Consider the following 72,089-nt stretch of genomic DNA (forward strand, 5'->3'; position numbering starts at 1 on the left):
CTGGGCAATAAAAGCGTATTCAGCGCGCAGTTCCCGCCATGTGGGTGGTCGGTCGGTCCGTCTGTCGGTCTCTCGGTCGGCGTTATGCTGAGCATACAACGGCAAAAATGCCTCAGCCCTGGCCTGATTTATGCTCACAGATCAAGCGAAAAGTATTGGGACTGACTTAGGACTGGACTACCTTTAACAAAAAATGCAACAAACAAAGGTATCTCATGAAAGACTTTTGAAGGAAATTGGTAAAATTATTGTTTAGCTTATGACGTAATGACAGAAGAAAAAAAATATGTAAAAAAGAAATAAAGTTAACAGATTAAGCATTATAGAGATCTCTATATATTTTTCTATATATTTGTAACTACTGACGTTCATAAAAACCGTCTGTCTGGCGACATTACTTAATAGTCTTATTAATTAAAAGCTTTCAAAAATAACATTAAATTTAACTAGCCAAAATATTTGTTTAATTAATTAAATTTTAATTGCAACTTATTCACTGAAATGACAAATCAGCCTCGGAATATACATTTTCACAGCTCTGGGGTCTTCCTGGTTTCATTAAACCTTGTTCCAAGGAATACAATTGTCTAGCGTGCTGCTTGAATATTTATTCTGCGTTTCAGCAGGGATTTAGAAACAACTCCTTCTTTTCGTTTACATGTTTTGAACTAAGATTTCGAACATTGTCACCCTAGGCAAGCAGAATCCAAGAAAGGCTTACATTCACCGAGCCCATGTATATTTTTAGCCCCTGAAAAGTCTGTTATTGATTGAATTTAAATAAATAAAATATTTGTATTGAATTTTTGTTTTCTTTCAACTTTATCAGGAAAAATTTTTATGTTACTAACTGCCAGAATTTTAAATGGAATTCCAATTCATATTTTGCAAACCCTAAAGCTTCATCGAAACCATATATATTTTTAAGATAGCCCCTGAAAAGTCTGTGATAAGTCTAAATTATTGATCGAATTTATACAAATAAAATATTTGTATTGAAGTTTTGTTTTCTTTGGACTTTATGAGGAAAAAGTTTTATGTTACTAACTGCCAGAATTTCAGCTTCATCGAACCCATATGTATTTTCAAGATAGCCCCCGAAAAGTCTGTGAAAATACTAAATTGTTAATCAAATTTAAGCAAACAAAATATTTGTATTGAATTATTGTTTTCTTTCATTTATGGAATTGCTATTCATATTTCGCAAACCTTGAAGCTTAAGATATAAGCTTGACTACAATTTGAGATAATTTATCAGATTATAAGAATTAAGAATCAGGGAAATTCAGTTATGATTGCTGATATATTACTTATTGGCTTACCATTACTTATGAGGAATATTGCGATTGGAAAACTTGACGCTAGTTAATATACTTTCAATTCTTTGCAGGCGATAGCCATTATCCCATGTCTTACGTCTTGGGACTAATGTAATTATGTTCTCCTAGTTGCTTATCAAAATAATCCTAAACAGGCAAAGAAAAAAATTCCATAGTACTTATTATGTTTAGGAAACTCTGAAGTTTGTGTTTGAACAGGGAATCATTTCACAGATTAAGAGTCAAGTATTAGGGGAATTTATGCTTTGGAATTACTTGAAATCATTTGACGAGCTCAGCACTAGTCCCATTACTTATGAGACATATTGTGACTGTAGATGGTGATGCGCTTTGAAAAGTTTAGCGCTAATCACCTTCAACTCTTCGCAGGCGCTCGTGTGGAATTAATCGCGGCATTGTGCAGAGTTCATCGTCGTCGTAATCGGAATAAAAGTTGTAATAATTGAATTGATTTCTGCTGAGAGTCGAGTGTTGTGTCGGAGGGGAGAGAAGAGGGTGTTGTCTGATAAGACAGCCACTCCGGCAGTCGCATAATTTGACTTAATTGTGTCATTATGTGGCCGACAATCTGCAATTGAAGTGTCTAAAGCCGCTGTTTCAGTGGCTTATACGAATATATGTATATGCATGCATATATAAGTAGTATGGATGTGTCTGGATATGCTGGGAAAGTGCAGCCACTCAAGTCAAGTGAGTGAAGTCTGTGGCTCCTCCATTAACACCCCAAATGTCAATTAGTTGGAATTGTTTCTACTATCTGTTTCGGTTGCTCAAGTTTGTTGACCTTTGTTCGGCATGAGCACGAATAATAAATAAATGTTCATATCTTGCTGATATATTTATTATTTTGTCAAGTCAATTATTTACACTTGTCACTGAAAATCGACAAAATTTATGTTTTGATCTCTGCAACAACAAACAAATCGCACATTCGTTTGCAAATCATTTTCAAATTCAGCCAATTCGATAATTTACACTCAATGCTGCTGCTCATAATATTTGTCATGATTGATTTCTATTTTTGTCCTTTTCCATTTCAAATTCTTAAGAATAGACCATATTCAGAGCAACTGAAGCATTGGGGGCTAATTATTTTTATGGCTAAGAGTTTTTGTTGGGATAACCAGCAGCACCGATCGATGCTGATCATCGACTGTTTGGGAGTTTTGGAAGGTTATACAAATATAAAAAATACTAGCGTTCTGCCACTGCTTCGCACGGGTATTTTACACAAATTTTAAAAATTATACATTTTAAATTATAAACATAATATTGTTTGAATGATTCATGTTCTTTTTTATATTTTTTTTTGTTATTTTTTATTGAGTCAGAGCTCTATCTCTGTAAACGATATTTGTTGTTGTAATAAATTGATTTTCAGGAGTATTGCCTTAATATTTAAAGTGACAATGTTTCGAGTATGGTTCTGAACAGCATCCTCTTCAGCAGTTTTTTAGGTAATTTTTTTACACCCTCGGCGTTTTAGTAAGCATCCCTATATTTTTTGCAAATACTTGTATAATATAGCCCTTGTTAACCGGAGATGGTGTTGCTTCCCAACTGTGAAAAATGCTTTGAATCGGTAGCCTTTTCAATTCAAGTACACAAACAAACAATCAAATCATTCAACTTTATAATATTAGTATTGGCATGCCTACTATATTATAGATTTATTTAATATAATTCATAATATTTGACTCAATTGATGTTTTCCTTCGTCTTAGAGTTTCAGAGCAACTGAAATGCTGAGTGTTTCTGTTAACCTATTTAGAGTGGTTTTTTGGAGTCATAAATTGAGTTACATACACATTTATTTATTTGTATGATATTGTTTTATTTTACCAAGGAAATAGTTCATAGTTACTTGAGCTTCTCGGAAGCCCAAAAGCAGATTATGCAAAGACTTGGGATCGTCCACGTCCTTATAGCAGAGTCTCAAAAATTCGGATAAGAACAGTCAGCAAATAGCATTACTGTTTACGAACTATAGTTCATGACAATCGTTGCAGGCTGTTTTGAAAAGAAAAATACTATCGTTCCTTAGTTCTTTTCTTATAAAAGCTTCTTTCTAGTTCCTTAAACTTTGGTAGTTTATTGTTTTCAATACATCATTAATAATGCATAATGTGACAACAAAATATATTGCATTCTGATGGATAGAAATAACTTCTTCGGAGTTTGTTATTTCTATTTTTACATTTGATTTACAAGCTTTTATGAAATGTTTGCGTTAATCTCTAAAAAACTCTAAGAACATCAGTAAAGTATGAAAGATTCGAACTTTTCTTTAATTTCTTTAGATTTCAAAGGACATTTGTATATATTATTATTAGTATTCGTAAACCGTTGTTATCTATAAAAGTTTCTGTGTAAATGTTCGGTTTAAAGCTTTTATTTTTATTAATAGACCTAATAGTTCCGTTGATTAAATGAGTTCTAATAAAAACTAGTTATGTAATAAAAACAATTTTGTGTGGGGCTGTTGAAGAGAAAAAATTAAAAAGGTCGACACAAACCACCCTAATACATAAGGTACAAAAACAAATTAAAGTCGAATAAAAAAACTAGTTTGAATTAGAAATATTTTTCAACCTTGGCAGAAGAGAATTCCAATTTGAACGGCTAATTCGTTTCAAATGTTACAAATCGCCACCTATAGTTCAATTTATATGTTCCTGGCAAGCAGTACCACTCGATTGCATGGTATTGGCAGCACTGTTGCTGTTTTAACACTGCTTTACTAGGCAGCACCAACGGAAAGGTACACGAATGGTAGCACTGTTGGCGGGTATAATTCAAATGGCAGCACTGTCTGGCAGTGCAGGAAATAACCGTCACATAAAAAAAATAAACCAGTAAATTGTTTTCACAGTTTTGCCGCATTTCCATATAATTTATTTAATTTAGCTAAGCATTAATTAGATATGAGGGTTACACAGCATATTTATAATGTACAGTAAATACAATAGTGTAGAACTCATTTCTAGTAGCATTTTTGAACGTCGAAATTTTTTGTAGAAGTTCTATAAACAGAAAATAGTTTTTCTAAGAATTCTAAATTTTCGGTTGAGGCTCTACAACATATTTTCAAGCTGCGTTTCAAAGTAAAGCTGCTGAATGTGTTGAAAAACTTTGTTATATTTTTTCCAATATTGAAACTTGTTTAAAGGTTCGTTTCGTAAAAATGAAAATTCATAATGTTTTCAGAGAAAAAAATCAATAGCGTGGTCGCAGGACATACAAAATACTAGCCAACTCATCTATTTGAAAATAAAATAAAAAAAAGGTTTTATTACAACTGGTTCGACCTTAAATGCGTTGCTAAGCCAAAACCACTAAACTTATTAAAGATTGACTATAATATCAAAAGATTTTGATAATCATAATAAAAGCGTTTGAAACTCCCAAAAAATATTCAGAATATTGCCAATGGATAATTTATGTTCGTACTATTATTGAGCTTATTTTAATTTTTTTTTTATGGAGAACAAATAAACAATATATTTTCTTCGTAGCGACTTTTAATCAATTTAAAGTCTTCAAATAAACATATTTAAACAGAATTTAAATGTTTTTCAAATGAAGTCTTTGAAATAATCAAGTGTGTTTAATAAAATGGAGGATTGCTTGAGTGGAATTCCAATTCTAATTTTTCAACATGTCGGTCTTAGTTGAAAATACTAAAGACAAAGAAAATTTAAAGATGGAATGGGCTTGGCATAATATTGTATCTAAGTACTTATTATTTTTCCTTCTTAATAGAATTCGTCGAAAACTTATCGCATAACTCGTTTAGAAATAACATCTTTCCTTTCAGTGAAGTGCAGTGGACTGTGAAAGCAATTTAATGATCAAGAGAGAATGCCTTGATACGACCTGATAATTTGTTTGTGTGACCATATTATTTAAGCCCTTCAAAATTATTTGTCACACTGCTCATATAATTGTTACAAAGGGTATGGAAAAAAAAAGATTTGCACAAGACCAAACCATTTGAAGTCATTTCTATTTGTATATATTAATGACTCAGAGAAGGGGGAAAAACCCGGAAGCTTCTCTTTTCTATAATCCGACCAAACAATTCTATTGTTGCTCATAAAATCATATATTAACATCTGTAGTTGTCTTATCTTTAGTATTAGAAAAAAAAAGATTGCAACTATCATTACAGGCATCGGCAATATTTTCAAGTCAATTTATAATTTGTAATCTTAAATTGATCTTAAATTCATTCAAAATTCATTTCAAAAACATGTCGCCGACTTTAAAACGCAGCTTGTAATCTGAGAATGAAGAGAAGATGGTTGCGGGAATAATTCCAACGTCTATATTTACAATAAAATGTTGTTAGAGCGAGAATAAAATGTTTACATGTGTGGTTGTTGTTGTTTCTAGGCAATTAAAATATACAAATACGTACACATATAGAGAAGCTTACATACATATATGAAACCTAATACTACTAAAGACCTATTAGGAAATTGATGGTGTGGGGAAAAACTTTTGCGCTTTTCCCATTTTGGCAAATTTGTTGTTGAGTATAATGAACAATTCACAAATAAAGCCAATCACTATGAGGTCGTAACTAGGTCGCAGGACGTGCTCCTGCTCCCGCTCCTGTTGCTGTTCTTTTAGGGGCTAGTGTTGTTGGTGGTGGTGGTGGGGGCTGGGGATATAGCAGCTTGCCATCCGAATAACGCATCAGAGTCATCAGCTTCAGCATGCGCAGCTCCTCCTTATCCGCGCTGTTGGAGCTGCTGCTGTTGTTGTTGTTGCTGTTGCTGTGGTTGTGGTGGTTGCTGTGGAGGCTGTAACGACTGCTCAGCGGCAACCGGCGGCTGTCTGCTGACTGGTCGGGTCTTTAAAATACTCAAGTCATTAACATTCTCTAAAAAGCTTTTGTTCGCTGACAATTGTTTCACGCTTGCCACATCCTTTTTCAGCTCCTCCATGTCCCGCTTCAGCTTGGCCCGTCGATTTTGAAACCAGGTGATAACCTACATATAGTTGACGATATATAATATATGTTTGGGCATTTTATGGGATGCATACTCACCTGCGCATTTGAGAGACCCAGGCCGGCGGCAATTTCGTCTCGATCGGCGGGCGATAAATATTTTTGGTATAGGAAGCGCTTTTCCAACTCAAATATCTGTTGATTAGTGAAGGCGGTGCGCGATTTGCGCTTCTTCTTCGGATTGGGCCGTGTGGCGAAAATGTTGAGTGTGGCGGGATCTGTAAAACATCGGCAATAAAAATTCGAAATCAAAATCAAAAAGTTCAAAAGCGCTGCCAGCGTAATTAATTCAAGTCGGCTAGGGCGCCATAAATTTTCAGCCGCTAAAGTGTTATATATCTGACGGGAACCGTATGATATATGCCTTTAAAGCGTGTGTCCATAAAATATTCGATTTTATGGCCACAACTTCGTACCATCAAACCAACGCACAGTGGCTTAACAGTCGAAGCTGGTGGGAAAAAGTTCATTTTTTAGCCAACAATATTTTAAAAATAAAATAAAATAATTAAATATGAATAATTGGTAGAAATTGGGAAGGTTAAAGGATTCTTTCAATATTTCTTTTGCAGTTAAAAAATATTTAATTTTAAATTTATATTTGCAAGACATCCGCTAATTATCGATTATATATATATAGATGTTTAATCTACATTTTTTGCTGGAAATTTGGCCTAATTGTGAGAAAAAGTGTGCTTTGGGAAGCTTGATTTCTGTTCCCCTTTTTTGCAATAAAAAAGTATTTAAATTGAAATTTCTATTTATTTTTAATCACATTTTTAATTTTTTAAAATCATAATTTCAAGTTTTTACTAATATTTTTTTAAAAAACTGTGCTTTGGGAAGCTTGACTTCTATTCTCCTTTTTTGCAATAAAAAAGTATTTAAATTGAAATTTCTATTTATTTTTAATCATGTTTTTAATTTTTTAAAATCATAATTTCAAGTTTTTAGCAATGTTTTTTTTTTAAACTTTGCTTTGGGAAACTTAACTTCTGTGCTTCCTTTTTCCAATGAAGGAGTATTGAAATTGAAATTTATATTTATTTGTAAGTTTTTAAAATCATAATTTCAAGTTTTTACCAATGTTTTTTTTTTTAAGTTCTTTCTGAAGCTTTACTTTTATTACTTTTATTATCTTTTTTGTATTTAAATTGAAATTTTTAATTATATTTTAAATTTTTAAAATCATAATTTCACGTTTTTATCAATGTTTTTAAATTTTAAAACCTTAACTAAATCATTAAATATATTAGAAACAGATAACATCGATAATATTTATCGATTTAATTGCTGAAAAGTTGTTTAAATAAGCGTCATTCTTTCCTTTTTAAAGTTTTATGACGCGTGAGACATGTTCTAAGTAACTATTTTATCTTTTGGTTTAATTTTCCTAGTTATATATAAAATAGTTTATCCTTCTCCTCTCTGAGTGAAGTGTTGTTTACAAATAGAAATGCCAGTTTTGATCGATAAAATATGTATCGAAGCCACTGTGCAACGTGCATCTATCAGTGTCTATTATGTGGCAAAATTTTCATTAAAAATTTACCATCGGAGCATCCGACTATTCGACCCCCTATTAGCTTTATGGCGCTAACCATTGTTAACAGTTTGGTTAACGTTTGAAAGTCGGTCGTTCGGTTGGCTGTTTGGTTGGCTTTAATGCCCAATTTTATGAGGCTGCTCACGCATGCGCACGCGGAATTCAATCAGAAATAGTTGAAACAATTTGAACAACAACAGCAACACAATTCAATGGAATTCATAATAAACAATAACACGAAGGCAACAACAAATTGTTGGCCATAAAGCGATGCAACAATCCATAACTCTGCATAGTGAAATGTCTTATGTGTACGACTTTAATGGCTTGATATCTCACCTCTGGCTCTGGCCCCCCTTCCCAGTTCCCAGTTGGGCCACTTTTGTCGATTTTTATTAGCCTCGGCATGTTGAATGATTTCTTTTATGTTTTTTGTTTTCCTAAGCGTGTTGCGATTGGATTTGATTTGATGGCCGGTATTTGTTTTTAGCATGTTTAGAGGTAATACGCCCGCTGATTGATGTTTTTGGAAAGCGTTTGGCAACGGAAATAGCCGCCAATATCAATGCCCTTACAATATATACATACTTAGTTTGTTTATTTTGATATGCGGCCTTTTTCTTCCTGCTTCTAGTTGTTGAATTTTTTATTCGAATGCAAAATATTTATACAGCCACTCAGTGGCCAGAAGAAGTGTGAGCGGAAATGTGTTTCTGTGTTCTTTTATGGTTGCAACAGGAGTGGCTGAAACAGGAAGTGCGCGCCACTATGGCAGCTGCTCGTATCCCAACCCCTGATTCTACAACAACAACAACAAAAAAACTTGAACAATTAACAATAAGGACGCCCAAAATGCTGGCCAAGTCGAGGGGTTGCTCTTATGGCCTGCTGACTGCTGTCTGCCTGCAATTGCGGTTTTGACCCAAAGCCATTTTGTCACTCCAGTGATGTGTTTATTGTCCTTAATTTATTTAAACACACGCACACGCCCCCTACCTGCCTTCTTTTTTAGACAAGGCTCGGCCTTAATGCTCTTTTTTGCTGGCAAGCAATAAATTTGTGATCTGAAGCTGGCGCAAGTTTTTTTAAATTTATTTATTTATCCACAAATGAGGCTGTCGATGTCACAATAAACAATACAGGGACAACTTATAAAGTAAAAAAGATCCACAATTTCATGAGGAAGCCGCTTCGAAGAAGTTTTATTTGTTTATATAATCTTAAATAAATAACAAATTTAATTAAAAGAAAAAAAAAACTCTTGATAATTGATTTAAACAAACTATTTTTAGTGATTCTCCACCTTTAGTTTTTAATTATATTTTATCTTTTATTATTTAATAATTTCAATTTTAATTTAATCATACTTCTTCTTTATTTTTTATTGCTATTTTTTCATCTCTTTTACTTTTTGTTTGGTTTAATAACGTTTCTGACTACTCTCTGCTGTGAATCGGGGCATACAACAATTCCCCCATATTTTTGTTATTTTTATAGGCTTTGCTTTTATTTTGTTTAAAGGCTCTGAGTTGTTTTCCTTTTTTTCACACATGAGCTTTGTCAATAAAATAAATAAATAAATAAATTTGCGACATTCTCTGACTAGATGAGGGGGAAAGCTTAAAAGCCAATCTGGCTAGTTAGTTAGAAAGGAACCCTTTCGAAGATAGCTAGGAGATGCTTTTACTGAGAAGCGGGATAGTTCAATTGATAGTAAGAAGTTCGTTATAGCCTGAGCATAAAACCCGGAAATTATTGTTCGTGGCGTAGTCAGTTGTGCAGCTATTGAGTAGAAGTGAAAAAAAGAGCTTTGTTGGTCTGAGAGGTACCCAAAAATTAATTCCACCTAAAACTTGAGAGGAACAGCAACATCTTCGGCAATGAATTTGTGGAAGATAACAACAATGAGAAGTCTGCTAAAGCAGGTTGATAAATGAAGATTGAAGAATAATGCCAGTTTAGACCACGCAACCTCGGATCCAATTGCATCCTGGTACGGGAGAAGTATTCCAGCACAGGACGTATTAGAGAGAACTGTACATAATTGGCATTGGCATAGGGGCTATCGAATCTAACAAATTTTTCTCTGAAGTACCAACAAAATCAGTCTTAGGAAATTGATTTAAAAATTGACAAAAACGTTTTTTTCAAAATCAATAAAGTTTACTTTCCGATAAAAGGTAAAACTTTAATTATCTTCAAAGATAATTTGCAATATTTGTGAAGTTAATGCTTGAGAAAGTCTTTTAAATATATCAGAACCATCAGCTTAATTTTAAGTTTCACGCTCGTTTTTAATAAGCCATTTTTTCAGGATTTATTTTGTAAAAATATACATCTATTGATAAATTTGCTCATGCACTCAATCGCATTTGTTCACTTCAATATACTCGTACACTTATGTGGGCAGAGGTTGGACCAACTTGTCCAATTCAAATTGGTCAAAACGCCACATGAACCTGCCCCTCCTCTGTCGGCGGCACGAATGGCTTCGCATGCCCGCACGTTTGGCGAGTTACGGAATCGAGGCACGCCTCTAATTAAAAGCTGGCATGTGCCTTGTCTTTGCCCGTCTTGGCCGAAACCTGGTTGTGGGTGTGTTGGGTTTGGCCATTTGTTGCGCTTAATTAATTACGAAAGCTGCCAGGGGCTGACCGGGTCATGCTAATAGCCTCTGCCTCAATCTTGGCTCTCTGCATTCAAAGTGCAGTGTCTGAGTGACAAGCATATTTGCCAAAAGAATTACGACTGCACCCACAACCAGACGCAGTCGGTGGGCACAACAAATAATGTCATCAGCATAACTAATCATTATGACAGGCCCAGAGCCTGTGACACTCGCAGAACTCTGCGGCAAGCGGCAGCAAACCAGCAACTGAGCTACAAATAACAAAAGAGTCCCTACCACTGAGATTACACTGCCCTAAAAATAGGACTAACTTAGTCCTAAAACTGGAAAAACCAAAAAAAGAAGGACATTTCAAGCATATACTTGTATAAAAGGTATGAAGCATGTTGCAAGTTAAAGCTTTGAGGGCTGAGCAGACGAAGGTAATAGATTGTTTATTGGCTGTTTAATCTTTAAGCAAATTAATTATAGAAATATTACCAAAATATTTCTACCACTGAGACCTGCCCTAAAAATAAGACAAATGTAGTACTAAAGCTGGAAAAACCAAAAAAAGAAGGATATTTCAATTTTATATAGACGAAGGTAATACTAGATTGATAATAGGCCGTTTAATCTTTAAACAAATTAATTATAGAAATATTACCAAAATATTTCTACCACAGAGACTACACTGCCCTAAAAATAAGACAAATGTACTACATCTGGAAAAAAAAGAAGAAATTTCTAGCATGTATAAAAGGTCGAAGCATTGAGGGCTGACGAATTATTAATTGGCTGTTTAATCTTTAAGCAAATTAAATATAGAAACATTACCAATATATTTTTAAACAATTTTTCATTGACTTTACTGAGAATGTTTTATGTTGTCTATGATATTAGCCATCACTTCATCAATTTAGACAGATTGTTTTAGTATCGCAATACATTCCTTCTAAGTAGTTTTTAATTTAATAATTGTTCTCCTTAGAACAGATTTTAAATAAGGAATAAATATAAAAAATTTTTTTTTTAAATTAAAAAAAAAATACTGTTCCTTGCAGATACTATATAAACACAATAGCTACCTTCTGTTTAAATTTGACCCAAACTGGCTAAAAAAGAAACAATATTTTTATATATCCCAAGATAAATCTTTCTTATTGCCTAAAAATTTGGCTCCCTTTGAGCTAATCAGAAATATATCACAGGAAAACAAATCTGGCAAGCTTTATTTTTTTTTTTCAACAAATTCTCGTTGCACTTCATAAGTGAATATACCATGTCCTTGTTCCATATTATTGCCCGACTAGGGTCTGAGCAGATCCCTCCATAAGAGCAGAAGACTTGCACTCGAACCATTTGCGAGCTTTCCCGCCAATAGGTTTCGGGCCATTCGGCTTCTAGTAGACCCATGGCCATAGCATTTGTTCTTCCGCATAAGGCAACTTGAATTCCTCTTATATTTGATCATAGAGATGTTGGTCCATTATTTGTTTCAATCCACTTTTAAGAAATATATGTATATACTCTATTTATAAAGCTCTAAAAATTATTAGTTTTCTTCCACAGTTAATGTATATATTTAAAAAGCTCTAAAAAAAGAAAAACATTTTCTTTCTCTGAAAAACTTTCCCTTACCAACATATGTAATGGATATAAACATATGTACGAATATATAAGTAGTATACTATTTTATAAATATTTATATATATATATATATTTTATTCGTAAAAAATTTCCAATTGATTTTATAATCCATTGAAAAAGAAAATTCCGCCATAAATATTTGTATAAATAAATATTTTTTAAATTTAGTTGTAAAATTTTTTCTTATTTAATTTTATTTCCCACCAATTTTTTTCCGAGTGTGAAATAAGCATAAGTTATGCCGTCAGGCAGCGTTACTAATTGAGATACAAACAAAATGACGCATTGTCCTTAGGCATGAGTTGTAAAAAGGGCCAAGAATAGGAAGGAGTTGGCACTTGGTCTTGGCCAATGGCTTACAATGACTGGCGTGCCTTATCGCCACCAAATCGAACATGGCCAGCTTTTGGAGGCACAAAGTACAGAATTAACTACCCATGCTCGTATACGAGCACACTCGTAGGTATGTAGAGCTGGCTAATGATGTTGCTGGTAAAGGTAATTAGTTAAATTAGCTGGCCATATAAATTAGCGGCAATTAATTAAATGTTGCTCAACTGCTCAGGCGCACATCATCGAGCAATGGTATCAATGGGCCTCAGAGAAGAGTGAAAAGTCAATCAAAATCTATTAGCCTGAGCTGCTTAAGTGCTAAAAAGATAAAGGAATAAAAACCAGAACACACAGTCAGAGTCAAAGCATCAAGAGTGGTGGCCACAGCAATTATGTTAATTAAGTTGAACGAGATAGATAGAAAAGAACGATTCAATTAAAGCCAACTTCAAATCAATCAGCTGGGATCAGTCTAACGCGCTTGGAGCAATGTAATAAAATGCAGACCCAGTCAGACACACAAAAGTCGAAGCGTCAAAATAAAAGCCAGCCAGAGATCTAAATCTTTAGCTACCAAGAAGATGCTTATCTGGGCAGCTAATGCCCAGAAAATATTTTAACACAAGGTGCTGTTCACACGCTCTTCAAATGCCGCAGCTTGGTCCTCTTTTTGAAAGATGAGCGCAGCTACCTAACTAAATGTGTATCGTATGTGCTACACAGAAAGAAAAAAGATATGATGATAGTTCGTATCACTTTTCGAACGGTGTTTTGAAATGTCTTTATGATTTGTTAGGATATATATTATAAAAATGCTGCCAAAGAAAATCAGAATTTTATAATTTTACCAATAATAATAATAATAGTTTTAAATAGAGCTGCAGAGCTATTAAAGGCCTTAGCCAAAATATTGATGGATTTTTGCAACGATTGTTTGATTCTTCGAAAATAACACTGATATTGTTTTTTATAAGTACAATATTTTCATCAAATTAATTTTAATTTATTTTCAAAGTTTTGCTAATTAATTATTTGTTTCCAATATTTGAGTAACCCAGCAATTTCTAATTTAATTTGAGCAGTGAGCCCTGTTTAAATAAAAAATGCATGTTGAACAATAAAAATATTTTTTAATATGAAATCGGTTTTGTTTAAGGTTAACAATTAACGATAGTATTTTTTGTTAAATTAAAGATACTTGTAATAATAATAATTAAATATAAATGGGCCGCCAACTAATAAGCGACTTTTTTAAAATTGTTTTAAAAAAAAAAACACCCTATACTCAAATATTTGGATATAATTACAAACTACGAACGCTTCTGATTTACGGATACTCACAACTTTCCTTTTTGCTTCTCTTTCTATGCATTTGAATTCGAAGTTGTCCTACATATCCCATTTTTAATTCGAACTTCTAAGGCTTCTGTTTTACTCACACTCACAACTTTCCTTCTGTTTATTTAAAATAAAATTTATAAAAGAATTGTTATTATTTATTTTGACTTCAAATAAGTAGACCTATGCCAACTTTCGATTGGGTTTTAAAAGTATAATGATTCCATTCCGCTTTGTTTTTGTAATTCCGAATAAAATTGAGTTTTCAAATCGTTTTCATTCCCATTCGATGACAATTGCTTTTGGTAATTTTTTTTTTTATTTATAAAAGGTTTATTTTATTCCGATCAGTTTCTAAATTACCTTTCATTCATTTCATTTTAAATCGTTTTCATTCCCATTCGATGACAATTGCTTTTGGTAACTTTTTTTTTTACTTATAAAAGGTTTGTTTTGTTGTTTGTTTCTGAATTACCTTTCATTCCATCAAATGGAGGACAAACTTTTTACTTACTATTATGAACGAAATGAAAATATCGGAATAGAAATGCAAAACATCTGTCAATATCAAATTGTTGTTGCACTTTATTTCTCTCTGTGTATTTAGGGTTCGAGGGTGTGTGCGAGAGGAGCATGACTTGGTGGAATGTGGTTTGTGTGTCGGCGGCAACGGAAGACTCAATTAGAAGTTGGCTATTTGGGGATTTATGAGCGCAAGGAATTTCACGTTCAAGAGACTGCTGGGGACTAAATACCTGCCAATAGCTTTATAAGTTTGCCGACACACACACACACACACACTCATAAAGCAAAATTATGACAAAATGTCGAGAACTTCAAGAATGGGAATGAGGATGCAACCTCGAATCTCATGCAAAAGAGCCGCAGGAGCACGACAAAGAGTTTTGCTAAAAGCGTTAATTACACGGCTTCAGTGAAGAAAAAACAAAAAATATGCCGCATATATTCGTATAGCACGGAACGGAACGGCACGGCAATACAAAAAATGCGCTCCCAGAGACCACAAATTGCGTTGTCCAGAAGCTCGAAAGCGTAATCAAAAACTAATTTTAATCCTGTTTGGGGCCCACGTTGATGAGGGATCAGATTAATGCGACGCACTCAGAGCGGCCGACAACGTCTCTCCTATTCTCTCCCGTCCGTCACATCCGACTCGATCTTTTTAGCGGTAGGTCCACGTTAATTTATTCTAAATGGCTTTTTGAAATCTCCGCAACAACGCACTGAAATTTACTTATGACGTTGTCGGCGGCAGTTCCCCCAAAAAATAACAAAAAACAACAATAACAACAGAACGGAAAAAAAAAACGTAACCACAATCTCAACCGATGATTCAGTTTCAGTTACCGGCTCTGGGGGACTGCATATTTTTCTCACTTTGGCGTGTCTACGTGTTGTTAGCAACGAAATTGATGAGTTCGAGCAGGTTATAAAACTCGATACCTTTAGCTACCTTTTGTTACTGTTTGATGTTGCTGTTGCTGTTACGAAAGCCGAAATACAATAACACAAATTAATATAAGAAGATGAGACAAATTTAGCCGCCGACAAAAGAGTCGAGAGACTCCATAACGAGAAAGTTATAAATTTCGGTATTTTCTTTGGGTGTCTCTTATGATCAGCTCCCTGAGAGGACTGGGACCGGATCGCATTCAACTAGTGGGGTCTGTCATTGTTCGCTGCTTGTTTACACGTTTGTAATGCGCGCAATATTTTGTAGCTGTACGAGTCAATATTTTGTTTGTTTCTCCCCGCTTCCGTGTGCCAAACTAACTAGGTGAACTGGTTGGCTGTTTGTCCGAATGACGATATTTTTGGCTTAAATGAAAGCTTTAGTTTTGAACAGTTATTGGGTGTGTAACATTATGGGCAAATATTGCCCATCAGCATACGAATGTGCGCTTAGTGGCTGATATTTGTCAATAGAAATACACATAAATGTTGCTGGAGTTGGTCCATTTAGAGTGTGTTAACTATTAGCGTAATTACGAAGTAATTTCTGGTGAATATGTCAAATAAAGTAAAAAAAGAAGAGCCAGCAGGAGTTCTTTTATTATTAGATTTTATATATCGCTGCCAAAATTGTTCAAATGAATTGTGTTTAGGCTTTCAGAGCTAGCTTCAGGTTAAGACAAAGAAATAGCTCTATGAGAAAACTTTGAAGATTTATAAGATTGGGGAAGACCATAACTTGAGTGGTGTTTTCCTTGTCTATAAGATAACGATTAGCCTTCTCTTCATCAAACTGGATAGGTCGTTTTGAGGTTAATACTTCATTTATATAAAAACTTTTCAAATCTTCAAAGCATTTTTGAAAACTGTTTCTTTGTGGTCCTCTCTTTTGCGTATAATTTCACCAATTTTCGAGATCACTTGTTTAATTTTTTCATACTTTATCCCAACAAAGTATTTCCATACACAGCTTTTTTTGAACTAGGCAATCGAACAATCAACCACTGATCGTGAATACCCTATAAATAAGTTCAGATTAGCAGAAAAGCAAATGAGCATTGATGCGAACTTGGTTTAATCGTTTCATTTGAAGAAGCAGACATTTTTTTGACTCAAATACGCACGCACTCCAGTAATTTAACTTCCGAAAGTGCGGACATGCGAGTGAGTGTAAATTTCGCTCGGTTCTGGCCCTCAGCTATTTAGATTGCTGTTACATCTTGTAAACATTAGCATGGCACTGCAATTTTCGGGGACGGGGAGAGGGAAAGTGGGTGAAGAACATGTCAATGGCTGGGGGCTGTAATCAAAAATCGTTACCGCTGCGTGTAGCAGGCGGGTTAATTTCTTTATATGATCGGACCGATGTCGGCGACTTTCTTTTATGCCACTTGACATGCGTCAACACCTGGAGGCGCCCAGCACTTTGTGGGCCCCACATAAACGGATAAAGTCAACAAACCGTTCGCACACTCTCTGGAAATGGGAATTGGCAATTCATTAAGCACTGAGCTTTCACATAATTATAAACAATACGGTCTCTGTCTATAAACATTGATTGTTTTTAATGGCAGCCAAATCAATTGCATTGCGAAAAGAGTCTGCACACGAAGCAACGAAAACAGAAAAATAAAGCGCCGAAAACGTGGTCATCCTTAATTCAATAATGAATAAGTGTGTGTGTATTGAAGTCTAAGACTCATACATATTCGTATACTCGTATGTATAGAGATGGGGCTGCCTGCTTTGCAGAAAAGAACGTCGAAGCTTGTTGCGCATGCGCAAAAGTTGAAAAAAAAAAGACAGCGACTTCTTCGTCTTGGACCTCGTCTTGGACGTCGCCTGTCGGCTGCGGCACAAAGCGTCGGCACTCTTTGATCAACACATATAAAATACTATGGCCACGCCCTTTAAAAGGTAGATTAAACGACATGGCGCTCGGGCAACATATACTTAACTTAACGTAACGTAAAGAGCAATGAAGTCAGTCAGCAAATGGGCAGCAGACAAACTTGTAGACGGTAGATGTTGCATGTTGCATCGTGAACGGTGCACGCTGCACGCTGCACGGTTGACGACGACGGAGTCTGCATGAAGTTGAAACCCGAGGCATACTTTTCACTCAGCCAATGGACAATGGGCCCAAATGCAATGATCTGATCAGAAATAAGATCAAAGCCTAACTGCGCAGCAATCAGATCAGCTTTAATGCAAAACTCTGCCAAATAATGTGCAAAAAAATTATCGATTGATTTCAGGATCACTCACAGGATCACTGAAAAGTTGATTACATTTTTAAGAAAACTATACGATGATAGGGATCACAAAAATAAAAGAGCAATTGTTTTTAAAAAATATCAATGACAATTAAATTAGGGGCGTTCTTAATTGAAGCACCAAAAACATATACATGTTATTCTGTTTTTACACGGTGTTTTTTACACGGTATTTTTTTACACGGTTTTCATTTAATACGGTTTGAAAATTAAAAATTTGATATATTACACGACTTTATTCCATTTAGCACGATTTATTTTGCATAAGTCTTCTTTTACACGACTTTTTTAGGAACCAATCCACCGTGCAAATACAGAATTAGATGTATATTGATTATATATATTTCATATAAGTATAGAAATTCAGATAGAACTTTCAAGTCTGAATCTTGTTACATTTTTATACTCTGTACATGAAATGTACAAGAGTATATTAGGTTTGCGGGAGCTGAAAAATGTAACAGGCAGAAGGAGGCGTGGCAGACCCCACAAAGTATATATATTCTTGATCAGCATGACGAGACGAGTCGATCTAGCCCTGTCTGTCTGTCTGTCCGTCTGTCCGTCCGTATGAACACCTGGATCTCAGAGACTATAAGAGATAGAGACACCAAATTTTGCACGAAGATGCGTTATGTGTGTATTCTATACGAGTTTGTTTTATTTTTTTGATTTTCCCCCCCACTTCCCCCCTATGGGGGTTTTCCCGATTTTCCATTCGTATAATCGCCTATATCTCGGAGACTATAAGACCTAGGAACACCAAATTTTAGTCCCAGATGCCTTATGTGAATACGCAGAAAATGTATATTTTGGAATTCCCCTCCCTCCCCCCTCTACCCCGCAAATCGTAACTCCCGTAATTCTTGGAATTTCGAACTAAAATTTTGGAAATACCCCCAGTTAGTTATTATGTGTCCGTATGCCAAATTTCATTATGATAGACCGATTTAACAAGAAGTTATAGCCATAAATATATTTGCTGATGCAGCGCAGCTGCAGCGCTGCTCAAGCGCTGCCCGCGGCTGTTGTTGATGTTGCTGTTTGGTTGACTGCGAAAATGCTTACACAGACACGAATTGATGCGCATAGGCATACATACACTCACACAAACGCAATTGCTATGTAAATGTGCAATTATACACCCTTTACGTGAGTTCGAATACCGAGAGAGGTAAAATCGATCAAATTTTTTTTTTTTTTTTCTTAATTCTTTTTATTTTCTATAATTATTGTAAACATATGTACAGAGTATTTCAAAGTCGGGACACCCGACCTTAGCTTTTTTACTTGTTTCAAATACTTTTCCAAATTCAAAATATTTTGGAAATTTGTCGTTTACTTCACTTTGTAGTTTGCCAACAAGATGGTTTTCGACCAGAAAATGATTTTAAAAAACTATGCTTGAAGATTAATAATGATGGATAGATAGCAAGAATTGCAATTTGTTGTTCTTCTTTTACGATTCCTTTTAAATAGAATAAACTGTTTGGTTCTTGATGTACAAAATAGTTTGCACAAACCTGAAAGTATGCAATCGAATTGAAAACAGAAAAGAAAACAACTTGTCGTGAGTTTCGTATACTCTTTCTTCTCTATGTTTCTTGCAGAAAAAATATCTTTTTAAAATAATGTTCTTGAAGATTATGACTGTTGTTGATCTCTGATTTACATTCTTGATCTGAACATTAATTCTAGACAAGTTTAGGATTTGGTAAAGATTTTTATTAAATAATAAATAAATAAATAAATAGTTATTGAAATCATATTATTTTTATTGAAATCATATTGTTATTAGTAGTATCATTTGTTTTAGTTTCATTTGAAAGTGCAGATGAATGGTTTTAGTTGTGCTCGAGCGCTGAATCCTTGGTTCTCTCATTATTATTGCAACTATTGCGCCCATTCTCTAATGAAGGGTCTATAGCTTTACCACAGTTCAATTTTACCACAGTTTTTACGTTCTGTAATAGTCTCAGACCTTTTATGCACTTAGTGTTAGGATTGTAAACAAATTAAATTGTAATTAATTTATTTTAATTAAATTAAGACAGTGGGGTCAACTAGGTATTGAGTTCTGCCTATTCTATATTATAAAACAGGAAGCTTTGATACATCATTGATACAGAAATTATAGAATCTGCAGCGATTTGCTTTATTTATAAACATTGACAATTGTACCTTAGAACAGTTCTATAGATATATTCTCGAGCTATCAATAAAGTGTTAATTGAAGTTAATAAAATATCTTAAAATGTAGACTGAAAAAAATCAAAACAAAATGAAGCGGAAGCTTCCTCAAGTTCGATAGGCTTTTTAGTCCTCTGCTAACCTGCTTGAAACCGTCTTATATCAAACAAATAACTAAATCCTTTTTTTAAATATCCTTATCTTACAAGGGCGTACGCAGCTTTTTACCAAATGGGGGGGACGAAAATGTTCAATTTTATTTAAATAAAGCACGATGCATTTAAATAATAATGTATGCATATGATCAATGAAAAAACTTCAAAAATCCAACTCAGTTCCATTTTAAGGCGAAATAAAGCACCAAAATAATGAACTGCCACATTTGTTATACAAATAATAACAAATTCTGGTAGCCTTTGTGCCACTTAGAGCCCATGGTCCGGGTCTTTTTCGTTCGGTGCGAAATAATAAAAATTACGTAGCATTGCAATTTGGCAGCGCTGCAGCCAATGAAGCGACTCGGTCTCGTACACTTGGCACTTGGCTTAATTTTTACAGAGCCGCAGTCGACAGAGTCTCCCCAGTCGTTCGAGTCGTCCCAGTTGCCGGCATTATCCACAACAATCGGCATCGACATCGACAGCGTCAGCGTCAGCATCGTCCTCAGTTGGGTCGATGGGGCTGCCGTCTAAAAAAGCAGCAGAGCAGTACATCATTTTTATGTTTGCATGCCCTTTAAGCATCGCAAAGTTAGCTGTCCAACTGTCCAACTGTCCTGGCACTGCGCCTCTGGATGGTTGGGCTGTTAAGTGAAAATCTGGCCGGGCAATCGCTAACATCAGCTAACAATGGTCATCATCATTAAAATGCGATCAAAGCGCGGCTTTGCGCGTCTCTCTTTTGAAGATTTGCTGCAGCTCGATGGAGTCCTGCCCTGCCCTGCCCAGCCCATCCTTCATGATAGAAGGTCACTGCAATGTAGGCCAAACAGCAATCGGGGCTTGATCGTGTTAGCTGGGTTAATGTCTTTATAAGTAGCATGTTTCTCTTACTACCTCTGGTTTGGTTAGTTAGCGTATTGTGTAGTAGTATTGGGGGTAGCAAGAAATATGCTTGTAATCAAAACCGTTTAAAAAACGACACACTAATTGAGTTAGAAGTTCGTTCACGCTTTGAACTATCCGCCAGATGAAAGAAGCCGCCTGTTTATTGGTGGTACAACAAAAAGCGTTGACAACAGCACAAAGCATACAAAGGCCCGCAGCGTGTCTGTCTGCGCTGGAAGAATGGCTAAAGATAGATAGATAGATAGATAGCCAGGTAGATAGATTGTTGATGATGATGCGGTGGCTAACAGCTAACATGGCCAAGAGACATTGTTCAATAGTTTTGACAACTCAGCGAAAAATGAGTAGTTGGCCGGCAGCGTCGGCAAAACATAAAGTGAAATATAAATACAAAATAAACCAAGATGGAAACAGAGCGCTGCTTGTTAATGAGCATTAGGCCTATTGGCATTACAATGCCAACAACAACTCCACCACCACCATTGAAGGCGCTATTATGACAAGCTGTCATAAATTACAAATTAATGAAGCAAAGACATGGATGGCAACACGCAAGGGACTGGGCCAACAGTTACGACTCCCGAACGGTCCCCGACCAACAATTTATAAGAATAAGCATCATTCCGCTGATGGCTGTTTGCTGTTTAGTTTACGAGTATTTAAAACTAGTTCCCTGGATTACACTCAATGACAAATACGACAACTTGGGATGAAATCACCGCTAAGTAGGGTGGCCATTTTAATCTAACCAATAATTAGCTAATACTTACTTCCTTTTTTAATATAAGTTATGCTTTAAAGTAATTAGCAGTTAAAAATTCTTTTCTGACTGAATTCTTCTAACTGAGTTCGTATCTTCAGCTTAGGTCAGTCATGCAAATTATTTGCACACAAATTTGTAAGCTCTGAGAACAGAACCGAATTGAAAGTAATAGAATAGTATAACATAGACTAGATTGGAATTCTTCTGCTATAGTTACAAAGTATTTAAAAAGTGTATAAGATCCACCAATAAAAACTTATCCTCTGGATATCAAGAATATTTTAATACCCTGTACCCGTAGGGTAAAAAAGGGATATTAGATATATATTAGGTTTGTGCAAAGTATGTAACATACAGAAGGAAGCATCTCCCACCCTATAAAGGGTATATATTCTGAAGCAGCATGACGACAGAAATCGATCTAGACATGTCCGCCCGTCTGTCATCCTGTCTGTCTGGATGAACGCAAGGATCTCAGAAACTATAAAAGCTAGAATAACGAAAGTTGGTATCCAGATTCTCCTAGGTCCGAGAAAGGACGAGTTTATTTTATTTTTTGAAATTTATTAAATCTAGCACATATAAATAGAGAAATCAGAAATCAGAAATTCATTGGATGTAAAAGTTGAAAATCACATTTTCACACAAGTATTGCGTTTCTAAAACTCATGCAACTTAAAAATAGTTAGTTTATTTCAATGTTAAATGCAATAGTTCTATTAATTATTTATGGTAGTATGATGCATTTAATACTCTTGAGCACCAACTGGTTATTAAATTACTCAATTAAAATATTTTTAAAAAGCTCTTTCTTTTTATCATGAAATTTATATTATGCTTCTTGTGGGTTTTGATTTTTTTTTTTCAGAGAAGTTGTGAGAAATGGATCGTCATCTGTCTCTCTTTAAATTCAAGTTAGATGAAATCTAGGCATCGCACTGTTTTATTACTGTCTTGGAAATAATAAACTTGTAATATATAAATATTAAGAATGTTGTGCTCAGATTCATATATATTTGAGGCATCTAGAATAATTACTTAAATACTGAATGTTTTTCGAGACCTTTGTTCCTTTTGAAGAGTATGTACATTTTTAAACAAACTTTTTTAAACAATGCAATGCACTGCTTGTTAATAAGCTTTGGTCACCCTTAAGCTTAATTCAGGGATGCAAACAAATTCTGAATAGTATGATATTGCGAATATGACGTACATACTATATATCTATTTGGGAGCAATGACACCAAATAAATATAAAACCTCCACATATGAAAACATGTTTGTCTGACTAGAACAGGAACACTATCGAATTTAGCCGTGAGCCAATGACAATTTGGCTATTTATAGCCTGTACCCAAAGGGTAAAAGACTATACTATTTTTGTGAAAATTTATGTAACAGGCAGAAGGAGGCTTTGCGGACCCCACAAAGTATATATATTCTTGAGCAGGATGACAAGACGAGTCGATATAGCCTACTCGACATACTTTCCTTTCTTTATCAGATGAGGATTTTCCTCAAACAAATATTCCTATACATATCACATTATGTTCCAAACATTTTCCCAACCCATCACCAACAAACTTCGCTGCTTGGTTCTGCACTCTGGTCACCCTAGCAACGTCGATTCTAATGCGAACTGCTTTCTGTTCTATACACTACTACTGCTCTACTAAGCGCTACAGGTAGCCCACGATGCGATGTAGTTGCAGTGTGTTGGGTGCTTAGGTGCCGGCATTGCCACCGCATTGACTGCCTACCTTTACACCTCAGAGAATCGAAGATCAAAGACGCCACTGCCGACTTAATAACATAAATTAATCTTCTCATTGTTGACGGGAGCGGCGGCAGAGAAGCATGGGAGAGCATGGAAGAGCAAGTTCGAGGCCTACTCGACCGAATGTGGTGTGCGTGCTAAAAATTACACAATCGATTGGAAATAAAAAATAAAGTATGGACATGCTAATCCGTCTAACCAGCCCAGTTAACGCAGCGCAGAGCCAAAAACGGCATTTAATTTTGATTCGATTTGATTTCATTCATTATTCTTACCAAACTTGGCCGGCAGCGGTGTGAAAAAGAGAGAGAGATCGGAGGGACCGCGCAAGGTAAATCAGTTGGCAAAGATGTGTGAGTCAACAGATCAAAGAAAATGTGCCGCCAGCTGGACGGACGAACGGAACGGAACGGACAAGCGAGGTCGGCAATCAAATGTGGCAAATATGTAGACGACGATTTTGATCGAAACACTATCGAGGACGGAACGCAAAGATGGCCAAGACGAGGGGTTAACTGCACGGCATTTGAAATGACTTTCCGGCATGAGAGTAGAAAATTAAACGAGCGCAGCAAATTAGCTAATCAACGCCCATTAGCAGACGCGCAGCTCAAGCCAGCTCTGGCCACTAACATATCGGAATTTATGATAAATTTCCGTTAATGCGGCCGAAGCAGCAGCAGAGGCAGCAGCAGAGGCAGAGCACGAGCAGAACTCACAATTCAAAAACAAGTTAATTTGGCGCACCATTCGGTTGCCAGAGACTAGAGGCTCGCGCGATTTCATGCGTGATCGTGTTGTTTTAAAAATGCACCCAAAAACACGATAATATAACAAAGTAATGAGACTTAATTGTTTAAGCAAATACTTGCTTATATTTAGAAAAATGCTCACTAATATTCAATAAATTATGCAAATATACATTTGAGCTCGTTGGGAAAAGTCTTTAGCTGCGGTCAGACATGCAAACAATTTGCAAAGAAAGTAGTGCACATATATGTAGCTCCTTTAAATGGATTTAATTTAAGCAACATTATGTTCATGACATATAGTACTTGGCTCCAAGATACGATCAGGCATGGAGATACTTAGAGCAAAAATTGAAATTGAAAACAATTCTACGTTGCCTCCTTAAATTAATAACGTATTCGATAACAATGAAAAAGCAGAGCACAGAATATAATTTTTTAAGCTGTGATAATCACGATTTTAATGCAGAAATTAATATATTTTTGGGTCAAAGGTTTCACGATGTTTTAAAACAAAATATCTGTATTCTTCTTTATCAAAGCTGAATATTCAGCTAAATAATGAATTTTTCTAATTTTAACGTGCCAGTCAGGCCTCTGATAGTGAAGTACAAAGATATATCAATGCACATCTGAATATGGTTATTAAGGTGACATCGATATTACATTAGAATAGATAACAATTAATAGTAATGAGACTTCTCGATTTCGGTAGATTAATACCAAACAGACAATTTACTATTTTCTTGTGATATAGGAATACTTTCATTTTTCTACAACCATCGATATTCGTACAGCACCGGTGTTTTGGGAGCCTACATTCTACTTATAGTGCATGATTCTCAGCTGACGTAGTCGCTAAGACCGTCAATTACAAAGAACTTACATATATTCTATCAAAATATTTCGATAGTCTAACATTTTTATGGCTGCATTAAAAAATTTCTACAAAGTAAGAAAAAATCCCTTTTAATGTTTAATATAAATAACATTGGACTTCTTTTATGCTTACATCTAAAAATATTGATTGCGATAATTTTTCGATGGTAGTTCGCGTGCGTGCTTTCGAAAGCCAGTTTCTTGGCCATCTCTAGCTGGGGGGACTGTGATAAAGCAGCGAATTTTATAACAAAACGGACACAGCAGGACGACCAACTGTCTGCTATAAAACAGACACACACACATACATATGTACACTCTCACCCGATGTGTGTATGTGTGTGTGTGTGTGTGCGATGAGTGTGCGTGCGCTAATAACGCATAATTTTCTTGTAAAACAACCGCTGCGCATCGTTATCGTTATCATTATTGGCATTTTTTATGTGCGCCTGCGTCGAGAGAAGGCGTCGATGGTCGTGTTCGACGACCGCCGATTGCCGATTTCAGTTCGCAACTGGATCGAACGACCAGTCGACCAACTACTTACGATTGGGGCGACAATATTATTTTATTTATGTTTATCGATATCGGCGGCCAGATAAGCCTTTTTGTTTTCTGTCTCTGCGCTCGTAGGTTTCATTTTTAGTGGCCGCTGTAAAAAGCGCATGCGCAGCTCCCAGCTGTGTCAGCTGTAGTTGGCCGCAGGAATTCGAGGGAGGATAACATATAATAAACATTTACATATACATATATGTACGTCTATATGCAAATATGAACCGGTTAGGCAATCGTTTTTGGTTATACAAGTAGGAGCGAATTTCTTATCTTTATATGCCAACAGTAGCGGCACATTTATAGAGTTATATACACAAGCATATATTATAATTCAGTTGGGAAGATCAATTTAATTGTACAAATAATATTTTAACTAGTTTTAAAAATGTCACTGAAGAATATAAAATATTGAAATTATGCAGCTCTTTGGAAGAATTTTTTTATAAAGCTATACATAAATGTAGTGCTATTATGATTTTTATGGTAAATATTTTAGAAAAGAAAAATTATGGTTTTAATGTTAAATAATTACACATGACAAAAAGGAAAGTTTAAACATTTATTTAAATCAGCTTTGAAATGTACAATTTAATTAGGACTTTTGGGGTTTAAGCTCACATTTTACAATCTAATAATAATAATAATTATGTATTTTTATTTATTAAATGTTCCTATGCGATGTGAAACCGACATATGAACAGTAAGAACAAGCTATAACTAATAATTATGTATCTCAAGCTATGTTAAATAAATCAACAATCAAGGGCATTGCCAAATATTTATTAAAATGTGAATCGGGAAATATTCTAAATATGTACATATATCATATACAAAGGTATGAAATTGAAATCACAAAATTATGTAGGATATGGGAATGAAATATCCAAACAGGAGATTAAACATCGAGCTAATATTTTTTGTTTTAAATCTTTAATCTTTATTGCAATTCTGTCCCAGGTAAGAGAATTATTAGAAAACGAAAATTAATGAAACTAAGTCGAGTTTGAATTCAATTTCAATTACTATTTTTTTTTTTCAAAACCAACTCAACAAAAATTTCTAGAGGTCTTGCTTTCTGCCTTTCTTAAGAACACTTATTCTCCATTGCAATTAGTTAAATAATCTGAAAAAAACTTTCAATGAAATGATTCAAAAAGTGTTATAAATTATATATCGAGTAGGTTTAATTTTTGAAATGGCGCCTATGTTGTTAATATTTAGCAAAGTAAAATGCTTTGAACCAAAACTTTAAACTGTAAATTAGATGTGTAATCTAAGATTGCGTGTAACGCCTTCATTTCGGCCAACCTAATCTCGGCAATTAGCCATAACACGCGCCCAATTGCGTGGCTATTAGAAATGAGTCGTTGTTTGTAGTTAGTTGAAGGTGTTTTTTTTTTTGTTCCATCGTTTGTGCATGGTTGGATTTTGTGAAATTTTCATATGGTAGTGAAACTTGTTACGGCTTTATAATTACTGCGACGGCATGACAAATAAACTGAAACCATAAATTAGAGTATCAAAATGCGTGTTGGGGACAGTCGCACGCAACTGGCAGGGGTGTGGGAGGCGACAACGACAACCTCTACAACAACAACGACAACAACAGAACTTGACGACAATGTAAGTCAATTGTTAAGCTCTTGATATACGAGTATGCAAAAATTTAGTCACACATACCTATAGAAGTATGCAAGGTGTGTGTATGTGTGTGTTTGTGCCACAAACTTGTTAAACAAATCGTAGCCACCCGGAGAAGCGGGCAAGGTGGCTTGAAGGAGGCTGAATCTATTCGACGCATACGCAAACATATTTTGTGTTTGTAATTGCAGAGTGTGTGCGTTTAAGCAAAACTATAAATTAACTAAATAATATGCAACTACATATTTGTGGTTGTTGCTGTTATTTTTTTTGCTTCTACAGTGAAAGAAAAATGAATTTAGTTAGCATTGCATTTTATCTGTATATAATAACTTCTGTAAAAAATACAATTGAAAACACTTGGTTTTTCCTTTCAAACCATATTTAAAGAGATTAGAAAAGGGTAGTCTTAGTTGTTTATTATTATTAAATTAAAATGCAGAAATAGCAGCTAATGATGACAACAGGGTTTTATTCTAGTGTCCTGAATCGGAAGTTTTCTTGAAAGCTCCATTTTTTTTTATTTTAAAACATTGGTTTTGTTTTCCATTTGAAATAGGGTTTCATTCTATTAAGCTGCATATTTTTTAAACAGAAAGCTTTTCTCATACTTAGTCACTTGGCTGACTATTTATTACTCTGATTGCTGGTTTGGAAAATCTATGGCAGCAATTGCAAAATTTTAGGAAATGTAACAAAATAATGCTGGAGAACCCTTTCTCCTGTTCAAACAAAAAATGAGAGAAAATTAAGTACATATATAATTATTATATTATTTTTAATTTTGAAAACATCAAAATTTTGAATTCCACAATAGTTACATAAGCCTACAAATGATCAATCGTTGTAAAAATAGTTTAAATAATAGGCAAGATGTCTAATTATGATGGTTTGGGCAAATGTTAATGGTTTTTCTGCTGTGTAGCAACATTTAAATACTAGCAGATTTATTTAATTACAAGCATACACAAACACACACACACTCGTACAATTTCATTGCAAATTTATGTGCAAATATGAAAATGCGTCGACAACTTCTTTTCTTTTTTTCGCTGCGCTGCGTGTGTCGCTCTCTGGAATTTATTTAATTAAATCTACGCCCCGTTGGCCAATGCGCAGTTATTGTTGTTGTTGTCGTCTTCGTTGTCGTCGTCGTCTGATCCGCTAAATACGAATAAATTGCGTAGTTTATGCACACTCCTATACATATAGCTATACACCTATATGTGGAGGCCGCTGGCGCAGTTGGTTGCCGCTTAAGCGGCCATTACGCATACGCCGTGTATTGCGGTACCATTGGATTCCAAAAGAGCCGCAAAACATGACGTCTTATGACAATTCGGTTGGCGTTTATTAATGGGCTTGTGTGTCGCCTCTGTGCCGCATTCAAGCGGTCATTGATATGCGCTGGCAATTTAAATGCTGATTTTCAGTTGACAGCCAACTGGCGGCGATCGAGATCGGACCAGACCGTGAGATGCGTCAATTACCAAAATTTATATGCTGTTTTTGATTGTGATTAACAAAGGCAGAATATGCTAGGAAATCAGAAATTTAAGTGGTGCCAGCAGAGCAACCCAGCAACAAATTGCGCTCAAAAATTTGAGCTGCTAATCATCAGGAAGTTCGATTAAAATCTTATAAAATGACACCTCATGCCTTTGTTAGAGAAACATAAGAGGCATTACTTGTTACGCTTAAGGATAATGCATGATTGAATGGCTGAAAAAATATGTAAACTATGTATGTAACATGTAAAAAAATATATAAAATATTGCCGGCTAACATCTTTATAATCAATTTTAAATTTAGTTTAGAGTTAAGCTACGAACGGACATGCAAAAAATTAGGATTACATATTTTGCAAGTAAGCTTTTGAATTTCAAATCTGGAATACATAAATAATTGTGTTGGCAGTATTTAGAATGGTTTATTTTTTTTTTGCATTTTAGTGAATTGTAAAAACATTAAACTTAATGGTTCCAGGGACTTGTTAATTTTTATATTTAAAAAAAAAACAACGTAAATAAAATGTTCCATTCTGACCTCACTAGCTTCAAAATTATCAGCATTTATAAGCCGATTATTCAATGTGAAATAAACACTATAAAAGTTGACAGCTTTCCTGCTCTAACAAAAAATAAATACAAAAATAATTTAGTAACAAAAACTATCGATATTTCGTAGAAATATTTTTGTGAAAAAAAACCCAAAGAATTGGGTGTATGTAGTTGAAGAAAATACATTCCTTATAATTTCTATCATGCATTTGCAGCCTATTTGGCCTGCATACAAATTTTTGTTCAATACCTTTATAATATTTAGAGTTCAGGAATAGTTATTATTTTCCAAACTATATACAAAATTCGTACTATATTTTAAAAGTTTTTTGCATAACTAGAGAGACAATATGCTTTAAAGAAAATGTTTTCTTCAAATCTAGAGATCAATTTTAAATTAAAGAAAATGTTCTTCAAATATGTAATTGTTGGTGGAACTAAATTTTTATGCTTAAATCAAAATTATTTTATTTAAATTTTTTAAACTATTTTTATTCGCTTGTCTCACGTATGCGGTAAACCCTGGAAAATATGCACCTCTTTAACACTTTGTACTTCCCCCCTATATTATTCCTGACCTGGATTTGTTATAGAGCTCAATTTTTGTAAACAAGTCTACTTATGCGGAAATGAAATTTGTAATTATTATTTCGTAAACAAAAACATGAACAGAATCTTGAAAAGAGCTTAAGTGAGGCTTAGCCACATTAAATTGCCTTTATTTAGCTTTTCTTTTAGCGCTTTTGGCCGACTCTGCCAGCCGACAGCAAAGCATTTAAATCCCACGCAGCAACAATAAAAAAGAATTTACAAAGAATTCGAGTTGTTTCCGACATAGTCGAGGCATGCATATAAACACGAGCCGATTCATCGATCCACACACAAATATACATATGTATAGTGTGTGTGTGTGAGTCGAAACTTGTTATGTGGGCCGCCTATTTTTGGCCAATTTGAAATGTGTGGTAGTTTTGGCTCGAAATTGATTTCGTGTCGCTTTCCGTGGTGAAGAAATAAAACGGAGAAATTATGTCTTGGACTGTGAAAGGAGTGTAAAAGGATGCGACAGAGACTGATACATAAGTTGAACTAAAGCCTTAAGCCGCAGCTTTTGTTAGCCTTAAATAAATGCCTTTCCATTGTCAGCAACTGCCAACCAGCAGCAGCAGCAACAGCAACAATAAGAGCAACAACTACAACAATGAGGGCTAACAAAAGCGCATAGTTAAGCATAATTTAATAGATGCTATGCGCTCAAGTATTCGCAGTCAGTCTCTTTATGGTTGACACTATTGTCTAGGCCAGGTTGGCTGTCACAAAATGATGAATGCAATATTATTATTGTTATCGTCGTGAGTGCATGTGTGTAGTTGTTGTTGCTGTTGTTGTTGTTGCTCGCTCGCTTACTTTGTTAGGCCGTTGTTGAAAAGCGTTAATTGAGTGTTGCGAATGTGCAACGGCAATTGGAATTGTTTATGACTTGCCATATTGTTGGCAGTAGTTATGGCTGCTATTGTTGTTACAATGTGATGCAATGTCTGGCCTAATGGCTAATGGAAAATAGCAGCAACAACAACAGCAACAAGCATTTTAGTTTGCTAATCACTGGCGACATCTAAAACTAAAATCTAACTAATGCATCCTGTAAGTCAAAAGGACCGCAAGCCGAACTACTTGAGAATGCTGGAAATACCAAACAGCAAACACTTTAAACTTCCATTTAGACTAATTAGCCGGGCACATTAATTATATGCTTTATTAATAATTTTCATTACCAGAATTGACTCGAGCGGCTGCTATGGAGCAGCCACAGAAACCACAGCCTGCCAGCCACTTGAAGTCAACTGCCGAGCATTCGTTGAACACACTTGACATATGCCTGCCTGGGAAATGCAGCGGCAGTATTGAAAAAAATGTTTCGTACGTTTCGTCTTATTTAGTGCATTTTAATTGCCATAATTAGGGACTTCAAGTGTATTTTGTAGCGCCGGCTATTCAAACGAACAATATGGCTGTCCAAAAACGAAACGCAACGCAACGAAAAGAAAAAGTCAAGACGGAAGCAATTGTGGCCTGCCATAAAGATATGCCATAAATTAACATTAAACCGTTTAATGAAAAGTGGCGATATGTACTCGATCCACACACATGTTTAATGTAACTATCGAGTTGGCCGCAGGATCTGCACTTCCCTGTCGTGATGGTGATGGCCAAGCTCGTGCCCAGTTGGAAATTGTGATTTTATTTGATGCCTAATGAGGCTATTGAGTTTGATTTTTAGTGCCACAGCGCGAGTCATAAAAATTTATTGCCATTTAAAAGCTGACTTGTAATTTGTTCGACTATTAGTTGTTGGCAGCAACTTGTTGTTTAATTACACAAGTTTTTCATTGTAATTGGATATACTCTAACAAAAGCAAACCCGATGGGTTCCATGAAATGTTTCTCATACTTACTAGTACAGGAAAAAGTTTATGAATATATGCTGTATTTAAAATGATACAAACATTTTTATTTTATAGACAAATTTTTAAAAAAATAAATTGTTGTATATTTACTTGTATGTATATATATTCACATATTTTGCTTTTAATTGCCTTGAAATGTGATACTTTCTTGAAACCCGTTTGCCGTTTGCTTAGGCGTAGTGGAAACGACTCTAGAGCATACATTTAATTGTTAAAGCCATTAAAAAGTTATAACAAATAATTTATGTGATTGATTTTAAGGCGCAGCTCACCACTTTGTTAAAAAAAATGCACTTTGTTAGCTCATTTGTGATTGAATATTTATAAAGAGCTACAACACTCAATATCATTTACACTTTTATTGGCAAATTATTAGGAAAAAAAGTTTTTAAAGATAAAGAAAGCAGCAAAATACATCACAAGGACTTGTTCTCTAAATTAAACTTTAGATTTTTGGAACTAAGAACTTTTTTGAAAGACATAATTGAATGATTTACTTTAAACATTTTAAATTTTTTCTAATTTATTTATTTTTTTATTATTATGTTAATTTGTTTTTATTATTTTAATTTGTTCTTATTATTTTAATGTTTTCTTATTATTTTAATTTTTTCAAAACAATTTGTTTATAGTTATATTGAACTTAAAAATAGTTGATTTATATTTTACAGACTTTTTTAATGAACTGTCTTTTAAACAAAATAAAGAATTTCTCCATTATTTTATCATTCAAAGATAATAAGCAATTTTATAATTTTTAGAATTATGTATTGACTATTCAGAAATGATCGAAATCAAAAATAGAAATAGTAAATTTTACGGTATAAATCAGTCAAATACCAGATTTTATTCTTGATAGGGTTCCAACACTATATTAATATCTGAATACAATTGAAAACATATTAATATTCCACAAATAATCTCAATGCCTTCAAAATGGAAAATGGGAACAAGAACATTTATTAAATGGCACCAAAACGATCTTACAGTTTTATGCCTAGCATACGTGTATATTGTATTTCAAGTTAGTCCTAGTATGCAATAATATATAATAAATATATGCAATGGCTCTCGCTTAATAACTGGCTTTGGCTTTGCTGTCAAACATTCCCAGTTGTTGGCTAGACATGTCTGTGAAATGATAAACCAAGCCCAGGTTAAATAAGCGGCACTCGAGCCAACCCCTTTGCCAACTTTTGGTTACTGGGCTGGTCTTCTTTTATTTTGTGTTTTTAATTTTAGTTAGCCCTTGGCATTTATGCTTAACACTTTAATTGTGATTACAAGCTGCAATCAAACAACAACAACAACACGAGCAACAACAGCAACATGCATTGCAAATACTTAACGAACGAAAATAAAAATAGAGGTTGGCTGGTTGGTTGGGTCTTTGACTGCTTGACTGACTGACTAACTGAATGACTGACTGAGTGACTGGCACTCGAGGCGGCGGCGGCGGTGGCGGCACAACATGAGCTTAAGCAGCAGCGACAACAACAACAACAAATGCAACAAAAACTGCAACAAGCGCGTCACTTCATTCGCTTTATTAAATTACTTGTCAAAAGTCTGCACACACGAGTCTTGTTCGTTGCCCGGTCGGGTCGTCGTCCAACCTGCCTGCCTGCTTGCCTGCCTGCCTGACGCAGAGCTCTGCTATTGAGACGAGGCGACGGCAGACATGAAACGGAAGACGACGCCTGCGCTCTCATGCTCGCTCGCTCACTCCTGCACTCACTCGTGTAGCAGCCGCCTTCCGTTGGCATAACAAGACTTGTCATAACAATTGTGCTGAACGCGAGCAAAAAAAAATCAATTATTATAAACAGTTTTTTTTTGCCACTTTTTTCCCCTTCTGCTTTTGCACTTACGTGCGTTTCCTTCCTTACGAAGTGAGTACTGTACTGTACGCTTTTCTGGAAGCTCTATTACTCTGCACAGTAGACTGGATGCTAGTCTAGATTGTGGGAAAGAAACAATGTGAACCTATTTTCACAGATAGTCTAAAATAAAAGTACACCTTATTCTGTTTTTACAAGGTCTTTTTTACACGATCTTTATATAACACGGTTTGCAAATTAAAAATTAAATATGTATTTCTTTAGAGATAAGGAACCTATTTTTGTACATGATCAATGTCTTTTTTTACACGGTTGTTTCTGAACCCAATCTACCGCGTAAAAACATAATTAGGTGTATAAAAGTTGCTACTTGTTAGAAAGGGGCTTATCCGAGGTCAGAAAAGCGGTCCAATATTATTCTTATTCTGTTCGTGCTAAATCGTGCTAAATGGAATAAAGTCCTGTAACCATAAAAAATTTTTAATTTTCCATCTGTAACACAATCAAAATAGTGTAAAAAAAAGACCGTGTAAAAACAGAATTAGGTGCACATTACAAGTAGATATGGCTCGTACGCAAAATTTATTGATAGGTCAATGACTTGAGCGCGAAACTCATACAACTTAATAAATAAAAACAAGCTTTTTAAATACATTTATTTAAAACCCCTATTAGTAGCAACCTTCTAAAAACATGCGAAAGTTTGCTAAAACGAATACAAATTTATTTAAAACCTTTACATACTTATTAAGCATATGCATTGATGTTTTCTTCTGATGTTAAACATTTGGTGACCCCCATCCCAATTGGCAGCTGCCAGAAGGTGGTGGCTGTTGCATCTGCAAGCACATTTTAATTAATCTTATCAACGCCTAAAAGTCATTTTCCTTGGCAGCAACAACAATATCGCCTGCCTCCACAATAGTCTAATTAATTTTTCTCACACTCTCATAAACGACTATTGAGCACAAGTACACGAGGGGAAAGCCCTCGGGATAGGCAGCTGCCTGTGTGAGTTGTTGTGTGTGTGTTTGTGTGACTGTTTGATGAAGGTGTTAAATGTTTTGTTGACACTGTTGCTGCCAATACAAACAACAACAACAGCAACATCAAGCACAGCATCACCGCTATACGCCCTCTTTGTAGAATTTTATGTCTGTCCGCAGTTCGGGGGAAGAAAATTTTTCACAGCTTCCTCAGATTTTAGCGTGAAGTTTGTCGTTGCTTGATTTTGTTGTTTATTTTTATGTGGTAGTTGTTGGTGGTTGTTTTTCTTGTTCTCGTTGTTATTGTTGCATGTTCATGTAAACAACTTGTCCATTTTTCCAAGTCACTGATTTTCTTATCCATTTTTCTTTTTTCGTTGTCAGAAATTGTTTTTTTCTTGCCTGAAATTTGTTCAGCTTTTATTATCCTATTTTGGAAGCTGGCGAGGGTGGTAAGTGTGAAGGGATATGAGTGTGAAAGTGACTTATTGTAGTAATAGCCAAGGCCTAAAATACGGAAATTAAAAGTTTATAGGCCGTCACTAATTGTAGCTTATTGTTTGAGGGTATTTTCAGATACTAGTTGTGGAATGCAGTGAATATGTTTGATGTTTTTTATTGACATCTGCATATTAAAATATTCGAAGAATAATTCAAGAATGGAAGAAGCTGGATAGATAGATAGTATTTGTATATATTCTACTAAATATTGTTAGTATTCTTATTGAAATGTTTCATTATATTCGCTATTTGGAGTAAAATTTCAAACCCAAATAATTTACTTTGCACGATAGATATCTCTGATATCTTTCTTTTCCTGCTGCTAATTGGAATCTGAAAAGGCTTTAAGTAGATCTGCAATTGCTGCTTTACAGACGGAATTTGAAATTCCTATATACATACATTTTGTAAGGTTTCCAGTCGCCATCTAACTTAATTCTGAATTAGCTTTTAATTTCTGCTTCACAGAAAAAATTCCTATATTCAAATTGTGTGAATTCCCAGAAGAAATCTGCTTTAGACAAATCGTGACTTATCTGTTAAGACAACTTTTATTTAAACAGACATATTTTAACAGATTTTTGTTTCCAAAAAGCTAAAGGAAAAGATATCATTGTTCTTGTTTTCAAATTTAAAGAAAAGCTTTCTGAGTTTAAGAAGATCTTGAATAAAGAATTTTTTAAAGGTGATCCTTTTTATACCCTGTACCCGTAGGGTAAAAAGGGTATATTAGGTTTGTGCAAAGTATGTAACATGCAGAAGGAAGCATCTCCGACCCCATAAAGTATATATATTCTGAATCAGCATGACGAGAGAAATCGATCTAGACATGTCCGTCCGTCCGTCCGTCTGTCCGTCCGTCCGTCTGTCCGTCCGTCCGTCTGTCCGTCCGTCTGGATGAACGCAAGGATCTCAGAAACTATAAAAGCTAGAATAACCAAAGTTGGCATCCAGATTCTCCTAGGTCCGAGAAAGGACGAGTTTATTTTATTTTTTGGAATTTTCCCCCTCTTCCCCCGCTACAGAATTTCGTCAATAGCGTCCACATTTCAAATGCTACCTAAACCAAACTTTGCACACATAATTTATATATAATTGTCTACTGTTGTTCAAAATTCTAAGAAAAGTTATTAGCAAAACAAATTCTCGCCAGTACAACCACCACAAACTGCAGCAACAAGTTCGCTCTCCTTCTTCCTCTTTTTGCTGCTGCTATGGGCGCATATAACTCATTGACGGAAGTTTACCTGGGTACAGGGTATTACACTGTCGGGCTTGTTCGACTGTAGCGTTCTCTCTTGTTTGCGATTGCCCCAATTATTCTTTATGCGTGTAACTCTTGATATAAGCTCCTCATTTGCTTTATATACATTCAGTAGCTACGACTAAATAGATTGTTTTGGTAAAACATTTTATGAAATTTATGCAACAATTGTCATAAATTCTAGTTGCCTGTTTATTTTCCATTAGCGACTGTCTTCTTAAATGGGAACAGAGCGGGCGAGTAGAACGAATTACGGCTGCTTAATGTTAAATTTTGCATTACAAAGAGTATACATCAAAAACACTGGGCACCTCCTTGATGATGTCTGAGATGTGCACATCAATGTTTCGACGTAGTCCATCAGTAATACACCTGAGTAGTAATACACCTGCCAGAGAGCGCAACGAATGCCTCGAACACCTTGCCTGCCCCTAAAACGACAGACACCGACTGGGACACTTTTAGGGAAGTGCGTTTTGGGACCCTGCCTTGGCGCATTAATGTCGTCGCCCGATCCGTAGCTGTGAATAATTTCCTCATCCGCTGCGATCGTCAGTCGTCCTCTCCTGCAGTGCTCGTTTGTTCGGCATCGTTGCTAATGATTTGAATGCTTTAATTTATGCTGGCTTTTCAGCATTTATCATCAAAAGACTCGAAGCAGACAGTCTCGGACAGCCTCACAGCCATATAAATATGATTTGTCGTTGTGCATTTTTATGATTATCGTATTTGTTGCCTGCCATACGTAATAAGTAATTCATAGATACATAGATATTCACACTTAGACTCACACTTATAGTAGACTCGAGTCTCACATTCACGCACACTCAGAGTCGGAGTCAGAGGCAGAGTCAGAAGCGCGGCCTAATTGCCAACACCTGAATAAAGTGGCAAACTGAAACTGGTTTTGCCACTCGGCGCCAGCTAGTGACCCACATATGTATGTTTGTACGACTTGTACTTAATATACGAATATGTGTGTGAATATGTTTGCACGTAAGTCTGCTAACGAGAGAGCGGCGGCTTTTCCAATGCGTGCCTCAGTTTTTCCGCCACAACGTTTCCAGCGGTAGTGCAATGGGCCGTCTGTGAACGCATCAATCTGTGCTGTGCATTTCCTGGACGGGCAGAGCCATAGCCATAGCCATAGCTACAGTCCCCGACCCTGACTGCATGCCCCCGGGGTCATACGGCGCATGGGGCATGCAGAAAATGCGTTTTTAAATGGCTTTTTATGCGTGGCGCGCCTCTTTGATGTTCGACACAACACACACAGAACACATGCCAAAAAATTCACAGCTCTGTGGCGGTACATGCACTGAGAAAAATTAAACTACAAATATCTGGTGCTACTAACAATTAGACCGATCGTTGTAAATACTTTTAAGTACAAAGTTCTAGGTGCGGCAACTTTTTCTTTTCATTCTCGCCATATATTGGAAAAGGAGCAGGAAGCTAGGGTTGTAAAAAAACATCGATTTTTTTTTATATCGTCGATGGTTTGATAATGAGTACTCGATTTATTCCGATGTTTTTTTGAACGCGATACATCGACGATCATCGAAACATCGAAAGCGTAACATCTCTATTTATATATGGAATTCAAAAGAAAACGGAATTTAGTGGAAGAAGCAACAGTCTAATTTAAACATAAATTTGACATCATTACCAAGAAAATATAAATAATAAATGTAAATAATGCCAAGGTAAAAGCTTTAATTAATTAAAAAATTTTGAAAGACTTTGATTACTTTAACAATTAAATATTGCGTCAATAAATATATAAAAATAAATATATCACAATATGTATGTATACTAAATGAAATGGATAAATTGTTTCATTGCAGAATAACTCAAAGCAATTCTTAATAATTAACTACATATTATCAATAATAATTAGACGAATACATATTCATTGTTTATTGTATGACACGTGTTTTGTTTTGCAGTAGTATTGAAAATACATTTCTTAAAAACTGTGCCTTTAATAATTTGTATGAGAATGAAAAAAATCGATGCATCGATGTTTTGTCGCGATGTATCGAAGTACAATCGATGGCACTTGACGATAGATCGATTGTGTGAAACATCGATGTTTGGTACTTTATTTACAACCCTACAGGAAGCGCTTCTTTATTTAAAATTCCAGCAGACCTCTAGGACTTCAACTCTACAGTTGCGTATAGGAAAGGCTCGAAAGGAACTCTGCTTGGATAGTCTTCAAATAAATCCGGAAATCGTTGTTGAATCAACAAAGTAGCACATTTTTCTCCTGCACAACCTTCTTAGGTATCCGTAACTGGAGATTTGGCTCCAAGTCAAAGGGGATCCCCTTGTGCTGATAGACCAGACCATTGGAGCAGCACGTTTTGTCAGAAATGCTCGTAACTTTATTTATGTATTTATTTCATTATTATCAATTAAATATTGCTGAAATTAAAAATTTGTACTCAATGCTAGATATAGTTCATTCTTTAAGTATAACCATATCACTATATCATATATATATATATATCATATCATATCACTATTGATTTTGGAATTGATTGTAATTGTTTCACACTTCAGTGAAGGTACAACGCAAAATACTTAAAAATGTTTATTACAAAAGTAGTTTAGTGGGTCTACTTTTTATAGTTGGGTTTTCTTTTTTTCTGAGTGTAGTTCGGAGCAGTTCAGGATTGCTGATTCGGGCTGGTATGCGAAATGCGCGCGTGATTAATGTTTGGCATAAACGCGAATGCGTTTTTAAAAACTTTGACAAGGTCCTGACTTGGCCGGCCGCCCAGGCGTGAGCCCTGAGCCTGAGCTGTGAATGTGTCTGTCTCTGTGTGAGTGTGTGTGTGCTTCATTTGTTAGTTGTCAGCTCCCTTTTTTTCGGCGCTTTATTGCCATTTGGCAACAAAAGTGCTGGACAACTACAACAGTTGGGCCTCCCATATGGTCTAAGCGGCCATGATAAAGTTATTACCAACTCTCCCTGGTCGAGTTGCGACTGTCCAATTGTCCTACTGTCGATGCTTGATTTTCGCTTGTCTTTATGTGTGTGTGTGTGTGTGTGTGTGTGTGTGTGTATGTGGCCCGACCGGCTTGTTGCTTTGATCTCGACGCCGTCCTGAGTCGCAAGTAATGGCCAGCAAAGAAAAATGCAACTTGAGCTCAATTAGTGCTCATCAAAAGCGTGCAGGTAACACCTTCAGTGCGTTGCTTTTGCGCACAACTTTCCTCTCTCCTGTTGCCCTGTCTGCCGCCTGACTACCAATTTAACCCTCTACTAACTTAACTTCTTCTCGCTGCTGTTGCTGTTACTGCTGCTGCTGCTGCTTCTTCTGCAGCCACGAGTAGTGCCCTTGGCATGCAATTTTCTTCCAGGGACCGGACCACCCGTGTGTATGCCTCAGGGTCTTACCAGAATCTCGTACACACTCTCTAACTGAAAACGCAAATCAATGTAGCCCTGGGGCCATCAATGTATTTGAAAGCTGTCCAAATGGCAGCAGTTCCAGCGCCTTAGTTAGCTTAGTTAGCTGCTCATGTTAATTCATATAAATGCTAATGTCTTATGACCGCCTAACACGCAAACTCATATTTTTCTGCCATTTTACTACGCTGAATTATAATTTTTAATAAAATATTTGAGGCGCAACCGTTAATTAGCGAATTTATTTGACCATCGTTCGCGCCCCTCCCGCCTTGTCAACTAATACTTCGTGGACATTTTCAGCTCGAAGCCATTTTCGCAATATATCTTAGACATGTTTTAAAATGCCGCAACTAGCGGTGAGAAGCGACGACCACCGACCACATGGTTAACATATAGTATTTACTCTACAGTGGCGGCAAATGGAATCGAAACAGTGCTAGGAATTATTGGTTAAAAACCGAGAGGAATAGTTGAAAAGTTGCGTGAAAGGCTGCCTTTAAAGTGAATCTAAAGTAAATGAAAATATATTTAAAATGTTTCAAGTATGAGCTACCTTTAAGAATTTAAAAAATGAAGAATTCAAAATGATAATATTCCTTTTATAAAACTAAATAAAATTTTTACTAAAATATGTATGTATCTTAAGTTTAAAAGTAGAAATAGCGAGGCAAGTTTGGAAAAAAATCGATCCTTTATGTTGGGCAGCTGATTTTGATATTCAGAATTGTAATATAATGTCGCAGACAAGAGAATGGATTGGAAATTAACGAAAAATTTCGGAGAGAAACATAATCCATACCTATAATTTGACGAGTCACAAGGCGATCATACATACAAAAATTCTTCGATCGAGATGAGTAACGAATCAGGATTTTATAATCCATTGGGATAGATTATGTATTTTTTATGTAAATCAGCAATACAATCGGAAACTGTCAGCGTTTTCCACCACCCTTGTCATTGGCCGCCAAAAGGTGGCGCGTTTGTTGTCCTGACGCAATTAGTACACTGATAAAAAAAAACACGGAAATATCAATATTTACAAAAAGATTTAACTTTTTTTTAACATCGATTTTGCACCATCGTGTGTTTTAGTAAATATGAAGTGTGCACACTTAAATTTTAAATTTAAATATTAAAATATTAAATTAAAAGTGTGGCGATATTAAATCACAAGTGTGGAGATGTGGGTTTGGTTTACGCCAAAGGCTTATTTTTTATTTTTATAAAATATATCTATAGTTTAAAATATATTAGTCCACCGAATTCTACAATCTGCTAAAATTTAAGCTCAATGAGAACAAACGCTTTCAATTTTCTGCATGACGGATAAACGAATATTAAATTTTTATTTAGTCGGGTTTTAAATATTTTAAAAACCCATTCTGTTGTCTCCCTAAATGTCGCCTGATGGGCCTCTCGGCATTTGTTTGATATTTTTTGGCATATATTTGTTTCGTCCACATTCTGATGGTCACTACTGTATTCAATGTGGTAGCTAACATTTATTATGTATCGTACATACTTGTATATGGTTGCTAGAATTTTTGCGCCTGTAGTCAATTTTTAGATTTTTTTGCTCGTTTGAGGAATTTTAGTTAAAGTATGTCTGTCTGTATGTGTGAGTGTGTATCTAACGCCTCGTCGACGACGTCGTTTTAATGTCATTAACAAATTTATTTGAAACTGTGCGCTGCTATTAATCATTTGAAATAAATTGCTGATGGATGTATGTATGTATGTACTCGTATGTATATATTGTTATTGTATTTGTCTATAGGATTTTCTTTTTGTTTGCTTGATTTATGTTTAAATGTGCAGCGTGTGGATTTTTGCTTGGGTTTTTATTGAGTGGCTGCGACTTGTTGCGATCCCAAGATTTTTACAATGTTACGATATGGCGATACAACGTTAAGGGGATTGCTTATGACGCCTCTGGCTTTCTAAGTATTTAGCATTTAAAACGAATGAAAATGCAATAAACGATCCGAATTAGGGATTTTTTTGTTCGAATCATTAGGCTGACATTCTAATACTAGATAGATGCCTCATTGCTAAAGTGCTGAAATCAGTTTTTTAATGTTATTTTTCTAAACAATTTTTATGAATTTAACTCATGGATAAGTACATATTTATCAATTTATAAACACTTATTCTGATTATCACTTATCATATTCTATTATTATTATTAATTATATTTTATTGATAACATTATTTCGGATTACGAGAATTTTTCAAAGGTCATTTAAATAGAAAATGCTCTTTAGACGTGAGTTTTAGTTTGTTTAACCATCCGCCCACAAATGCGTGTTTATACTCTGTACATAAAATGTGATTAATTTTCTTAATTTATTTAATTTCAGTAATTATTATATGTAGCTTCTCCACTTGGTTTTTATGAGATTTTTAATTATTCTGCGGTATTACAACAATATTTATACAATATTCAAACAGTATTTCAAAAATTTATGATCGTCTAAGCCCTTATACTAATTTGTGCAACAAATATATGCTTAACTGATAAGTCTAAGAAAATTAAGGCAAACTGAAGGCGTTAAAACACACTTTCAACTTTTAAATAATCTTAATGATTAAATGCATTTTTACTGAATGGATCTGAGATATGTGTTTTTGACTGAGGACTAAGGATATTGGATCAAAATACAACATTGGTGTTTCGCCTACGATCCTACGAAAATAAGCGGAAATCTCCTGCCACCCACACATCAACCAGAACCGATAAACGTGAAGTCAGTGTTGATTTGTTTCTACGATTTCAAGGGAATTATTCTACAAGAACGGTCTTTACAGCGTTTGGTGCAGCGTCACGAATATTGTGAAGAATGAATATAATTTAATGAATCGACACTTTGAACTGATTTTTTGACAAGAAATATAATGGGAGCTATCCACTATTCTCCAAATTCGCCTAAATTGGCCAGCGTTTATGGATCGCTGAAATCGAACGGCATGTAATTACCACCATTCTGAAAGATTTGCTGGCCAATCTATGCCGCGTTGTAATTTCTAAATAGTCCTGCATGCCATAGGATGCACCTTTTGTGGTTTGTTAGCAACTTGCTCTGCCTATGGAGAAGGCAAGCCTAATAAATATTAGTACTACAAATTTAAAACCATTTTTGCTGAGCGAACGCTGTCACTTATATTTTAAGTTAACATTTTATTCTATCATTTGAAATCCCCCGAATCATTGTTTTGGAATACAATGCATGAAAACCGAATCGAATTAGTTATTGTAAAACGGTGCTGGTGTTGTTCATTGCGCACGGCCTGCTTGATTATCGGGGTATATTTACTAATAAGTACAATTGTACGTGGAGTTTATATTTTATTCCAATCCATCGATGGACACGAAGGCATTAGCATATTAAATATTGCTACAATTATTGTTATAATTATAACAATACTGTTAATAATCGCTTTCATTTTATCCGTTTCCTCGGTAAGAACATATCTTTTATCTTTATTTGCTTATATCTTGTTTAACGAGTCCATTTATTTTCAATTATAGGACCGTCGCAGTGTCGCCTTAATTTTGATGGCAGTAATAATAGGTTCAATGATCTTGTTAATGGCTGTCTATTATATGTCGATACACCAGCGTAAGCAAATAATTACGTGGGATATAGTCCTTCTCGTTTTATTGTTTTTCGGTTCGTATAAACATAACTATGCGTAATGATCCCAAAATTTTCACTTCAATTCAACTTTAGAGATTTTCATAAATTTTTCCGTGGTAACTTCATTTAAAAGAGAACACGAAGCAGTAACATAAATATATATAGCAGAGAAGGCTATACAGTTTAAGCCCATATTCAAGTATACATGGAAGAATAAAGTTTGACATTATACTATGTACAAGATTTATAATATCTTAATAAACATACTCATACTAACAAATGATTAAAGCGAATCCATATTTATAATAACAAATGAAAACAGTGTTTTCGCAGCGAACGCTGTCATTTCTGTTTTAATAGTAATATTATTTGTTTATGAACAAGTAGATGTTTGACGCTCTCTTTTGATATCCTCATTTAATGTTTTTGGAACATTGTTCGCAAATTTCGGCAGATTGAACTTAAAGCCATGTTTGTTATCGGAAGTTGTTGCTGTTGTTCCCTACGGACGGGCTGCATCATTATCGGTTTTGTTTTATTAATATTGACTATATCAAGTATAACATATAATGCATTAGACAACTCAGATGCTGACGGGAGCCGGGGTGCATTCGGAATTCTTTCAATTATTCTCGCAGTTATAACAATAATAGTGATAATCGGTTTCATAGTATGCGTATTTGCGGTAAGAACAAACATACCTCATATGATTATAAGAATCTTGGATTAAAACTCGTCGATTTATTTTTCAATTGTAGGAATATCGCAGCCTCGCCCTTCTTTTGATGATTGCATTTATAGGAATACAAGTAATATCGACGGTGATATATATTTTTAGTGTTACAATAACATGGATGCTAATTATATCGACTGTGATTTTGTTCGGTTTGTATAAAAAATGATAGTTATGTGTAATTAATTATTGATTTAAACGCAATTTTAGTGATCTTTTTATATTTTTTATTGGTGGTTTATTCATATGCATACGAAGAAGAAGAGTACGATGCATAGTAACCATGGACAAATGAACAATAGTACAAATTATTCCACGTATTCAAAATTGCAAAATGGTGTATGGTCAGATATATTATATAATAACAAATGAAAACATTGTTTTCTCAGCGAACGCTGTCATTTCTGTTTTATTCGTAATATTATTTGTTTATGAACAAGTAGATGTTATACGTATATGCTCTATTGATATCCTCATTTAATAGTTTTGGAACAGTGTTCGCAAAAAGTTTAAATTTAAAGCCATGTTTGCTATCGTAGGTTGTTCCTGTTGGTCATTACGGACGGACTGCATCATTATCGGGTTCTTTTTATTAGTAACCAATATTGCAATTACAGGATATCGTTTAGCATCCAAATCCAAAACTGACGGCAGCTTTGGTACATTCGATATTCTTCAAATAATTCTTATAATTATAGTTGTAATAGTGCTAATTGGTTTCCTAGCATGCGTATTTGCGGTAAGAACATACATATCTTTTATGATTATGAGAATCTTGGATTAAAACTCGTCCTTTTATTGTTCAATTGTAGGACTATCGAAACCTCGCCCTTCTTTTGATGATTGTATTTCTAGGATTAACTTTAATATCGACGGTAATCTATTTTTGTAGTGCTACATTAAAATGGGACGTAATTATAGGGACTGTGGTTTTGTTCGGTTTGTATAAATTATAGTTACGTGTAATTAATACTATGTTGATTTCAATTTAATTTTAGTTATCTATTGTTATTTTTTGTTCGTGGTATATTCATATGCATATGAAGAGGAAGAATACGAAGCACAGTAACCATGGACATATATAAAAACAAGTAAAAAAGCTGAAGTCGGTGGACCGACTTTGAAATTCTCTGTACATATGTTTAGAATATTTATAGAAATTAAAAAAGTAAGAGAATTAAAAAAACAAAGATTTGATAGATTTTACAGGGTGTATAATTCCACATATACAAAGCAATTGCGTCTATGTGAGTGTATGTATGTATATGCTCGTATATTCGTGTCTGTGTAAGCATGTTCGCAGTCAACCAAAGCACCAGCATCAACAACAGACGCTGTAGCAGCAAATATATTTATGGCTATAACGTCTTGTTAAATCGGTCTATGATTACGAATATGGACAAAAGGCATACGGACACATAATTACTAACTGGGGGTATTTGCAAAATTTGAGTTCGAAATTCCAAGAATTACGGGAGTTAGAGAAAATCGCGATTTGCGGTGGAGAGGGGGGAGGGAGGGAAATTCCAAATACAAATTTTTTGCGTATTCACATAAGCCATCTTTGACTAAAATTTGGTGTCCCTATCTTATAGTCTCCGAGATATAGGCGATTATACAAATGGAAAATCGGGGAAGTGGGGGGAAAATAAAAAAAATAAAACAAACTTGCACAGCGTACACTCATAACCCATCTTTGTGCTAAGTTTGGTGTCTCTAGCTCTTATAGTCTCTGAGATCCAGGCGTTCATATGGACGGACAGACTGACAGACGGACGGACAGACAGACAGGTAGGGCTAGATCGACTCGTCTCGTAATGTTGATCAAGAATATACACACTTTGTGGGGTCTGCCACGCCTCCTTCTGCCTGTCACATTTTCAGCTCCCGCAAACCTAATATACTCTTGTACATTTAATGTACATATGACTGAGATGGGTAGCCAAACCCCTAGCTGTAATGGCTGAAAAGTTTTGGATGTTTGTAATAATAATATTAATTCTTTTTTCGATGCTAGTGATATGGGGGTTGCTTTGCCTCTTTCTACAATTTCAGTTATTTTAAAGTCATCCTTTGGCAACAGGGAATGGTGGGGTTTTCCAGGAAACAAAAATTAGATTTATATTTAAGGTATTTTAAGTTTGCTAGCTAACTAATCGAACTTCTGCGATAGAGCTTTAATTCTAAGAGTTTTGCTATCCAAGAAATGTAATATGGGATATACAGGTATTGGTTGTAAAGAAGCAGACAAAATAACTACGGTTTAACTTGACAATCCAAAGGCCGTTAACACATAGAAGTATTAGTTAGGAGCACAAATTAGAGTACTTTTTAGAAACTCACTCGTTAAGGTGAACCAAATGTTGGTTATCGATTTAACTTTTGATGCAGGCATATCTTTTTTGCCTTTAATGCAATTTCTGTTTTCAAGCTGATTGTCGATTTATTGTGATTTGTTTTGAAGTGATTGCATGATTTAATGGCTGGTTTTGTTGTTGCTGCTGTTGCTGTTGACGTGACTGCAAAATTGCATTCTAACGATGTTGGTTAAAGCCCATTTACATGGTTGTTAGCATTATTGTTCGTCACAATTCTTAATAATTATTGTAATTTGTGTCTAATACTTTGCTTTGGGTGTCAAAAATGAATTGCTGGGTCCTCTGCCGACAACATACTTGTACCGTTTGTCTGACTGCCAGAGTGGCAGTGCTTTCTTGGCTGGGGTGCCACCAAACGGTGGGTTTGCTTTGAGTGACTAAAGCAGATTAAGTATACGTCTAGTTGAACTAATTAGTTGTGGCAGCAACAGCAATCTCTCCACCCCGCTCTCATGGCCCATGGCTTTCGGCCCGCATCTCTTGAAATGTTTACACTGCTATCTGTCAAATCAACTGTCAACTGAAAAGTGATGTTGTTGTTGTGCGTTTTGTGGTTCACGCTCTGCTGCCACGCACAGCAACAACAGCAACAACAAGAACTTTGCTGCCGCCGCTGCCTTTTGTCAAGTGGGAAAAGTTTTTGTAATTAAATTGTAATTAGGGATGCATCCGTTGCTGTTTGCTGTTGCTCTCGTTGTTGCTGTTGTTGTTGTTGTTGTTCTTGCTGTTTGTCTTGTGCGTCTGTGCGTTCAATAATAATGTGGTCTGTCTGTCTGTCCGTCTGTATGTTTCTCTGTCTGCCTGTCTGTGCCAATTGTCTTTGCGTTTTATCAACCAGCAGGCTAGAGCCTTAACATGAAAACGTTGTCAGTCTTTCCCCCCCCTTCCTCCCTAGCTCCCTTGTAACTCCCTTTAGGCTCGTGTTCATGCCCTCATCGGGCCATTATTATTTTTAACTTGCGCTCATAATTGACAAGCTTTAACTATCCGAGCGAGCGAGCGCGCTCCATTGTTACAATCGTTACAGCCATTTTCATTGTAATTATTTTTTATGTTGCCGCTTTTTAGTTTAGTTTTCCCACTCTCTCTCCCTTTCATTCGCACTCTCTCTCACTCTCTCTCTCGTTCGTTCTCTGTCGCTTGTGGGCTTATCTCTTGCAATCGGCGTTATATGTTATTAACTTTTAACTTTAACTTTACTCTGACAACGATTTTTTTCTTTTTTTTTTGTTTTGGTTTTATTTTTAGTTTCGTTTTGTTTTTTGCAATTATTATTCGAAGCGTGCGAAAGGCGGAAGTGCTTAAAGGCGACGCAATTCATGGGTCTTGCAATTTACTGAACAGCCGGCCTGGCCTTTTGATCAATTTCTAATTAACAACAAAGCAGTCTCAGAGTCAGCTCCACAAATTGCCCCGCACAACTTTATTAATGGCAAATTGTTTGCACACCCAGCCTAATGGACATTCGCATTAGGCCAAGATGAAAACCGGATGCTCTCTCCCTCGCTCTCTTTCTCTCTCCATCTGCGCTTGGGAACAGAAATAAAAACAATTTCGCAAAACGTGCGCGCCATCAATGGCGCTTAAATATTTGCTGCTGACCCAAAAGCCTGCCAATATAGAACAGCCAATAAAATTGTAGTCGTGTCTCGACACAAATCGAACTGGTTCGAATTATCAGAAGAAACTTTATTCCTAAGCTACAAAGCGAAGGCTAGAAAGATTTCTTGTCTGTTCTTTGTTTGTTTACCAGCTTGTTTTGTATTTTCTATTTATTAAGAGGTTCATCTTTGTTTATCCTTCCATTAGAATTGATTAATTCTTTCTTGCTTTATTTTATAGCAAAAATTTCTGAACAGCAGTTTTGTTTACTGTTGTATTATTATTACGGATTTGAACAAACTTGTCGGAAGAGAGCGGAAGTTATTATCGATAGTTTAAAAATCAAACTTTCAAATAGTTGTTGTAAAATGTCTTAAATTTGTTTCGTCTTTAAAATACCTGTTATGTGAAGTTTTTAACCAAACTATTAACTATTTTTCACTAAAGTTGGCCAAAATCAATCGATCTAGTTCCCCGCATTGAACCACACTGCACAGCGCCACAACAAATGCAATAAACGTAATCACTTGCTGGCCATTTCCGACAGTGGCAGTAGCAGTAGCAGTGGCAGCTAAGCAACTTATTAGATGCAGACGCTCTCGATAGCTGGTTGTGGCAATCAGAGCAGCGTTGGGGCTCATCATGCCACATAATGCGGCGAGCTGTACGTGCTGCGCGTAAATTCAATTTCAGCCAAACAGTAGCCGCTTTTGGGAACTCACACGAATCGCTGCTTCAGCGACTGCCACTGACAATCTAAGGTCTTGCCGGCTTAACGAGAAATCAACGCCGCCGATCAACGGGCCACGCTGATATTTGCCGCGCTAAGCAAATTATGCCGAACGATACGCATGCGCCAAAGCGATCAGCGATCACCGGCCAGAGATGAGTTGGAACAGACGCAATCAAAACGGCACGGATGACGAAGACGACGACGACGACGACGATGTTGATGGTGAGAAGCAGGCTGTGGTAATGGTAATGGTCGAAATTGATTAAGCCACCGCGGGCAACTGACCTTACTACTGTTTTTACGCTTTAAGCAGAATCTCATCAAGACGTAATGACAACAATTGATCAATCGATCCAGCGCACACTGGGCTGGCAAACAACAGAAGTTCGAACAAAACTCAGACTTGTTTACAAGTACAAGGTACTAGGTACAAAAGCTGATACATGGAATACAAAACTTTTAGGAATTAAGAAAATAGCTGCCTAGAAATGTATATCTAGTGGAAAGGCAAATAATATTCCCCCACCGGGTCGGAGGCGTTAATTAGATATTATTGTAATTGATTAGATTTCTCCTTCTCTGGATTTTCTAGCTTATAGCTAGCTTTTCATTATTTTTATTTTTTTCCTCCTATGTTGACAGTCATATGTGTGTTGATATAAATAAATAAATAACAGCTATGCTATGAATACCAAACTCATCTCCTTTGAGAGTTATTTTATTTTAAAATCGATTATAATGTTTAACCGAATAAAACTTGTTTCTTATTCTTTTGTATTTTTCTAACAAATTTAAATACCAAATACAATCAAAATACAATGAAAACGTTTTTCAAAAACAATCAGGAAGAAGTTCCTTAACATCGCAAGTAAGGATTCGTTTGAACATTTTACTTAGTCTTTGACTGATCTTTTTTATTATTTTTGCGTATCCTACTGCTGCTCCCTGTGCCTTGTCCTTATCTTTCCAACTTGGCTTCTCCCTAATAATGAGCTATAATACGTAAAGGAATTCTGAATTTTCTCAAATTTTAAGTATTTAAGAGGCACCCTATTACTCATTATTTATCTTAGAAATTATACAGCTATGAACGTGTATATCCATTCAAAAAAGCTACCCCATTTCATGATTTAAAGCTATTTCCTTGTAAATTAGCTTTTCGTATTTAAACTTAATTGAAACTTCCTCAGCCCAGTGTGCGGCAGTTTTCCTATATAGATTATGATGTGAGAGAGCTAATGGTAATGATGATGATCGCTCTTGATGATCAGATTCATATTCAGTTCAGAATGCTGCTGACGAGAAATTGTGCAGTGAGCTTGTTGTTATTGTTGTTGCTTTTGTGGTTACCCAACAACTAAATTATATTAAAATATAATTCAGTTCAGAACCGAACAATTTGAATGCGTAACGAGGGAGCAAAATTAAAACCCATTGTTTGTACCAAAACAAAAAACAAAACTGATATATCAAGTGAAGGAAAAAACAGCCTAAGAAGCTTTAAAGCTAATTTATAGATTTCGGAGAATTTATTCTGGTTTGAGTTTTATTTTATATTCCCCGAAGATTTGTATGCTAAGCAGTTAGATAAACAAAATCTACAGATAAACCAACTATAATTTTGCAATGCTCCAAAAATATCTTCAAATTTATAAAGAGAATTTTAATTACAAAATGTACATTTTCATATAATCTTTGATGAAAAACAATCATTTTGAAGCATGTCTAATGGAGTTCCTAACTAAGTTTCATAAGCTCATAAAACCTTCAACTTTAAGCTTATTAAAATGAATTTCATTATAAATTATAATTGTATAAAGATTATGAATTTTAATAATTAAATTATAAATACTTCGATGCAAAATTAGAACATGTGTAATAGAGTTTATTTCATTAATTCGTAAATTTTATTGAGTGTCGATTCTTCACACATCGGCCCGTTTATCACAAAATAAGCATTTTAAAATAAATAAATATTTGCCAAAATATTTGAAGTAAATTAACGAATGTATTTCCATTGAGGATACACAACTGTCTCTTAGACACTGAGAGGAATAGAAATATAGGTCATTTGATAAGGGAAGAGAGCTGTACTCTTAATACTTATTAACAGACAGATTAGACACCAAAAATAGGTGTGCATTAAATTCTAAATTTTAGCCACCATCAATTGCTTATTATCCATAGAACAAAATATTACAAAATAAATAAATAAACAATATTGTATAGAAAAATACTTGTAGATATAAATATTTCATTAATTTTAAAAAGAAAAGAAGAAGGTATTTTCTTCATAATTTCAACAATATAGTATTCATACTCTGAAGAAAGAATGATTGAAGGATGCAGAAAAGTTGTTGTTAATGATTGCATATTAATAGGTAATTAGGGATCCACTTACCTTGCTCTTCATCAAAATTTTTGGTGGACAGCTGAAAGAGGGCATCCAGCGGTGTATCACTAGCCGCAGGATTTGACGAATTCCCATTTCCAATTGTGTTCGAATGCTTTCGCTTGTCCTCCTCAACGCTAACCGTCTCTGTCACAGCCGTGGGCTCTGTGGTGGAGCAGCAATCGGTGCTGCCATTGCTGCTGCTGGAGCGCTGGGAACGCTCAGAGCCGTCCTCGGAGGGTATTATGGCGGGATCCATGCTCATTTGGCGCAGCATTTGCGCCTGCGCCTGAAAGTGTTCCTGCAGCTGCCGCTGATAGTCCCAGGCCAGACGCTGCTCATAGCTGTGCAGGAGAGCGGGCGAGAGGAAGGGATGCAGAGTGGGTACGGCGCCACGAGTGGCAGCATCCCAGAGCAGAGTAGGGGCTGGTGCGATCAGTGGTGGCGCCAACTTGGCTCCATGGTTGGGGGCAGCCAGACGCTCGCTAAGCAAACTGGATGCAGGTATGGTTGCTGGTGAAGGTCTGTCATCGGGCCGTCCTAGAATGTCCGCAATGCTAAAGCTTTTGATGCGTTCACCTGCCTGAGATTTGTTGCACTTGGCCGCTGCGGCCTGTTGCTGAAGGGGCGTGGGGGTGCGGAGAAGACGCAAACGTTTCAGATTTAGCGTGCGTTGCATGCTCGTCGGTGGCGGACTGGGCGAGCCTACAGAGATCTCCGAAATGGCGGGACTGCTGCAGCTGCGGATGGTTGTTGTTGTTGTTGCTGTTGTAGCCGGACTAAGCGAACGCTGCGGCATATTGTTGTTGCTAGCAATGCGATGCACAAAGAACATTTGTTGTTTGTTGCTGCTGTATTTTAATTGAATTTGCACAACATTTAGTGGCGGGCAACTATTGCTATTGTTAATAACACATTTCATTCACTTTCGCAAAAAACGCGTCGGCAAAAACGTCATCGCGAACCCACAAGCAATTCGACAATCGACAATCGGCCTATCGAGCAACAACGTGCAACATTACTGCACAAAAACACGCGCAGCACTCGTTGCGCTCTCGAATGTTTCAGGTTTGCTGAGCTCTTGGCCGGCCCGAAAAAAATGGCTCGTGGCTGTTGGTTTTCTCATTCGCTCGCTCTCTTTCAATTTAACTCTCCCACTGTGTGTTTTTGCGTGTGCGTGTGTGTGTGCAACCGGTTTGGAGCGGCAGCCAACTTTACGCACACACACACATATGTCGGCCGTGGCGTTGTATTTGTTATGACGTCACTGCAGCTGCGCAGTCTAATTGGAACTGTGTGCAACGCCTCGCACAGACGAAGGCGTGCCTTTGCAGCTGCCAGCCAATCAGCACGAAGGAACTGAGCCTCTACTGCCTCCACCTCCACCTCTCTCCGCTCTCCCCTCACATTTACGCTGTCATTTGGCTTTTGGCTCGCTTTGATATATCTGCGCTGTCAACGTGCCCCGAACGTCATCAATTTTTACAATTTGACATGCGCTCGCTCACATGACAATCGCTCTCTGTCTCTCTCATTCTCTTTATTGCTGCTATCCTCTGCTGCTGCTGCTGCTGCGGCTGCTGCTTTCCACTTGGCTGCCTGCGTTAATTATCGTAATTGCCGCTGCTGCGCTGTCGCTGTCGCCGTTCTTGTCATTGTTGTCCACATTGGAGATGGGCGTGGGCCGTGCAGGCCCAAATGTTCAAATGTTACAAATTTTTAAAATATCTTCCAAAAAATCACGAGAAAATATGGAACAGCACGAAGAAGACATATAATTGAGAAAACCTTTACAATTGTTCTGTAAAACATTATCTGTGGTTTTTTAATAGGAGTCAGATATCGTTCAAATAGACATACTGTTGGGATAGATACAAATTATGTCTTAAGTAAATAGCTTATCTAAAACACTCTTTTACTAATTAAAAAAAATTTTTTTTTTGAAAAATACATTCACGTCTGTATATGAAGTATGTGTATATATAAAAACTTTAAAGTGTTTCCATCTCTAGTGCTCCACAATTTTGCCTCTGACGGTCTTTTTCTCGCTCTACTCTACTCTTGGTGCTTGGCCCAGCTGCTTTTTGGGTTGCTCGCTCACTCAATTGTCATCAATAATGATGTCTAGTTTTGTGTCGTCGTCGTTGGCTTCGTTGCTTGTCCCGTTTTTCTTCTTTTTTTATATTTTTTTTTATTCTGCCTTTGTCGGCTGATTTTCGTCGCTGATGTATTCGCTGACTGCGGTAATTTGCAAAAGTCTTTAAAATCAGCTTTGAGAAGGTGTCGCTGCCATTCTCATGCGCATTCGCATTCTCTGGCGCACACCCTCGCCGTAGCCCCTCCATTCTCAACACATCCCATCCGCAGTGTCTTGCAGCCCTCCTTGTCTTTTTGCCGCAATGCATTTAAATTGATTGCAGTAAATCACATTTGCCTGGCATTACGTATACGCAGCGTGTGTTTTTATATGTCTGTCTGTGTGTGTGTGTGTGTGTGTTTGGTGCATTTATTCAATTTTCGCCCTAGCGCGACTTGTTTGTTTGTCCTGATTTGCTGTTGTTGTTTTGTTTCTTGACTTTTGCATGCAAATGTCTGTTTAATTTTGTGTCTAACTGATTTTCTGCAGTACGCCTCCACCAACCCCTCCTCTAGTTATTGTTTGCCGGGTTAAGTGAAATGATGTAACTGTTAAACCGGAATCGATAAATAGTTTTTGCTTTCAATGCCGTCGTTGGCAACGTACCGCGCTTGGCATTTGCCGCATTTACCTTTAAGCTTAGTTTATATACAATAGACATAAGCACTTTTTAAGTATTTCGGAAGTTATGTATGTATATTCGATTTTATAATGCACATATGTATATACATACATATACCATAAGTATATTTTGGTAGGTATTTTGTGATATTATTTAAGAATATCAATTATAAATCTTCGATAAGGTGAACTATTATTAAATTTCTGCAGTCCTTCTCAGTAACTTTGTAATAATGAGTTTTCGAAATTCTCATTATGTGCCTGTAATTAAAGAATAATTTGCATTTGATAATATTTATGATGTTATTTCTGAATATTTCAAAAGATTCTATTAAAAAGAATTCTATTAATGGAGATCTATTAAGTTTTACAGTACCTTCTTAGTATTTATATTCAATAAACTTACTTAGTTCTTTTATTAAAGAAATAATGTGCCGCTAGGCTCAGTTTACACCCAATACACTACATAGGTATTATTTAACATATCAGTGACATTATTCCAGAATATTAAATAAAAATATGTTTACATAACTCTAAACCTTCTCTGTAGCTTTTTCGTATTTAACTTGAAATATTTGTTTGCTACTTTTGTTAATAAAAGCATTTCCTATTTCAAATAAGTAAACAAATGTGGATTGGCTGACTTGAATATACAATTATCTTTAGCTTTTTCATCACCTTTTCGCTTTTGTTTGTCATTCATTTAAATGCCATTAGTAACTGAATTAGAATTATGATTTAATTTATTGACTTTAAAAGCTTAAAAATATATTAGACGTTGCATTATCTGTACGTTATTTTGCAAATTAGCTGAAATTGAACAAATTAATGTGGGAAATGAGTTCAGATTCACTGCTTTGCGATTAATGGAAACTTTACAACATTCGTGTGTTGCAGATCCCAAAATCCACGATTGATTTTAAGGAAGCTCAAAAACTTTTACAAATATTCCTTTTTCTAATATATACTTATTGTTATTGGGTTGCAGATCCCAAAAAGATATTGGAACCAAAATCAAAGATTGAGTTTAAAGGGCGCTCAAAAACATTTACAAATATTTCTTCTTCTAATAAATACTTATTGTTTAAAGACAGCTTTTGCTTCATGAAGTGTAATAAAAGCCTTGCACTTGACTTAAATGCTCTGTTTGGCGCAGTTTCAATTAAGTTGGCGCGTAGTAAGTCGATACCCTCAAATGCATATTCCAAATCAATTAGAGAATGCCACTTAATTGGCTTTTAACGGGAATGGGAATGGCAATATCATACAATTGAGTGCCTCAATAGATGCGACACGCCCTGTCAATCATAATTAACGTGCCCCTAAAGCAGCACCACTCGAAAGATAGAGGGAGAGCGAGAGGGAAAAGCGGGGAAAAGGGAGAAAGCATTCGACACGCCTTCTAATTCTGCAAATTCATAAGCGAAATGTGTTGGGATTTTGATTTCATAGAATACATATCCTTTCATTAGTCATCACGATCACTCACTGCGCATGTTCATTAAAACCTCATAAATAGCCAAAGTGTTTATTGTCGTCGAGCCACACACAAATATACAGCTGGCAGGGTCAGAGGCAGAGTCAGAGTCAGATGCGAACCCAAATCCCTGGCCACATCGGATGTGCATATTTTGTATACAACAACATTGTCATTGATGTGTGCCACTGGAGTGTTGAGTCGAGAGTTGCTGTCAGTTGGTAATAAAGTCATTGCCATTGCTTGTACTCGAATTTGTCACGCCCCTTCGGCGGGCTGGCGGGCTGACTGGCTGGCTGACTGGCTGGCTGACTGGCTGGCTGGCTGGCCTGGCAATGCATTAATGTCGCCTTTTGTTTTGCTGGCTATAGCTCCCGGGCCCTGATGATGAAGCTGACAACAACAACTGCAATAACAACAATTCAACCCCAGCCGCCTCATCGCTGTGACGAAAGCAACTCGAAAATGTATGCCAATTAAAGTGAACGCTATGAGCAGTTTTGATCCTTCAGCTGCTGCTCCTAAAACTGTGACGAATGCGCTTATGACTGCGGGCTGCTTGTCGGCAGATATAGATCTAGATGAAGATCATCCACAACAGAACATGCACACATTTTGTTTAAATTCAAAATAAATGCTGATTGCTCGCCTAAGCGATTTCATGGCTAGCCTACACCTGATCCCCAAACCCAACTTTCGCATGCAACTCAAACAGATTCGACAGCTTTCGGACAGCTGTCAACATTTTGGCAACTCATTATGCAAATTGCAACCACAAATTCGAAATGTTTGACAGCGTCGAAAACAATTTACAAGCCAACTGACAATTTGTTGTCACCGAGCTGCATTCTTCCAAATCTACACAGCGACGAAAATTCGTGAAATGGAAACACCTTCCAAGTGATACGATCGGAAAGTGCCAGAATAATAATATAAAATGACTTTATATTTCACTACATTTAAGCTGCAGGAACTAACTCTGCAATTGCTAATAGATAGAAAGATTGCACAAGTAATAGATAGATAGAGAAATAGGCGGATAGATACACAGTTGAATATATGGATGAAAAAATATAAATAGATAGCTAAATAGGCATTGATAGATAGAGAGAAAGATAGATAAATATGCACAGGCAATAGATACAAGCTGGTAGATAGATACATAAATGCATATATAGATAGATAAATTTATAAAAAGTTTCTTGATAGATTGAATAAACTGTTGCTGTTGTTGTACTTTCCACTATAAAGATCAACAGAATTTTTTTTATTGCTTAAAACTAATTGTGGAAACTGTTTTCGCATTATTTATACCTTATCCAGGCATACAGTCTGTTGGGGATTTTTAGTGCTCTTGCATTTTGTCTATATCTTCTGTAAATGTTCAAGAAGTATTATTTTAAAACGCATTGATAGAGCAATATAGATTAGCAAAGTATACTGCCTGTCTCAAGTCTCTTATTACGATCTTCAATGAGAATTTTAAACAGCTGTATAAAAACTTAGATAAATTTTTGAAAATTTATTATTGATCGTTAAAGCCCTTATTTAATCGCATAAACATTTTTCTACCTGTCTCAAGTCTCTTATATTTTGAGAATTTGAAATAGCTGTTTAAAAACTTAGATAGCTTTTAGAAAATTTATTAATGATCGTTACTTTATGGGGTTTTTTTGTTTAATTTTTCCCGGTTTACACTGTCGATTGTTGTTAACCATTTTTATTTCTCCATTTTGTTTAACTAATTTAATTACCTCACTTGTTAATTCATAATGTTTTTAAGGAATGTGAATAAATTGAAATTTAATTATTCATCGTTATTTATTCAAACGCATACTATATTAAGCATCCGATCTTCATAACATATAACGATTCAGCTTATTCTTTTAGAGAATTTTGTCTAACGGGTTATTTCTTTAAACACTGCTTTGACTTTATTGTAACAATATGTGCCAAAAGATTATTTCAGATCTATATACACATGAATTTATGTAGATTAAAAAAATCAATTGTAATTTACAGTCAAAAGTAACGAAAAGAGTTTGAAACCCCGAAACGATATTTCGCTTGCTACACTTTCACATTTGATTCGAAATTTATGTCCTACAAGTATATAGACCCATAAATGTTTCGATTTGTTGACATAGGTTTCATATTTATCACAATTCTGATTCGTTTGACTTAATAGTCAGGTTTCATTTTTAATTTGAAACCATTTTAGAATATTCTCAATCAAATTTATTTCCCAGTGCATCTGATGCTGTTTATCGGTAGCCGAAATGCTCTTAAATGCCAACTTAAGTGTAGCGATGGCTCGAAACGAAAGCCACAAGAATGGGGCACAGAAATGACACCTTTGTCACTCTTGTGGCTACCGCAATGTATTGTATTGTCCAAAAACGTATCGCTTATCGGCCAGATACGGCAAAGAGCCGCAACCGATGAGGGAGACCCAAAACATCGACACCGAGATCGGCATTCAAACGACCGCGCCTTGGGGCCCGACGGTGTGGTCTGATCGTCCAGTTGGCGGCTTAGCTGGGGAGAGCAATTTGTATATCTTTGTGATAAATCAAAACATTATCAATAATAAAATCGGTAGCCGTTTGCCACTTGGAAGCGTTTGGGGCCAAATTTGTCGGCTTTTTGTTGTGGTCACAAAAAAAAAAACAACAACATAAAATAAAAATAAAATACACAATTTTTTTGAGTGGTCGTTCGGTGCGGAGTGTAATTTGTATGCAAATCGAAACTGAACATTTGATGAGGTTTAATGTCAGCGTGTGTTAAGCGTTCGGCAGAGAGGTAAGGGCAGGAACGCATCTTTTAAGTGACAGCCATTAACACTTTTGTAGTCCGAGCTGTGAAACGCTTGATTTTCCTCCACATTCTCCGTCTTGTGGTTGTGGTTTGCACTTTGAGTTTCTGATTTCCATACCGAATGTCGTCTCTTATCGCTATATTAAATATTCTATAGCGGCATAGCCATACCAGTGGCGTTAGCTTGTTGCCATCAAAAGAATTAAGTGCCCATAATAGCTTTCGGACTGTCTTGTCTAGGGGCGTGCGGCAAATTCCAAATAAAAAAAAAAACGATTCTACAACAGCTACCAAGCGCCTACGTGTGTGTTCCTCCTCATTGCCACTAAGTGGTTAGTGCGGGACAGACATTCAAATCTTATTGTTTTACTATATATGTAGTATGTGTATGCGTAAAGTATTTTGAATTTTGAGTCATAAATTTGCAAAACTGTTACAGCAATCAAAAAAGTAGAGCTCGGTTTGGAATATTTTATGTTATTTATGTTTATTTGTGTGCTTCTTTGAATTATAATATATATATTTTTATTTGAAGAAGGGCTTATCGGGAAGACATACATCTCTAAGTATCTTTTCTCTAAAAAGACAAAGCAGAAATTACCTCTAAAGCAGAAATAAGTAATTGTTTGGAAAATCTTAACCTTATAGTTTTTTGAATTTTGAGTCATAAATTTGCAAAACTGTTACAGCAATCAAAAAAGTAGAGCTCGGTTTGGAATATTTTATGTTATTTATGTTTATTTGTGTGCTTCTTTGAATTATAATATATATATTTTTATTTGAAGAAGGGCTTATCGGGAAGACATACATCTCTAAGTATCTTTTCTCTAAAAAGACAAAGCAGAAATTACCTCTAAAGCAGAAATAAGTAATTGTTTGGAAAATCTTAACCTTATAGTTTTTTGAATTTTGAGTCATAAATTTGCAAAACTGTTACAGCAATCAAAAAAGTACAGCTCGGTTTGGAATATTTTATGTTATTTATGTTTATTTATGTGTTTTGCGGTTTGAATTATAATATATATATATTTTTATTTGGCGGGCTTTTAGCGAAGACATACATCTCTAAGTATGTTTTCTCTAAAAAGACAAAGCAGAAATTATCAATCAATTTCCTGAGGAAGCAAAGTATTAGTTTGTAAAAATTTAATCTAATAGCTGCCTGTCTTTATTTATTTTGGTAAGACCTGGTGGTCTAAGGTGAGAAAAGGTTTTTACAACCATAACAAGCCTAAAATAAAAGCAAGTCTTGCACACAATAGTCTCAACCTTACATACTAGTAGTTTTAAGAATCTTCAATATTGAAGAATTAAATATATAAGAGTTTTTTGAGTAAGAAGAAGATTTTTATAGCATATGTTGAGCTCCAGTTGAATTCAATTGCCAGGCAGAATTCATAGCTTGGATTGCGAATCGAAGATATAACCTTAAAAGACTACACATATACATAAAAGTTGTCATTAAATGGAAGATATACCAATCGTAGAATAGAAGTGGTCTGAGTGTGCTGCGCAATTACGAAAGAGGTTTACACTATATTTATTTATCTTTCATGTTTATAATATTTATTTAAGCGCTACTTTTTGAATGAGTTCAGGGACTATATTTGGATTATTGGCTTAAAAGCTAGGATAGGCGCTGTACAGCACTCTTTTTATATCCCTATCGAAATTTGCATTTCTTTAGAATTGAGTTTGAGTTTTTTTTACGCTCATTAAAAACATGCAGAATGCGTAAAATATACTTTAAATTTTAATAAAAGCGTATTAAATCGGTGGTAAATGGCATTCATACTGAACAATAATATTGCAAAGTAATAATATTGTCAAGTAAAGTTACAAACTAGCTTAACCGATGGTTCTTCAGAACTCCATTAGACACTTATATCTTTTTTTATATCATTATTATTTTTTTTAAATGTCAAACTTTAATTATGCTGCTATTATTTACAAGAACTTAAATTAAACTTATAGAAAAATACAAATACAGCTTAAACAAGGAGTTTAGTCTTATTTATTATACTTAAGTTTAGTTCAGTACTTTGTGGGGATCAGCTCCATTAATATTTACATTATAGGGTAATATTTAAAGTTCATGAAAAAACTCCCTCTATATTTGGAATCTTCTTGGTTTTCTTCTTCTTCTGCATATACCTAATGTTTATTTCTGCAAATATGGCCGGCGATGATTCATAGTGCTACTCATCATCAGGTTTTGGAATGGAATTGTATCAACAAACAATTTTAATAGATCGATAAACTTGTCGGCGGAACTCAGCATGTGTTGGCTAACGTCTTGTTTTGTTTCTTTGTAGTTGTTGCTGTTGTGGTTGGTTTTAAACATTGATTTTCATAATTTACAACTTCATTAAAGAATCATTGAGATCGGCGTGTTATAAAAATTTCATTCATAATTCAAAAAAAAGAGAAAAAAAAAAATGTTGAGCTGAAGTGTGAAGATGTTTCTGCGTTTCCGTGATTTTCCGTAGAAATGCGCCGCATCATGCACCTTCAACCTTTGGCTTGAATGCATGAATGAGTGAATGAATGAAACAAATTGCTTTCATTGCGCTTAACAATTTTATTCTGCTGTATCATTTCCATTTCGGCCATATAGTAGGGCTATAGGTTTTGGTTTTATCCTTTGCGAGTAACTTTTGCCCTCACATACTGAACAGTGAATAGCCGCGAGCGGACAGCGAGCGGATGAACGAGCCTGAGGTGTCGGCTGTAAGCTAATTGGAAGCATGTTCAAAGGTGCCGCCAACAAATTAAGTATGAGTTACCAATTTAGCTTTTATATCTCTATAATACACACACAAGGAAGTACTCTGTGTGTGTGAACATGCCACATGGGGGGGCACGATCTTCATGTTGTTGAGATCATGCGAGTTGCTCCGTGCGATAAAGAGAGAGGGAGCGAGGGAGAGCTCGCGATCATCTCACTCTCTGTTACTAACTGGTTTCCTGCACTCGCCACAAAGTTGTAATTGCAGTCCTTTGATTGCGTTTGTGTGCCAACTTGAATTGTTTACATTTATCATAATCAGCAATGTGCAAGAGTCGTTTGTAAGCACCTCGGGCTCTTGGGTGTGTTTCTTCCTCTTCAGCGGCATTTTGGCGGCGCCAGTCGAGCCGCGAGTGGGAACAGTCGGCAGACAATTTGGGGGGCAACTTTGTATACGAGTATGCGGGACTTGAAGCTGTTCATGACTTGGTTGAGCATACAATAGAAAGTCAAGCAATAAGCATTACTCTTAAGGATCAGAATTAAATTTCACTTTTGGGTAAACTTGTTGCCTTTACAAAAGGGGAAAAAGGGCGTCCAATATAATGCTCCTTCTTCTCATTCATATGCTAGTGCTATAGTCAATAAATTGAAGATAATATTGCCTTTTTATGTCTCAGCTGCATTTATTTTATAGTTTTTTTTTGAAGAATTTGTTTATGTTCTTGGGAGACTTGTAAAAAATGCGGAAAATATTTCGCACATGTACTATATGTTAAATTCCTTAATTTTATTTAATTTCAACAAAAATTCTTTTTAATATATATTTATGTATTATCTACAATAAAACTGCTTCAATTATACTTTTCGGGGCCTAATGCAGTCCTAACTCTCCAACTTTCTATTGAATATTGTTCCTTAATGCTTAAGCAGTTTGTCTTTGAAATCATTCTGATCTCCCTCAATGTCTCTACCTCCCTCTCCCTATAGAAAACAAAGAAAGTATAACTCACAAGATTCCCAAAAATACAAGTATTTTATAGCTCAAAAGTTTTCAAATTCAAAAAAAGTTAAGTGTTCATTAAAAATGTTTCAACATTCCAAATAGTAGCAGAGACAAATAGTGGTGGTTCTTTCGACTTCACTTTAAGAATTTTCGTTCTTAAGTTCTGTCAAAATGTGAAATAACATTTCTTTTAAACTCATCAGTGGCCTTCGAGCAGATTTAAGATGAATGAAGTAAGCTTCAATTATAATCGACAGGAAGTTAATGATTATTTAACTCTCTTAATTCTGAAATAGTGGATAATCTTCTTTCTTCATTAGATTGTTTTCAACTGTGATCAAAGAATAAAATGTTTGATTTAGATCATAGAAATGACTTAGATATAGCTTGAAGTTCAGACTAAAAACTAAAACCTATTTGTTGGCTTCAAATACGACAGAGTTCTTGCTGTTTATTTTGAATAATTTGTTTGATATTCAATTTAACCAAATAGGAAAGCTGCTTGTTGTCCTAAAACCCAACTTAATATTTAATAATTTGTTTTAATTTCTAGCAAAATACATGCTAAATATCAACGCTTTTCACTCGACTCAACATTGGGGGCACAACATTATTTTACAGCTCCAACAATTTCCAAGTTTCGCTCATTAAGTTAAAGCCAAGTTAGTGTGCTGTGTGTTCATTAGTCATTTTTAGTTGATTCGATTAATGAGTTTCGACATTTACGCATTTTTATACGGCGCCCCACAATGGCTGTTGTTCGCTCGTTCGCTCGTTCGTTTGTTTATTTTTTACGGAAGTGCTGAGATTTTCCCATAATTAGAGTTCCTCACAGTTTACTCAATTTTCTCAGCTACTAAAATTAAATGCCACCGGTAATAGTGTGTAATTTTATTGTGAGCCAATGCCAGAGCTATGTAGTGTTGGAGCCCACCACCATTGGCGTCCACTCGAATTGGATGGTTTCACCCAATGACTCAATTTCAATTAAACGTCTTTGGTTGGCAACTTTCGCCAGCACTTTCAAAAACGCATTAATAACACCCAAATGGCGGACTGAACTGGCCATTTAAAAAGTATTTTAGCTTATCGCAACGCATGCGTTGCATTGTCACACATTTGAAAATGAAAATAAATGGCCCAAAGACTCCAACAAGTTGGTCGCTTCTCATGCATATGCAAAAGGCTTTTCCACCTAGTTTACGAACTGTGAGAGAGACAATCGATTGTCGGCCAAAAATAAAATCTGAAATGAAATGACTGTAAGCCAAGCTCTAGTTCGGTGACCAGCTACACAATCGATCGGCATCATTAGCAGCGGAATTGATAGCTTGATTATTCAAATTATTAACAAACGATCAGACGACGACGACGATGATGGCAATGGCGATTGATGGCGTGCTTCAGAGTTGTGCCACTGCCACTGCCAACGAAAATGAGCTGCAAAGTGTGCGAGCAGGTCAAAGATTCGGAGAGTCGTCATGGGTCGTGGTTTGTGGGTCGGGTGGTCCCGGAGTGGGGAGTGGGAAGCGGGGAACGGGGAGTCGAGAGCTGAGCCAAGCTGAGAGTGAAAAATGTGTGCGCCAGCGGGCAGTCTTTGAACTTAGCCGCCATATGCGGCATACGGTAGCATGTGCCGTAGTTGCTGAACGGTGGAAACACAAAAAAAAAACACTAGTTTACAGTCATTTTAATACCCGAATAGGTGACTATAATATTATTATGCAAAGGCATTTAATGAGTTCAAAAACTAGCTACAAGTTTAAAAAAAAAAAAATAATAATAAAAAAAATATTTAAAAAAATAAAAACGATCCAATATCCGACTATTATTTCACATTTGCAAATCAAATTTAATTTAATAATAATTAATATAATTAATATTTTTGAGCGAAATTTTAATATTGTATTCAAAAAATGTTGAATATCTGCATTTGGATTTCTTAATTTTTAAATAGTTTATTGAGTATTTTAATCATTTGGCTTAATTAAGAATTCTGCAATAGAATGAATTCAAAATACTACGACATCAAAAATATATAAAACCGAAAGTAATTAAAACATCTCTCTTTTTCTTTTTACTTTAATATCAAATCTAATATATTTGTCAATTTATTTTAATACGAATTGTTTTCAACAACATTATGTCGATAATTTAAAGCATTCCCCTGCCAAGCTATAACACTAGGCTACAAAAATTAAATACATTTTCAAAATATAAATGATGCAATGCAATTAATATCGATGTATTGATGTCGCTATATGGTCAGAAATTTTTTGGAAGTTGACTACAAAGTAACTCTTTTGAACAGGAAAGAAAGAGAGGAAAAGAGAAAGAGAGAGTGATTAGTTGAGAGATTAGTTGTGCAGATAGAATTCATGATGGGTAGTTCTTATTTAGTTACCAGAGGCAGAGAAAAAAGCAAAGAAATTTACATTTTTATATGCATTATAGATGATAATAAATAGTTGAAGGGAGATATAGAATGAGAGATGTGTATTGAAGGATCATTAATGGTGATGATCATTAATGGTAAAAGAGTAGAAAAGTCAACATTCCAAAAAAACGTATATATACCGATTAATCAAATATTGAAACCAATTCGTAATAAAAAGAATTAGCTTTTTTAAAATTCAGATTTTCAAGCTAAATAAATAAATAGTGTTGTAAAGTAAATAGAAAGAAATAGACAACCTTTCCCTCTTCAAAATATTTGTATTTCGTTTTCATTCACATTCATTCATCTCTGCTATTTGGAGATGGCAACAATTTATTATTAACTTGTTGGTTAGTGTTATGGTTAAGCGATCGAATGCTTGAAATTAATAAATATCGAAATAATTTTGTTCAAATCGCATTTAAATAAATTGTCTATGCAAATTGGGGAATGCTGCAAACTGCAAAACGTGCTCGGTTTTAAACACTTGAAGCGCGGCTTAAGCTCTTTTGTTGTTAGTGTTGTTGTTGCGGTTGCGATTAAGCGACTAATTCTATTTTTGCTGCTGCCTTTGCTTTGCCAAACGATAAAATTAATAATTAATTAGTTTGAATTTATGAATAACGGTTGTAAATAATCATTAATAAAAATTAAAAAAGATTTCTTTTATTTTAAGAGCCTGCTAACAAAATACGTAGCAACATCATCAGATAATTTCGCCCTCCTCTTCTTCTTCTCCTTCTCCTTCTCCCTCATCTTTCTCTTCAGTTTGATAGCAAATTTGAATTCGAAATGAATGCAAACGAATGAATGAGTGACTGAGATTGGAGGACTGAGCGACTGAGGGACTGAGAGACTGGGCCGAACTGGCCGTCTGAATGCTTTGGACTCGTTTCTTTAATGGCTTGCGACGATTGTGCGTTGTTTGCCTAAATATGTTAAAATTTATTGACAAAAAATATTTCTTGGGTTTTTTGTTATTTGTTATTTAAAACCTTATTAATTATACTGTGCTCTAATAATAATTTTTATTTGTGGCTTCTGATTGAAAACTTTTCTTCTTCCAAGCTATTATCTGAGGGGAGATTGGGTATCTGAGAATGGCTTTAACACTCAAGAGGGTGTGTGCCATGAAAGAATGAGACTATTTGTTTAGAATATTACTACACCATAGTACAAGTATTTCACCGCTTCTACTATGAGACATGGTTGGTCTATTTGAAGTATTCCTAATGGTTAAAGGGGTGGGCAAACGAAGCTCTCTCTCTCTCTCCCTGGCTCACTATTCCCTGCGGTTGATGAAGTGGTGGCTGCGGTTAATATCTAAATTACGGACGGTTCAAGCGGAACTTTGTACTCTCTGTAAAAGGTACAGATACGGGATAAATTTCTCTCTCTACCCCAGGGGGAATGTGTGGCTGGCACCATACATTTAATAAAGCATCCTGTTTGTTTGCTAACAATTCGAACATTGCGGCTTTAATCCCTTATTGAAGAACAAACCATGTAAAACAAACAGAGAGAGAGAGAGAGAGAGAGACAGAGGGAGAGATCGTAATAATTTGTTTATCTGATGAACGGAAGCATCTCGGAAATTTTAAGCAGCAGATCCATTTTTCAAATTTTATTTTCGATTTGTAACAAATGAAGGATTTTACTGATCGCGCCAATCGTTCTATTTGGAGTAGACAAATGAAGAGAGCAGATGGTTTTAATGGTTTGCTTCTTTTACTATTTCTCTTACAGCAAAACAGAACATAGTAAAAACTTAAATTTAAACTTAGTTTTAATTCTCTTTTACCCCAATTGGGGGTCAAATATTTCAAAACGAATGCCCGAGAGTGGTTTAAAGACAAGTTTTTATCGGAATGTCGAGATTAACCAATTAATTCAATCATAGAGTAGAAAATCTAGCTATGCAATTCTGAAAATATGTCTTGCTTGAAGGTCTGGCTAAAATTGTTTTCTTTTAAATGTAATAAAATATATTTTACTTTTTTGTTACCCCTTTTCCTATAAATCCGTTAATAGTTAATTTTTTGAGAAACAGTAGAATTAGTAGGCAGCTTTTTAATTAATATATGCTTTTATTATCACTGAGAAAAGAGGCTGTTCGAATTAAACAACATCAAATTCTTTGTTTTGATTTGGTTTTGAATACTCTTTGTTTTAGATTTTTGGTGGCTCTGAAAAGAGCCGTTTGGGGTTGTAGCTGAGTAGTAGTTGTAGCTCTTTTTATTCTCCTTGCTAGTTAACATTGGTGTAGTGCTGAGTATGGTTGGCCCTTTCCAGGCGGGCCGTAGCTCCTAGCTGTTCAGGGCCTTGTCAGTGCCTTGCGAGGTGGTTACTAGCCAGTGTGGCTTTAGTCCATTTAGTCAAATCCAGTTAATGTGCCAGCTTAGCTGTTGCTAAGCCTGCTCTGTCTGTCTCTTTGTTGTTCTCATCCAAGTGCCAGTCGGCAACCAATTGTGGCAGCTTCGCTTTGGAGGCATGCCTCAGACAATTGACTTGACCTTGGTCCTGACTCGGGCGCTTGGCGGTAAAAATTCAAACAAAATATCACTACTACGGGGGCGTAGTCGTGTTTTCAAAATGCTGTCCACAATACTTTGCTCACTTTCTGTACCATTCATCAATATGCAAATGCACTGTACGCACATTTTGGGGCACTCATTTGGGCGCACCGAGGGCGGCCTGTGCGGCTGCTGCAGCGGCGGCGGCAGCGGAGGCGGATGGGGGAACCCCCACCATGCCGGCAGCAGCGGCTGCTGCCAAGCCCACCATATCGGCTTCATGCATCGGTTTCTTCTTCAGTATACTCAGATCGTTGACATTCTCGAGAAATGATTTGTGGGCCGAGAAGACTTTGACGCTGTCGAAGTCTTTCTTCAGCTCCTCAATGTCGCGCTTCTGTTTGGCGCGTCGATTCTGGAACCAGGTGATCACCTGGGCGTTGGAGAGACCCAGAGAGGCGGCGATCTCATCTCGATCGGCGGGTGACAAATACTTTTGGTAGAGGAAGCGTTTCTCCAGCTCAAAGATCTGATGATTTGTGAATGCGGTGCGTGACTTGCGCTTCTTTTTTGGCTGCGGTCGGTTCGAGAAAATGTCCAAATGGGATTTGTCTGCAAGCAATGAGAGAAAGAGAGGAGATTAGCTGGATATACATAGTAAATATTTATTTATATTTATGTGTGTGTGTGTGTGTCTGTGGTGTTATTCATAGTCATTGGCATCTGCCGGACCGGTTTGTCGTGTTAAATATAATTTTTAATTGCTCGCAAGTGCCTGTCATTCAGTCTAACTGCTTGGTGGAGCGTGTTGGTCAGGCAGGTTGTTAATTAAGACGCTTTGATTTATATATTTTAATCATTTAATTGCAAACGTTTTTCCAAGCAATTGCGCACCACACACGTCTCCAGCTTAACTCTGTCTACATACATACTATATATACATATAATTTAGTTGTGATTAATTGCGCGCCTCATCGTGGGCGTTATTGACTTTACTGGCCTGTCTAATGACTCTGAGCTCAGCTCTTGCTTTTATGCAATCCGCTCATTTGTCTCGTTTGCTCGTTGATTTATAATTAATGCCAAACAACTATTGACACATACAAATCAGTTTTAAGTGTAACGCCGACTTGATGAATGAGAAAACATATGGCATATATACTTATACTATAGTACTTATGGCTTACAATACTTGGTTTCGTAACACTTTCAGGGTAACGTTCACGTTCATAAATTTATGCGGCTACTGTGTCTTCAAAGAAGAGGCTTCCAATGTTCGCTTTCAACAGCTTGGCTACATAAATATTTATTTCAATATGCAGGTAAACTAATTTGAAAACCTGAGACATTTGTCGACCGGTTTCTTGAACGCTTCACACCCGATCTCAGCGTTTGTCAGACAAACTAGCACGACATTAAAAACTAATTAAACGCTTCGACTAAATTAAATGCATACCCACTTATATTTGAAATACAAACGCATAATTTCGTTGCTTATCTGGCTCGCCAGCCGTTTTGTAACCCAAAACGCATTAAGCACTTGAGTGAGTGAGTGTGTGTGTGTGTGTGTGTGTGTGAGAGAGAGTGTGTGTGAGTGTTTCTACACCCCTACTTTATGCAGAGTAGCTGTATTTGTTTTTATCACAAACTCATTAAGTAATGTTTGTGACTTATCTACACACACACACACGCACACAACACACTCTCAAAAGTTAGGGTATGCTCTGAAATGTGTCTGTCTGCCACTAATTTGTGCACTTCACTTGGCTCTGGCCGAGGTCTCACGTCTCCGGTCTCCGGTCTCCGGGGCTCGGTCTCAGGTGTCCACTTACATAAATTTTCTCTGCTTAATTTAAGGGGTGGTTTGTTTTGGTCGCATTTGTCAGACATTTGGACAGACATCGAAGTTACTTTCACTGCAGACGCAACAATCTGTAGAAATATGTTTGCAGCACATCTGAAATTTGAGTTGCGGCAAGTGGCATTTGATGGATGCGAGAAATGCAGTTCTAGGTAACCCTATTTGGAACAGTTGCTACATTTTTATTTAATGCGAGCAGTTACAGAGAATTCGGACAATCCAGACGACAGAGTGTCTGGCAAAATATGGAAAACATCTTCAAAATAATAGACTAACCATGAAAGATTGAGTCTTATACTTATGGAGAACATTTTCAAAATAGTAAAATGGCCATGAACAATTGAGGGAGGAGGTGTGCAAATAAGGCTTAAAACAAAGATTTCATTTTCCTAACTTATAGCTTCTAATACTTTTCTTTATATTGACTGTACTTTTTATTCGAAAATATCAGAAAATCTGTAATTAATATCTACTTGAACACTAAATCTATTGAACGGTATAAAATTGTTTCATTATGTCGCAGTTTTCTATTAGTTTTATATTTATATGTTTTCCTTCTTATACATTTAAATAAATTTAAAACCATTATTATATGCTGGTATGTTTCGTGAAAAACGTCAAAATAATTTCAATACATTTTGTGAAAAAACAAATATTTTCAAAAATGGGTTAATTGTTTTTTGAAAAGAAATCTCATTTGGCAAGAAAATTTTTTGTACGGCAAAAGAAAATCTGCCCTTTGAAACAAGAAAATGTTTTCTAATAATTGATATTATAAGTTTATGTAAGCAAATGTTTCCTGTAAATGTTCAAAAATTTAACTTAAAATTGGGTTAAATTTTGTTAAAATACAAATTTCCGTTTCCATTTGTGAAATTCTCGGGTAAAAGAGCAAATTTTATCCCAAGTCAAGTCAGGCTTGAGGTTATATTGTCCCGAAACAGCTGATTTTTATGTTTCATAAATTCAATACATTTTGTGGAAAAGCAAATATTTTCAAAAATGGGTTAAATGTTTTTTGAAAAAGAAAGAAAAGAAAATGTTTTTCAATAATATATATTATAAGTTTACGCAACTGTTTCCTGTAAATGTTCAAAAATTTAACTCAAAATTGGGTTCAACTTTTATTCAAAATAACATTTCCGTTTCCATTTTCGAAATTCTCAGGTAAAAGAACAAATTTTATCCAAAGTCAAGTCAAGCTTGGGGTTTTATTGTCCTGAATTATCTCATTTTTATTTGAATGAAAATTAAATATAGTTATGAGTTGAGTGTAGAAATAATTGCCTCGTATTATTTCCAGTTCGAAAACTTCAACTGCGACTTGAAAATATTTATATTTCGTTTATGCATTTGTCAAATAGTTTATAGTCAGCATCTATTTATTAACAAGTGGCATCTAAAAATTGTATGTCACTCCTTAATGTGATATATTTAGATCGGGGAATGTGTCAATGATATTAATGTGCTCGCTATGCTGCTCGCAGTGTAAGCTGCAACTAAACATATAGTACTTGTACTATATACATATTTGATAGCCACACACAGATAGGGCGGCGTTGAGCGACAAACGACCACGCACGACTACGGGTACGCTATCTAAGCCAGCGAAGAGCAGCACCAAATGTTTTCACTACCATCATAAATATTTCGTTTGTCTTTTGGTTATACAATACGATAAATAATATGATTATACAACAGCGACACTCTATTAGTTGTCACTGTTATTTTAAGCATATTTACGACCATTTGGCTTTGGTGGCAGTTGGCAGTTGGTTGTTGCCTGTTGGCACTTGGCAATTGCCAATTGGCATGTTAATTGCTCACACACAAAGGCCATTAAGTATAGTAATGCATTCGTTGATTCGTTCGTTTGGTAATTGTTGCTAATCGTTGCAGAATAGACACGAAAATATTCATACATACATACGAGTATATACTAATATATATAGTATGTAAGTAGTATAAGTACTAACAGTTCATATTGTGCGGGTACAGCCATTAAAGATGAATTGCCATGAAAGCACTAAATATTCAGCCTTTGCTGGCTATGGCAGGGGCAGAGAAGGTTGGCAGTAAAAAATAACGCCCACTTAATGCTGCAAATTAGTGTCGATATGGTTGACTCTGAATCTACATTCAGATATAATTTTCGTCAATGACATCATTCATCATTACTGACTCTGTTATGAGCGATCGAAATATAGTATAACCTTAAACTTGTGAAAAGTTTTCTTTCTGTGTACTTTTTCTTTTGGCACGGCTTGCCAATTAATTAGAAACAAGCCCCACTAAACGCCAGACTGGCAAGCATTTCAATTAAACAGAAATACTTGTACTTTCCTAAATGAATACAATATTTGAATGGCACTCACACACACATACCGCATTTCAATTGAACATTGTTGCAAATAAATTGCTTTTAGGCTTTATTGGATACATTTTTAAAAGCAACCTCGCCAAGCGGGAATCGGGACATTTGTCAAAATATTTGGCAAGGCAATGAGCTCGAAATAAATGAGCACAGAATTAATTGGAGTGTCAAATGACACATCCAAGGCAGAGTTGAATGAGTCAGGGTATTAAGAATCAATAAAGCCATATACCATATAAATCATTTTCAAATCGTAAATACAGCAGTCGGCGTATTAATGATTTCATATATAAATACCTAATGCGATGGGAATTGAAAGCTCAATTAAGTATTTGAAGTACCTCAACAATATCTAGTATAAGCTTTTAATTAAGTGAAATAAATGACCCAGTTGTGGCCTATTAATTAATGACTAAGTCAATCATTTGTGAAATCATGGACTAATAAAGAAACTTTTACTAAATGACACTATAAATTGTGAAAAACAGACATACCTTAAATTCATAAAATAGTAATTTATCTTTTCAATTTTGAAATGGTTGAAAAAGACACTGAATGAGCGACTTAGAAATCTCTCTCTCTGTCAGGACTATTATTACTTATACGAATATAAATGCTTGAAGTTTTGTCTTCTTTATCCTGCTAAAGAAATGTTGAGTCTTTTATGTTTCAATCAAATTTCTTTCTTGAGGGCAAGCGATCATATTAGAGAAACTTTTCTTAAGATAAAGAAGCAATACAACAATACATAAGATATATAAATTATTAAGCTGTTTGAACTCTTCAAATATTTAAAAATATAGAACAACAACAAGCAAAACAAAAACAGATATCAGGAATGATTTTGGAAAAACTTGAATATGCTCCTGAACCTATTTCAACTTTGTTTT

At 35.6% G+C, this 72,089-nt stretch overlaps 2 protein-coding genes and 2 long non-coding RNA genes across 4 annotated transcripts in view; 2 read left to right on the forward strand and 2 right to left on the reverse strand.

Annotated features, from left to right (window-relative positions):
- Positions 1–5,988: 5,988 nt before the first annotated feature.
- LOC115623877 (homeobox protein DLL-3) lies at positions 5,989–52,060 on the reverse strand (the record flags this gene model as incomplete). Its single annotated transcript, XM_030518426.1, has 5 exons — positions 51,235–52,060; positions 6,397–6,575; positions 6,252–6,337; positions 6,173–6,199; positions 5,989–6,139 (listed from the first exon to the last, which is right to left on the reverse strand). Coding segments are annotated over exons 1-5 (1,269 nt in total), but the record flags the coding sequence as incomplete, so codon positions are not given.
- Positions 43,759–44,513, forward strand: LOC115623993. The gene is made up of 3 exons (XR_003995431.1): positions 43,759–44,072; positions 44,146–44,272; positions 44,331–44,513. It is a non-coding gene; the product is annotated as an uncharacterized LOC115623993 (long non-coding RNA).
- LOC115623994 lies at positions 44,625–45,321 on the forward strand. Its single transcript, XR_003995432.1, has 3 exons — positions 44,625–44,859; positions 44,933–45,059; positions 45,119–45,321. It is a non-coding gene; the product is annotated as an uncharacterized LOC115623994 (long non-coding RNA).
- A 15,061-nt stretch (positions 52,061–67,121) lies between the features above and the next one.
- The window catches only part of LOC115623879 (homeobox protein Hmx), a 6,607-nt gene continuing 1,639 nt past the window's right edge, over positions 67,122–72,089 (reverse strand). The window contains exon 3 of the mRNA XM_030518429.1: positions 67,122–67,576. Within this exon, the coding sequence (XP_030374289.1) occupies positions 67,122–67,576 (455 nt within the window). The remainder of the gene's footprint in view (positions 67,577–72,089) is intronic.

Source organism: Scaptodrosophila lebanonensis, unplaced genomic scaffold (assembly GCF_003285725.1).
Source record: "Scaptodrosophila lebanonensis strain 11010-0011.00,11010-0021.00 unplaced genomic scaffold, SlebRS2 tig00000053-arrow-pilon, whole genome shotgun sequence".
NCBI classification, from domain to species: Eukaryota; Metazoa; Arthropoda; class Insecta; order Diptera; family Drosophilidae; genus Scaptodrosophila; species Scaptodrosophila lebanonensis.